The following is a 72,089-nucleotide window of genomic DNA, read 5'->3' as shown; positions in this document are numbered from 1 at the left end:
ACGGCTCTAAGGAATGTCGAGAAGGCCCTTGACGGCATCAAGTTGATAAAAGCCAAGGATGACGTGGAGCTGAAATCTTTACGCGAGAAGGTTGGCACCGTAAACAGTCTCGAAGAAGAGATAAAGAACCTTAAATCTCAGCTTGCCGAGAAGAGTGCCGCCGCCAACCAGCTCCCTGCCGTGCAAAATGATCTTTCTAATGTCAGGGCAATCAATAGCGACTTGGAAGCTAAGATTCAGAAGATGAAAGCTGATAAGTCTGGGGTACGTCAGAGAGCCGTAGGCCGTTATGTGACGTCGACGGAATTCTGCACCAGGCTCCAAGATCGTTTCGATGGTGGGTGGACCGGTGCTCAGAGATGTGCTGCACAGGCTATCGGCCTGAAGAAGGATGACTAGGCCAAGATTGAGAAGGCATTTGAGAACGATGCTCATAAAATACCTTCTGGTTTTGAACAGCAAAAGTTCTCTGATGAGGACATCCTTAATCTCGTTCCATCTGCTGATGTCGGCCTTTCTAACCCTAGCATCTTGGACTCTCCTGAGCCTGATAACAAGCAGGCCTGAAGGGGTGGGCAGTCATCACCGATGTCATCTTGCGGCTCTTGCGCAATAGGGCCTTATCAGCTTTAATCTGTATTTTATAACTCGTGCTTTTGACAATGCTGTATATACCCTTTCGTGGTGGTGCCTGTCGATTGTCACTTTCTTCTCTTTTTTTTTTAAACTTTACTAAAATACTTTTTATCTTTCCTGCAACATGTAATGTTTATATAATTTCAGTAAACTTATGCTACATTCGTGCAATTTTAATAGATGTTATGATTGCACAAGTCTGTATATGCGCTTACTTCATGCCAATCATGCTAGCGATTTAGTAATGACTTTCATTTTAGCTGCTTACAAACTCAAGTTTTGCTAGACAACAAATCATAATTTTGCTTGTGGATAATAGGTTGCAACTCTTAAGTTACAACCCCTTCTTTGCCCCTAGCAGTACAAGCATCTGAACTGATAGATGCATGTACTTGAGGCTTATTCTAAGCTTTTAGTTGCTGTTTCAACGTAATTTGTTGGTCACTTGCTGAGCTATTTTGATATCTAGACAAGTACCCTTATCAGTGATCACTGTCGTTAACTTCACGGAAGCGGTTTTTAGCTGTCCGTCCCACTTAACGGTGGTCTGTTAAGTGGAGGATGCCTTATATTTGTACACGTACTATAATCTGCCAAGCAGTGTATTTGCTTTTATTTACAACCGATATTACATACGAGTCTTCTCATTAATACATGTTTTTATGAGATGACATTTTATTATTTTAAACAAAATACTTTTTCAGAACCGCTGCATTCCAGACATTTTTTTAGTTGCTTTCATTCTGGTGTTTCTAGATAATACGACCCTTGCACTATCATATCCCTGCTTCGGTATGGCCCTTCCCAATTGGCCGTTAACTTTCCGTCTTCATTTCCCCTCCCTATTGTTGCTGTTCTTCGCAACACCAAATATCCGACAGCTAAAGGCCGATGATTGACTCTTTTATTGTAGGCTCTTGATATTCTGTCCTTGTAGGCAGCCGATTTTACTGCTGCCTTTTCTCTCAATTCTGGTAAGAAATCTAACTGTTGTCTTAACAACAAATCATTTTGTTCTTTGCAGTAATGCTGCACTCTGAATGTCGGCAAACCAACTTCTACCAGAACTACTGCCTCTATCCCAAACACCAGGTTAAAAGGGGATTCTCCTGTTGCTTCTCTACTTGTTCTTCAGTTGGCCCATAAAATTTCTGGGATTAAATCTGCCCACAATCCCTTTGCATCTTCGATTTTCTTTTTAACAGCCGTTATGATCTGCTTATTTGCGGCCTCAGCTTGTCCATTTGATTAGGGATGACATACCACTGCGTACGCAAACTTTACTTTGTACATTGCCAATAGATCCTTTACCAGCTTACAGTTAAATTGTGATCCGTGATCAAAAACCATTGCCATTGGAAGGCCAAACCTAGTAAAAATATTCTTCCAGATAAATTTTTTCACCTCTGCAGCCGATATTTTTGCTACCGGCTCCGCCTCAATCCATTTGGTGAAATAATTAATGCCGACTAGTAGGAATTTCCTCCCCCCCCCCCCCCGTTGCCGACGGGAAAGGACCAATTATGTCCATTCCCCATTGCGCGAACGGAACTGGATTGAGTATCGGCATCAAGTCAAGTCATTCGGCGGTTGGTTTAATACGGGCGCAAACCTTTGACATTTCTCACACTTTTTTACATACCAAGAAGCATCTTCATTCATTGTCGGCCAGTAATACCCTTTTCTCATGGCTTCCCTTGAAAGAGCTCGTGCACCCAAATGATTTCCACAAGCTCCCTCATGTATTTCTTCGATAAGTTTTGCAGATTCGTTGGCAGTTATGCATCTCTGAAGTGGTAATGAGAATCCTCTTTTATACAATTGGCCCTAGTACATAATGAACCAAACGCTATCCTTCTTTAACTTCCGGGATTCCCCTTTGTCCACCGGTAACGCTCTTGTCAGAAGATATGCTAGGATTTTGTCATACCACTGGTTGCCTGTTTCAACACAGAGAACCTGTTCTGTCGTTTCCTCTACTCATGTGCTTCAAAACTTCCACCATGATGGACTGACGGTTCTCTCCAGGTCGTTAAAGCCAGAGCTGGCTAACCTAGCCAAAGCATCGGCCTGTGAATTTTCTGCTCTTGGCACTAATTGAACTTCAAAATGCCGCAACTGGGCCGTTAATTCATTTATTTTTTCCAGATATTATATCATCGTTGATTCCCGTGCTTCATACTTCCCACTGAACTGACTAGATACCAGCTGCGAGTCAGTTTTAAGGATTAATCGCTTAGCGTTTGCCGCTATTGATAGCTGGATACCTGCTATCGCCGCTTCATATTTGGCCTCGTTATTAGTTGCTTTGAACTTGTACTTCAGAGCATATTCAAAATTTCATCCATCTGGAGCTGTTATCACAATTCATGCTCCAGACCCGGTCGAAGTTGCTCTCCCATCCACAGATACCTGCCATGTCCCCAGCTCTTCTTCCTCATCATTATCAGAAGTTCCACAATGAAATCTGACAAGGCATGTGCCTTAATTGATACCCTAAGTTTGTAATGCAGCTCATATTCCGACAACTCCACAACCCATTTCAGTAGTCTACCCGACGTTTTCATCTTTTGCAATGATTTTTCAAGGGGATGATTCGTTAGAATCTCTATCGGGTGAGCGTCAAAATAGGGTCGCAGCTTTCTGGCGGCAATGACCACAGCAAGTTCCATTTTTTCTATCACGGGGTATCGTCGTTCAGCAGCGTTCAACACATGACTGAAAAAGTATATCGGCATTTGTTGCTTTACCCTTTCAACTAGCAGAACTACCGCGACAGTCTTTGGAGATGCCGATATATATAGTTGCAGCTGCTCCCCTTGTTCTGGCCTAGCCACCGTCGGGAAAGACCTTAAATGATTCCTTACAACTTCCAATGCATCAGCTTGATCTTTTCCCCACTCAAACGTTTTATTCTGCCGTAAAACCACAAAAAACGGGAGCGCTTTATCCGCAGATTTGCTAATAAAGCGTGTTAACCCTGCCATTCTTCCTGTCAGCCTCTGTATATCTCGGATAATTTTTGGCTGCTTCATCTCTAGGATGGAGTTTACCTTATCTGGATTCGCATCAATGCCCCGTTCACTCACCATAAATCCCAAGAATTTTCCAGACCGAACCCCAAATACACATTTTTTCGGATTGAGTTTCATTTGATACTGCCGCAAAGTAGCAAAGGTTTCCCTTAAATCAGCTATATGATCCTTTTTCACCTTACTCTTCACTATTGTATCATCTACATATACCTCCACATTACGCCCCTTCTACCTTTCGAAGATCTTATCAACTAATTTTTGATATGTTGCTCCAGCATTCTTTAACCCAAACGGCATTGCCTTGTAGAAAAATACCCCTGCGTCCGTTATAAATGCCGTCTTGGGCCTGTCTGACTCATGAAGGCTGACTTGATGATATCCCGAGAACGCATCCAGAAAACTTAGCATCTCATGTCCAGAGGTAGAATCCACAATCTGTCTATCCGAGGTAACGGATAACAATCTTTCGGGCAAGCTTTATTTAAATCCGTAAAATCCACACACATCTGCCACTTTCCAGTCGGCTTTCTCACCATCACCACGTTTGCCAACCACTCAGGGTAAGTGCACGGTTCTATGCATCCTGCCGTTAATAGCTTATTAACTTTTGCTTGTATTGCCTCAATTTTCTCTGTCGAGAAGTTACGCTTATTTTGCCTTATCAGCCTAAACTTCTGATCCATATTCAGCTTGTGCTCTATTACCTCAAGGTGTATCCCAAGCATCTCATTTGCCGAAAATGCAAACACATCCGCATTTTCTCGCAGCAGGCTGATTAGATGACATCTCATGTCGACATCCATGTCGGCCCCAACCTTCACTGTCCGACTTGGATTACCCGGTTGGAGTTGAACCTGCACTGTCTCTACTCCCGGTGACGGCCTCGGCGCGGTTTTCGGCCTTGCATCAAAATTCCCATAGACAAGTCCCGCACCGTTGGTTCTCGTTCCCTCTTTGGATTATTCGGTGTCGGCCCCTTTTGCACTGGATTTTTTAAAGTCATGACATAGCATGATTTCGCCATCACTTGCCCGCCGTGCACCTTTTCCACCTTTCCCAAGTTTGACACATAGGCAATGGTTAGGTGGTAAGTTGATACCATTGCCTATATGTCATGAATTATTGGTCTTCCAATAATACCATAGTACGCCGATGGCACATCCACTACCAAAAATTCAGCCATTGCATCCCTTGCAGCTACTCCATCTCCGAACCTAACTGGGAGAACTATACTACCTTCTGGTCTCACTGTCGAACCGTTAAACCCAATTACAGGATAAGATACCGGAGTTAGGTATTGTCTTCCTATCATCAGTTCATTAAACGCTGCATAAATAAGACATTAGCTGAGCTTCCCCCATCCACCAAGACTCTTTTTACATCAGCCTCATTGATTGTTGCTATCAGCACCAGGGGGTCGTCATGCGGGAAAACTATTCCCCTTGCGTCTTCCCTTGTAAACAGTACATCCGGTATCTCAAACGGCCGTGGGCGGTCATTAACATATAGGGCGTTAATGATGTGTCGATGTTCTGATAGGTGTTTCCTTGCGCCACTTATCGTACCTCCGTGAACTGGCCCACCAGTTATCACATCGACTCTTCTTCCAACAGACAGGGGTGGCTGCCTACCATCCCCTTGCCGATTTTCTTGCCCTTGCCTCTCTAGCCTACCTTCTATTTGCTGGCCCTTAGGCTGCCGATACGGCGGTGGCTGATTTCCCCCTGCATGCAGCCGATACTGAGCCAAATGACCCTTTCTTATCAATTCTTCAATGTTATCCTTTAACTGTGTGCAGTCTTCAGTATAGTGCCCCACATCTCGATGAAACATACAATATTTCTTTGGATCCCTTCCTTTTGCCTTCATCGGTGTGGGCCTCACCCATCCTTCTCGATTCTGGTTTACAAAATATATTGCGGCCCTTGGCAAATTCAGCGGTGTGTACGAACTGTACTGATGTGTGTCATAAATGGCACACATTTGATGAGCATTTAGGTCCTTTTTGTCCTCTTTTCATTGCTTTCTTGCTCAATAAATGCTCGGTTTTATGCTTTCTCTCTCTATTCTACCTTTGTTCTCTTATTTTACGGCTTTTCTACCTTTCTATGGTTTTCTAGTATTTTCTCCTTTATTTCTTTTATTTTCGTTATTTTAGTTGTTTTCTCTTTACTTTAAGATTTTATAGATTTAGTTTTATTTTATTTTAGTTTATTTGATTTTATTTTTATTTCATTTTCTTTTCTATATTTTATTTTCATTTTATTATTTTTCTTTCTTTTATTATTTTCATTTTTATTTTATTTCTTTTACTTTTATTTGTCGGTTTTAGTTTTATTTCACTTTATTTTATTTCTCGGTTTTTTTGTGTGTTTTGTAGGTATTTGTTCCAAGTGTGTTTTGGTGTTGGAAACTGCTTAGTTTGGTCTTCATCACCATCATGGTGATGATGGTGATGGTGTTGGCAACAACCAGAAACTCTACAGCAATTTCTCCTTCTCTTCCCCTGTTCCACACATAGCTTCCCCTGTTCCACACGGCTTCCCCTGCTGCCCAGCCACGTACCTCCAGCCCAACACCACCAACCTCCCCTGCCCTTCACGCACACCACAACAGCACCAGCCCACGCAACTCCCTGCTCACGCAAACCACCAGCCACCAACCTCCCCTGCTCCTCTGATTCACCCACAACACCAACAACAATAGCAGCAAATCGACACCACCCAACACCTCCAATCACCGCCACTGAACCACCACCAGACAACCACCGCAACCGCCGCACAAAGCAGCCCCTGCTGCCGCAATTTCCACCAGCAGCATCTCCACTTTCAATCGCGCTTCTCCGCCACAAGTTACACCATCAATTGGGCCACGGACCTCCTCAATTAACCTCAGAAGCATCTCCAATCGAACCTCCAGCTGAGCAGCCTCGAACCTCAGCAGGTGCGGGCGCACATTCAACGAGTGCGGCCGCACCCAGCTGGGTTCTACTTGAGCCGTTGATTGATGTTGATGAGTGGGTGTGATGGTGTGTGATTTGATGATGATGTGCGGCTTGATAGGTGCGTGCTGATGATGATGAGAAGCGTGAGAATCATGGGATTAATTCCCATTTGATGAAGCAGCGAAATTGCTGTTTAGTTTTGGATTTCTTTTATTTTATTTTCTTTTTGTTTTTAGTTTTCTTTTATTTTTTTTCCTTTTCTTTCTTTTGTTTTATTTTTCTTTTCTTTTCTTTTCTTTTCCTTTTCCTTTTATTTTCTTTTCCATTTTATTTTCTTTTCTATTTTTTATTTTCTTTTACTCTTGTATTCTATAAATACCCATTTTTGGGTAGAGAGAAAAACAATGAGAATGAGAATTAGAATTAGAAATTAGATCATTTTCCTAGCTTAGTTGAGAGCTTCTCTCTCTAGTTTAGGGTTAATTTTAGGAGTAGATTTTAGAGAGAGAAAGTGAGGAATTTCAATGGTGATTGAGAGATTGAAGATTCAAATGTGACAATTGTATTGGAGATCTACTCTATTATCAATGAGCATTTCTAAACTCTATCTCATTTATTGCTTTGTTTAATATTCATTGTTTTGATTGATTGATTTGATTGGAATTTTATGATTTGATGATTGATTTTGGATATTCATGTTTGTATTGGTAGAATTGATGATAATGTTTGAGTAGTTGTTTGGTTAGGGATTTGGTGAAGCTTATGATGTAATGAATTGATGTAAATTGGGGATAATTGATGGAGTTGATGATGTGATTAAACTTGCTTGATTGATCATGTGCATGTGTGTGATTAATTAGAGAGTAGCTAACTTTGATTATTGCACTAGATTGCATTGTAAGTTCACATTGATACGGACCATTGATTTGTGGCTTGCATTTACACGATTGAGGTGTCTTGTGATGTTTCCTAGCTAGAGTTTATCGTAGTTGACGCTAGTTAGACCTCTAGGAGAATAGCTTGACATGCTCTTTTGGTTGCATGATTGATTTTCCCTCTCATTGTTTGACTTAGTCGACTTTCCATTCCAATTTGCATCGTTCATTGCCATTATTTGCGGATCCTAATCCCTAGCTCTTATATTTGTTTGGTTTCCTCGTTTTAGTAGTTGTTAGAGTCACCTTTTATCTCTTGTCTTCGACCTAGCTTAGGCATATAATTGGAAGCATTTAGGCATTACCGTTCCTTTGGGTTCGACCCTTGACTTACCTCTATACTTGTATTTAGGTTTGTTGAGTGTTTATAAATTTTGTTTGGCTTAGGGAGAATTAGCCCAACGACCTAGTTTTCCCCACGTCATGTACCGCATCGGTGCCTTGGTGCTTCTGACCTCTTGTCGACTTCCTGTCCTTACTGGGGCCGGATTCCTCAGTCTTCCTCCTCCTGAAGATCCTCCCTCCGATATTGGATGAATTCTATCGGCTGAACCAACTCGGCTACTTGTTCTCATCAGTTCTTCATTCTTTATGTAATCATGAGCCTTGTTAATAGCCGCTGCCAGTGTCGGCAGATTCTTCCTAGTCAAGTACCTCTTAAATTCTGAGTCGTGAAGGCCATTCATCAATGTCATAACCGCTATCTCTTGCTGTAACTTCGGGATTGTATTAGCCTCGTTATTAAACCTTCGAATGTAGTCCCTTAGAGACTCATCTGCTTTCTACTCAATCGCCATCAACTCCCCCGAAGTTCTCTACCGCACACTATTACTAATATACTGCCCTACAAACATCTCTGTCAACTTCTGAAAGCTGTCAATTTTTCCATTCCCGAGATTGTTGAACCAATCCGCTGCAGCCCCGGTCAAAGTGGTCGGAAATACTTTACACCACACAACATCTGAGTTGGTGTACAGGATCATATGCCCCTCGTATGAAGTTATGTACCTAGTCGGATCTCCCCTTCCATCGTATCGACACGTCGGCATTTTGATTTTCTCCATGGGCTGATCCAGGATGCTCTGTGCAAACGGCGATGCCCTCAACTGGACTACTGTTCGCACCACACCCTGTTGATGAGTTCTCGTACTTACGGCATGTCCTAAGGATTGAACCTCAGACTCCCACCGAGTCGCTTGCGATCTTACCAGCGATCCTTCATGCCAGTGCCTCTGTGAACTTCCGGCTTGATTAAACTGATTGCCAAGATTCGCAATTGGCACCTCACCTCCATCTTAGGTTGCCCCTACTTCCCTCCTTTTCTTACTCATCGCACTCATTACCCTTGATGCCATTTCCAGATCTTCTGGTGTAAATTCAGCCATGGCGTCTGGGTCCATCCCAGCCTGCCTTTCCGGGGTTATCGGCATGTGAAAATGATTACCTTCTAAAGTATGGGTTTCATCCTCAATCACAATTTCTAGGTCTGGCACCCCAGTCCCCACTGTTATCCTCTGGTAAACAACCTTACGGGCTATCGGTGTAGTCTGATTTTTAGCCATTTGTTTTTAAGAAAGTGAGGTTCTTAGGCGATGGAAGCAATTACTTAGCTTCCCCTCCTTCTAGCGCCAATTGTTCTTGCTAGGATCCGACAACCCGATTCCAAGATCCGAAGCCCGAGTGTGCAGAGCGTTATGCTCCTATCGGCCAGATGAGAACCTATACAAAGAACAGAGATTAGCTAACCCTGGGGTGGATCTGGGGATAACCACTCCGATGACAAAGTCAGAAGGTGTTTAAAGAAAATAAGAAGAGAGAGAGAGAGAACAGAGAGAGAAAGAGATAGATTAAAACCTGATTATTTATAGCTCGATCAACTGACAGGTGGCTGCATGGCATGCAAACTATCTTGCGCCAAGTGTCAAGTTGCTGATGACACGTGCTGATTGCTGACAAGCCGATATATCTGCCTTTTGTATAAATGCCGGTATGTCTGAGAGTTGCTGAGAAACTGAACCCGCTTAAGATACCGGCCTCTCACACATTATCGGCCTATTTTCAATACCTCCCCATACAGAAAGCAACGAGACAAAGAGAAAAACTTTTGTGGTTGATTGTCGGGAAGACATATTGTGGTGGTTGTGCCTGTGATGGATTTTGTGTGGTGCCTGTAATCGATTTCGGGTGGTGGTAGTTTTTGTGAACTTGTGATGGTGATGCTATGAGTAGATCTGAAATTCGGAATATAATTTTTTTTCGAATTTTTGGATAATTACCACCAATAATTGTTGCTGTTTTAGCAATTACCACCTACATTTTTTTTTTTACCACCAACTATTTTTTAAAACATCAAAACTTCCCAGCTAGTTGACTCTAAACTGAAATGTGATTTCATGTGGGGCCCACGAACTACCTTCTCACCTTATTTCCCTCCTTTTCTTTCTTTCTCTCTCGATTTCTCATTCCCCTATATCGTACTCCTCTCAAAATCAAGGAAAAAATTCAAATTAAACTAACATATTCATGCTAATTATATCATGAATTGAAGTTTTTCCCCAATTTTGAAAGGAGTAAAATGCATGGGAATGAGAAATTGAGTGAGAAAGAAAAAAAAAAGAGAGAAAAGGTAATTAGTGAGCCCCACATGATGTCACATTTGAGTTGAGAGTCAAGTAGGTGAGAAGTTTTAATTTTTTAAAAAGTAGTTGGTGGTAAAATTCAAAAAAAAAAAAAAAAAAAAAAAAAAAAAAAACTGTAGGCGGTAATTGCTAAAACACCAACAATTGTAGGTGGTAATTGTCAAATTTTTATTTTTTTGTTTATTTATTTTTGACAAAGTTGCATAAAATTACCAAAATTGCCACCTGATATACATGTCTTGTATATCAAGCTGATTAATGGGGGTGGCCTGGTTAGAATAAAAAGTTAAAAAGTGATTCTAAAATTGAGTATCCCATCCTAGAAGCTACAAATGTTGACACTACTATACATACATAATTAATCAGTAATGGAATTGTGTTTGTTATGGAAGAATCTGAGTAGTTAATTACCTTAAAATACTCCATTAGATTTCAGTCGTCGTTAATTGCAGCGTTTAGCCCATATAAAAAGGCCGTGTCTGCTACTTTATTTTCTTGTTTATAGATAATATGATTTGTTTTTACCAGTACTATTATTAAGGTTAATTACACTTTATTAAAGCTAAAGTATATATTATACACTGTAAAGTTTATACTGTACTATATCATTTAATTTTTTTTTGACGAAAGTGTACTATATTATTAGTGTAACAAGAATATTATACCTGTTTTTTTTAGTATTATATAAGTTACTAACATAAACTGCTTTTTCCATCAATCTCATTTCAACTACAACATTTAGCAACAACAAAGAAGATAAACATATTGTATCATTCCTAGCTCGTAAATTAAACACACAAGCTAAATTTAGCAACACCAATTAATTTTGATAAAATTTTCAAGCTAACATCCTCCCACAATGAAGAAGATCTTGTAACCTGCCGATGTTTGTGGGTTAACTGGCCGGTAATTGTTGGAGCCGGGCCATCAGGTTTAGCCATAGGGACGTGTCTAAGAGAGCAAGGGGTGCCCTTTGTAGTCCTACATAGAGCTGATTGCATTGCTTCTCTTTGCCCAAAATATAGATATATTTTGCCTGGCTTATACTTTATAACGTGGAGAAGTATGGGCTCAAAAGGCCATATCATAGTTTCTACACAAGCATCGCGAGCTTGTTGATGGTGTGACATTGGAGGTTAATTCAGTCATTCTATCTTTAGGGTATCATAGCAATGTTCCTATGATATCATGTAGCTAGAATGACTGAATCAACCTTCCCGGTTATAGGCCTTTTAAGCCCGTATTTCTCCATGTTACCAAGTATAAGCCAGGTGAAAAATATCAATATTTTGTCTACCAACCATGGAGGAATCCATCTCATTAGTAACATTGCTAGCTCGAACGTCGATTTTCTTAAAATTCTATTATATTCATTCTTAAAATGAATACCATTATATTAGTTCTTTTATTGGCTGATTTTTATTTATTTTTAATGTGAAAATTAATTATAAATGTATTTTTTTTCTTATTTTTAAATTTATTTTTAATTTATTTTTAGTATTTTCATAATTTAGAACTGAATTTTATAAGTTAATTAGGAAAATTATAAAAAAAATATCAAAGATTATTTTAAAATTAATTAAAGAATTTTAAAAATGAGAAAGATTATATAACTTTCTTTTTTTTTTTCTTTTTGGCAACAAAATATTTAACCAAAAATTGATGCATCATTATGTTTTTTTGTTTAAATAAATTAATGTTATGCTAGTCATCCTTAAAAGGACTACCATAGTTCAAAAAATTAATAATAAATAAGAAAACAAATTGACTGCCACTATACTTTTTTTTTCATCAGCTGATTTTTTAATTATTTTTTTATGGTTAAACGTATAAAATTAATTTTTTCTTATATAAAAAATTCTTTTTACAAAGAAATTAGTTATGAAAAAAAGAAAAATTTGTAAAATACCATTTACTATTGTACCCATTTTTTACAATACCACAACAATTTTTTTTATTTTATTTTACCACCATCTTTTTTTCAAATCCTTAAAAATTACCACCATGACGTCACTATAGGTCCATATAACTACCTTCTTCTTATTTTCCCTCCTTCTGCCTCTCTAATTTCACGATTCTCTCCCATGTTCTCTCCATTACTCCCCTCTCGCCTAGTTTCTTTTTCTTTTGCAAATTTCATAGGCAATAATTAGGTTTTAATTATGTAATTTGTTTTTCAAGGCAATCGAAAATGCAAAACTGAGTGTGTAATCATGTTATCAAGAAGGTATGTTCAATTAGGGTTATCAAGAAGGTATATTCAATAAGAATAAGGTAGTTGGTGGGGACCACAATGACGTCATAAGGTAGTTATAACGGTTTTCAAAAATAGTTGGTGGTAATTTTTAAGGATTTGAAAAAAAGATGGTGGTAAAATAAAATAAAAAAAAAATTGTTGGTGGTATTGTAAAAATGGATACAATAGTAGGTGGTATTTTACAAATTTTTCTGAAAAAAATTCAAAAATCCAAAAATTAATTTTTAAAAAAATGATTTTGTTTTTTTTTAAAAAAAAACATTTTTAAAACGTTTGACCCAAATAAAAAAAAAGTAAATAAATAAATTGACCAATGAAAACTTGGTACTACCTCCGTTCCTGAAAATTCGACTCACTTACTATTTATGTGGTAAAAAATAATATAACTTTGACTATATTTTATAATTTATACCATATAATCAAAAGAAATTAACAAGTTTTTTATTTTATTTTATTTTATTTTTTTGAGGGAAAGAAATTGACAAGTTTGATCTTATTAGATTTTCCTTATGATAAAATTTTCAAATATCAACTTTTTTAAAATTTTACTTATATATAGTCAAAGTTATTAATGGTCAAAGATATTTATTGAAAACCGTGCAAATACTAAGTGAGTCAAACTTTCAGAAACGGAGGGAGTATATATAGTGGTAGCCATTTTAAAAAGGATTACTTTTGAATTTTCATTTTTGAATTTCAAAAAAAATTAAAAATTCTCACATTTTTAATCAAAAAGGTATTGAAATTTTTTGGTAATGGAGGAAGTGTTCTAATTTCTATAGAGTTCTTTTTTGGAATTTTAAAAATTCATTTTTGAGCCGGTACTTCTCCACGTTATCAAGTACAAGCTAGGCGAAATATATCAATATTATTTTGTCCAAAGAGAAGCAATGCAATTAGCTCTATCTAGGACTACAAAGGGCACCCCTTGCTCTCTTAGACACGCCCCTATGGCTAAACCCGATGGTCTGGCCCCAACAATTACCGTCCCATTTACCTAATCGCATTGGCGGGCTACGAGATCTTCTCCATTATGGGAGGATGTTACCCAACATTTTATCAAAATTGGTGTTGCTAAACTTAGCTTGTGTGTTTAATTTACTAGCTAGGAATGATACAATGTTTTGAGTATTTTTCTTTGTTGTTGCTAAATGTTGTTGCACGTGTCATTTCGGGGTCGGGTTACTTTGGATCACGGGTCAAGACATAAATAACCCTAATCCAAGGCTTTGAGTTCGAGTCAACCCAACAGGTTAGAAATAAAAAAAAAATTTAAAAAATGTTATATATTTCTGGGTAATAATTAATTTTAGGAGATTGAATTTTACTACAAAAATGAACAAATCATGAAATCGTTATTTACCACCAAAAAATTCGTAAAGTTTTATTTTGCCACCAAAAAAATTCTAAAAATTATTTTTGACCACATGCCGTCTAATGGTTTATTAAATTTTTTCGATATTCATTCTAGAAACTTGTTCTCTAGAGGTTTTAGGAGTCATTTTATTTGGTACTTTGGAAGCAATTTGAAGTCAAAATTGACAAAAAATGTATCGTAAATGCCGATGAAAAAAAACCTCAATTTGATTGAACTCGGGGTTTTGCCTATTAAAATAAAACCTCGATCAATTTGCGTGAAATACGCAAAACTAGACATTTACGATAATTTTTTTGTCATTGCTGACCTCAAATTAGATCTATAGGACCAAAATAAACCCCAAAACCTCTAGAGAACATGGTTTTGGCACAGAAAATTGAAGATTTTTTTTAACCGTTAGATTTAACGGTTTGCTTGACGGCAGGTGGTGATAATTGGCTGCAACAACATAAAGGTGCGTGTAGCAGCACAACCTTTTAAGGGTGCGGTCTACAGCACAAACTATGTAATTGGGTGCACGTATTAGCATAAATGACACTAATGAACTAAGGTTCCATGGAAAAAAGTGGAATCTTTATTATTTTATATAATTGTTTAAACATTATTTAAACTTATATGATTTTCCATCATGCGTGACTAAATTAGTCTTACCTTCTTTTTTTTTTTCATTTAAGCATTTCTTAACCTCCACCATATATTAAGCAGATTCCTTCAAAAAAAAAAAAAATTGTGCTATTATTTTCCTTTGTTCGCTTCTCCAATTACTTTTTCTAATATCGATCTCATGTGATTGACTTAGTTTCCTTACCCTTTCCACTTAGTTAAATACTAAATTGATAAATAAAAAAAATTTAAAAAAAATCATTTGAATACCTTTATTCTACAAGATTTCAAGATACATAGGTAACTTTCTAATGCCAAACCCCACAAAATGATTTTAATCAAAAAAATAATTTAGAATTGGATTTTAGGAAATGTCAAATTGATTTTCTTGTTTTTGATGTACAACACTTAAATTGTGGAGGTTAAGAGAGAATAATTTAAAGGGAAAAGTTTAATTATAATGGAAGAGGAAACTAAGTTAATCATCACATGAGATGTAAAAAAAAGTAATTGAAGAAACAAACGATAGAAAATAATGGCGAATTTTTTTTTGAAATAATTCAATTTAATGGTTACGTAATTACATGAGATGGAAAATGGAAAATTAAGTAGAATGGAATTAATCAAAAATATTTTTAAACAAAAAAGCATTAAAAATATTTAAGATTTCTTTTTCAGAAGAAAGCTAAATTTTGCCGATGTCATTTATGTTGTTATGTGCACCAAGTGCATAGTTTATGATGTCGAGTGCACTCTCAAAAGTTGTGCTGCTACACATTCCTTTGTCATAGTTGGTGTTGTTGCGGTCAATTTTTCCTTCTTTTTTTATGTAAAATAAAACTTTTTGAAGTTTTGGTGGTAAAAAAACACTTTCTTGATTTTTGTTTGTAATAAAAATAAAATAATCCTAATTTTTATAAATATCTTATTTTAAAGATTTCTTTGTAATTAATTTTTATATTTTTTAATCGAATGAACTCATTAAAATTATTTGAAAAATTTGCCAGGAACTACCCTAAAGTTAGAAAGTCTTGTGAACAAATACTCGTTTTGTTTTTTTTTTTAATATTTGTAAATAACTTTCTATGCCTAAGATGACAAAAGTTTGTCTAACACTACCGTTTATGGATTCCGTGTAATTGAACCGTTTATGAGGCGCACTTCTCAATTATTTAGAGTCTTACATTTGTTCTCTCTCTCTCTCTTCCCCCCGTCCCCCCCCCCCCCCCCAAAAAAAAAAAAAAAAAAAAAAAAAAAAACTCATCTAAAATTCAAGCAGCAAAATATTCAAGCAATTGAACACAATTTTCTCACCAAATCATCATGTAATGTTTTAAGCTATTGTTTTAATTCGTTACATATTAATTAATTGGTTTAGGGATTTTAATTACTTCAATTAAGATGAACAGGGATCACTTTGTGGATTTTAATTTCTAGAGTTTTGGGTTCAAGTTGAATTAGGGATTTTTCTTTTTTAGGGTATAGGGTCTGAATTTAATTTTGATTTCTTTTTAAACACTAGTTTATTTTTAGATATATTTTTAGGATGCCTAATTCTTCCTACTACTCTACTTTGTTATATCCAAGCAAATGCAACTGTGGCATTCCACAAAAAAATGGAGACATCATGGGCTACAACAAACTCTGGAAAAAAGTTCTTGGCTTATGAGAAGGATAGAGAGAGACGGCTATGAGAAGAAAGAAAAGGGTTTTAAATCTTGTCAATTTTTTGAAAAGGGCGGGGATGAATTTGGAGCACAAAGATTCGCTTAGGTTGAATTATGATTATAAAGGTGGAAGGTTAAAGAAGGAGAAGTAAAAATGGAGGGAAAATAAATGAAGGAGAACAAAGGTAGTTGGGAAGAGGGTTAATTGAGTGGAAATACGTAGGTGTGGGCCCCCACAAGCAGCTCAATTAGATGAAATCAGTAGTGGGTAGTGCTAGCCAAACTTTAAGCATATAAGATTCTTAGAGTATGGTAGTTTCTTACGAATAAAAATAAAAAGGGTAATAGTTAACAAATCTGTTCATGTTTGGGATAGTTTTTAACAAAATTTCCATATTATTTTTAGCCATTAGATATCTACTTATAGATACCTAAAAATGTCTCCCCGATCAAAGCCCAATGACGAAACAACCTTCATTGCCTAACTTGGTCCAGCTAGCATAATGGATTTAAAAATTACTTGAGTTCTCCTTTTGTTTAAGCCCAATAACATTTCCTAAGACATTTTAGACCTTTCAGTATCCCAAATACTTTTCTTAACCCAAAATCTATAAGCCTTAGCATAATTTTCCTCTTTCCGTAACTGCAGCCCAAAACCGAGCAAAAATGATTTTAATGTCTCATAATTTTTATCCAAATACTAAATGGATGGATAGATCTTGAAATAAGCTTTCTAATGACATATCATAAGCCTAATTCTGATAAGAAACGAAAAAGAGATTATTAAAATACCAATCTCTATTCTAAACTGACACCGGTCCACTATTTCAATCATATCTCAAATTCTACAAATGATTTTAATCTAATTTTAATTGTGTTGAAAAATAGACTTTCAAAGATATATTATTTATCTTATTCCAAGTTCTAGATAAAAGTTATGAAAAAAACAAAAACCGCAAAACTACTGACCCGCACAACGCGTGCTAAATTCTATCTTCACTCGATTTAAATCCAATAAATACCACCCTATTTTCTTATTTCGAGGAGACAAATTCGACATCCCTACAACTAATTTCAATCCCATATTCCCCAAAAGGCTTGGACGTAAAATTTCAACGTACAATTCTTAGCTTTATTTCTAATCTTATTTAAGTAATTCAAAGTCCAAAACAAAATCTGAAGGTTCCACCTTTTTTTACTAAAGTGTGAAGGTATAAACCCAAGGGTGATATCAATTTTTCAAACTCTTTGATATAATTCTTTTGAATTATTATTTTTATTCAATTTATTAATAATTTATTCATGATGTAGTATTCAATGTTGTATATTCCGAGTAAGTATTTAATTCTCTTTATTTTTATTTACTCTAATTATTTATGTTACTTTGATTGCTAGCATCATGTTTAGGAATTGATATTTTTAATTATTAGTATCATGTGTTTTGGGAAGGGTTTAGAAATTCTATAATCTATCAATCTATCTATATGACCTGACCATTACTAATATATGGGAACTTCTACTGCTGCTTAACAACAGTGATTTCCCACCATGCCCCTCAACATGGAATTACAGTTAATTCATTCCTTTAATTATCAAGTTGCTTCCAATATTTTATGCAAAGTTAGAATTATCAAGTTAATTCATTTCTTTTAATTCTATTTGTTTTGATCACCAACATTGCATGTTTAATTGGGAATATGTAGTTGAAAATCATGCTTAATAAGATAATTTTGACAATAATTAGATTTGTGTGTATTAAATATTCAACGGACTTAGATTAATTAGTTGGAGTAAATTGAATTTTGTTTATATGTCTTTTGAGTTGCAATTAATACATATCGTTATAAAAATCGAGTACAGGCCTGAATATCCACTTATGGTTCAGGATCACTATAGAGTTAGTTTTCTCATGGACTATGAATGGGGTGTGTTAGTTGAGATGATCACTACAAGAGGGGAGGTGAATTGTAGGTGAGTTCCTATTGGCTACTTTTGCAGAATATAAAACAGAATATAAAAGGAACTTGCACAACACACAATATTTTACGAGGAAACCTTCCAGGGCCCAACTGGAAGTAAAACCTCGACCCTCTAAGGGATTTTAAACACCAAACCACTTCACTATAATAGGGCAAACCCACAAGTTACAACTTATTATAATCAAACCTAAACTCACAAGTTCCAGACTGAAATTGCTACACAATAAAACCCTATTCTACCCAATCTAAGTTCCTAACTTAGATTCACTTCGTACTCCATGATATTCAAACTCTTAGTCTTACAATCGAAGCTTATAACACTTTATGCAAATGTAATTCACTCACCCAAACCAACCAATACAAACACTTGACTTCTAGTATATGAAAGGAAAGCTACACATGGAATCCGAAACTAATATCACAAAGTAAAGACTCGGCAAACTTACACAATTTAAGAACACTTCAGATTCTTCACGCATAAACTCACAAGTTATGTGAAATGTGAATTCTACCTTTTATACAAGATTAACTCGTATAAATAGTAGGGTTTTCAAAAGATAGAATTAGTTAAATTGCCGAATTCACAAAACACGTTTTTAAGTAAAATCTTATTTGTAAAGGAAATCTTTTTAGAAAAACTTATCAAAGATAAATTTAAGAAAAGAATAATATTTTTTAAGAAAACCGGATTTTATTAAAAAATTTCATAAATTAAAACTTATCTTTTTAAACTTTCCTATTTTAAGCTTGTCAAGCTTGTCATGTTTCTAATAAATTCATTGCATAAACTAACCTAACATATTTACAACAATCTTAAAGAATAAAAACTTAACTTATCATAGATTGCTTTGACATACTTGGGCTTCACGCAGTCCAGGACTAAGTTCCTACTGTCTTCACTTCTCCAGTACTTCTACTGGAACCTCGTAGACCAAGTTAGTCTTCTTAACTTGCTGTCTTCATGTTCCTGTTAGGGAACTCAACAAGTTCTAGAGTGGAACTCTTCTTCTACTATCTTTAACTTTTCTCTTGACTTTCCTTGTGTCATTAAACAAGTTTCTCTTTCACTTCCAAAGTCTATAAACCTGCTCTAATTCCAACACTTAGAAAATACTTATTAGATGAAGTTTGCTATTTTGTGTTCATCATCATCAAAACCTTTAAGGTTCAACAGGGTGTAACCTTCATATATCAAATAATCGTCGTTGCTTTTGATTTATCCCTTTTCATGATTGTCTTTAATGATCTATGAACGGTTTACAAGTTCTTTTAACGGTCCATAATATGTAAAGTGCGTTATAGTTTTGATAGATAAGTCGTAATGTATAGGTCCAACCATAATACCAACATTTTATTAATTATATTATTAAACATTAAAAATATTAATTATCAAATTTGTGCATTGACACACGCATGTATCATTCGATTTGATACAGTTATTCAAATATAAAGAAAGTATAATGAAAAGCTCACAACAACTTTATGATCGTTACCGACCAATCTTTGTGGTGTTTAGCGGCGTGGATAGAGCCCTGGCAATTCCATGTGACACCCTAATATCAATAATGATTCTCTCATCATTAAAAATTAGTGATTGATCAGATTTGTAATTAAAATTTTATGAATCTTGCTTTTGCAACAGGAATATATATTTTGCTTATAGTTATATATTTTATTAGACAAGCTTTTAAATAAATATATCCGTTATAAAGTTACCTTAAAATGAGTAAGAGTTACCCCTGAAATGAATAAAAGTTACTCCAATAAGGAAAAAAGTAACCCAATACAAATAAAAATTATCTACACTTTATTAGTAAAGAACCACATTTTAAATGACTAAAAATCAATTATTAGTGATTGAATGTAATTATTTACCTTTATCAAACTTTTCTTGTTGTCTATTTATATAAAAATTGTATTATGTTTAAAGTTATCTAAAAAGGGGCAAAAAGTTACCTTAAAATTAGCTAAAAATTACCCTAATACTGCTTGATTTACACTAATATTAGTATAAACCGGGTGTATACAAAAGTTTTTTATTTTATTAACATAAAGCTCTATTTTTCTTTTCATTTAATTTATTTGAATTTTATCATAGCAATAAATCACAAAAACGAAAATTGAGATTTACTTGCTATTACGTCATAAAATTCTTGAATTTGCTTATATACATATTTATATTTATCATATCGTCACATATTTATTGAATTGCCAAAATATATATCATCATATATGGTATTGCCACCGATGAATTATACAATGCAGTATGTGTAGCACTAGCCAGGTATAAGGTGCATGAATCTATCACAAATAAGATTAAAATTTTCTGATTATACTCCCTCTTTATTTTATTTTATTTTTTTTTTTTTTTATGTATTAGTTTGACCGGCACATTTATCAAGACGCTACTTTGATCATTATTATTTTTAATTATGTATCAGTAAAAATTGTAACAAAATTATATTATGAAACTAGACATTATGACAAATCTAATGATATATTATATAATAACATTTATTTATTTTTTAGAGGTGAAAAAAAGTCAACCATGGTATGTAAATAGTGCAATTGTCAAAGTGATGCATTTAAAAAAAAAAACGGAAGGAGTACTTTGTAGTATGTATAACCAGTTATATGATGCATATGGTGTATGAATCATAAGTTAACACATATGAAGGGCCCGTTCATATTTACTAAATTGAGCTAAACTGAACAGATTGGACCTGAACTGAACTGATTGGAGCTGAACTGGAAAATTAGGAGCTGAATTGAATTGAACTGATTGGAGCTGAATTGAATTGAACCGATTGGAGCTGAATTGAACTGAAATTAAGTAAATGTGAACAGGCCCGAAGTATCCTACCTTATTAAATGTTGGAGAAAACACTTTTGAATAGTGTTTAGACAATTATATCCTTTAAATTGTTTATTTACTTATTTGTCCTTATTAATGTTAAATGTCTAGCTAATTTTTTTAGGAAAATCCTATACATAACCCTTAGCGCTACATACAAGCATTAAATACACACTAAAAAAATCGTGCAAAGTTAGGAAACCATAAAATTATAAACACTAATTACACTAATTTACACGTGTTTTTGTCATAAATTTCTAATTTTATACAATTTTCAGGAATGTATTATGTTTATATATAGCCCTTAGGGCTACATATAACATTACTCTCATTAACGATAGTTGTTTTTTTTACTCCCTTCATCCCTAAATTACATTTCTACTTTTAGCATTTATTCCTCACATAATAGAGAGAAGTAGGAATGTAATTTAAGGATGGAGGGAGTAACATTTATACCTCTAAATTATTTATTTAACTAGTAACCATCATTCATGATAATCGTTTTTTTTCTTCTTTTTTTCCTTTTTTTTTTTAAAGAATTGTATGTGAACATTTATTTATGCTACAAATAGCTAAAGCTATGGTACAAGACAAAACTGAAAAAGCTCCATAAACATAGCTAGTTATAGCACGCACATCGCATACAATAGCCACTCTAGTATTCCGAAATTGCATAAAATTACCAAAATTGCCACTTGATATACATGTCTTGTATATCAAGCTGGTTAATGGGGGTGGCCTCGTTAAAATAAAAGGTGAAAAAGTAATTCTAAAGTTGAGTATCCCATCCTAGAAGCTACGAATGTTGACACTACTATACATACATAATTAATCAGTAATGGAATTGTGTTTGTTATGGAAGAATCTGAGTAAAAAATTATCTTAAAATACTCCATTAGATTTCAGTCGTCGTTAATTGCAGCGTTTAGCCCATATAAAAGGCCGTGGTTGCTACTTTATTTTCATGTTTATAGATAATATGATCTGTTGTCCTGTTGACTTGTTTTTGACTAATATTATTAAGGTTAATTACACTTTATTAAAGCTAAAGCATTCATATTATTATACACCGTAAAGTTTATACTGTACTATATTATTAGTGTAACAAGAATAATACCTTTTTTTAGTACTATATATGTTATAAACATAAACTGCTTTCCCCATCCATCTCATTACAACTACAACAACATTTAGCAACAACAAAGAAAATACTCCAAACATTGTATCATTCCTAGTAAATTTAAACACACAAGCTAAGTTTAGCAACACAATTAAATTTTGATAAAATGTTCAAGCTTACATCCTCCCACAATGGAGAAGATCTCATAGCCCACCGATGCGAGTGGGTGAACGGGCCGGTAATTGTTGGGGCCGGGCCATCGGGTTTAGCCGTAGGGGCGTGCCTAAAAGAGCAAGGGGTGCCCTTTGTAGTCCTAGATAGAGCTAATTGCATTGCTTCTCTTTGGCAAAAACGTACATATGATAGGGTTAAACTACACCTTCCTAAGAATTTTTGTCAATTGCCTAAAATGCCCTTTCCTGAGTCTTACCCAGAGTACCCTATCAAGAGCCAGTTTATCACCTACCTTGAGTCCTACGCAAAGCACTTCGGAATCGAGCCCGAATTCAACACGAGCGTTCAGTCTGCTAGGTATGACAGCACATTCGGGCTTTGGCGGGTCAAGACTACGGGCCATGCTGAGGGCCCAGATGGGCCCGAGGTTGAGTACTTGTGCCGGTGGCTCGTGGTGGCCACCGGAGAAAATGCTGAGTGTGTGGTCCCCGACATTGACGGGCTGGCCCACTTTGGCGGGAAGGTGATCCACTCGAGCGAGTATAAGACAGGCGAATCATTCAGTGGCCAAAAGGTACTAGTAGTCGGGTGCGGAAACTCGGGCATGGAGGTCTCCCTAGACCTCTCGAACCATAATGCAAAACCTTCTATGGTCTGCCGTAACTCGGTATGTAAAAGCCAACTTTTCGACCACCATGCATGTTCCATATTACTAATAGCATAAACATTTCGGTGTAAAAGCTAACTTTTTCACTACAAAAGTACCATGATAATAAAAGTAACTAAAGATGCATATATTCCTCCACCAAATAATTGTAACACTTTTTTTTATTAAAAATGTGAGAATTTTTTAGATAAGTATTGCAATTTTTTTGAAATTCAGAAGCATATAATATATATATATATATATATATATATATATATATATATATATATATATATATATAAAAGTGATACTTCAATTTTTAGTAAAATATTTCGCCGCCTAACTTTAAACTCCTTATTTTATTAATTTTTCTAATAAATTGTACACATTTTATCGTATCAGGTTCATATCCTTCCTAGAGAAATTATGAGAAAATCAACATTCGAGGTCGCAATGTTTCTAATGAGATGGATTCCTCTTTGGTTGGTAGACAAAATATTGATATTTTTCGCCTGGCTTATACTTGGTAACGTGGAGAAGTACGGGCTCAAAAGGCCTAAAACTGGACCACTTGAGCTAAAGAACGAGCATGGAAAGAGCCCTGTGTTAGACATAGGTGCCTTGGCTAAAATTCGATCCGGGGGTATCAAAGTTGTGCCTGGAATCAAGAGTTTCTACGCAAACAGCGTCGAGCTCGTTAATGGTGTGGCAATGGAGGTTGATTCTGTCATTCTTGCTACAGGGTATCATAGCAATGTTCCTTCTTGGCTTCAGGTTAGTTAGAAGTTATACTTTATACGTTCCATTTTTCTTTCATTTGGCCTATACTCGATTTATCATGAATTGTAATTTATACATTAGGAAAAATAGATGCATGTAAGATCTGTAATGTGCCTGTATTATTCCTAAATGATATGCTTGATCTTATAAATAGTATCACATAATTTTATCATAGGCTCATAGCCCCTAGTTTTATTTTTATATTTGTCACATAAAATTCTGTTACACATCCATAAATTTCTTTCCTGTTAAATGCTTTTTAACATTTCAGTTCCCTTGTACGTAGTAAAATACACATATATATTATCTAAAATGCCATTACTTACTTTTTATCTTTTTCATGTAATAATATTCCCCTACTTTGAAGAATGTTATGTACTCCCTCCATACTCCTTAATTATCGTAAAATATGAGAAACTGGCACATCATTTAAGAAAGAAGTAGGAAAGAAGGGAGTATCAGTTACTCCATACTTTTTTAATATTTTTTTCTTATTTGAGTTGTGAAGAGATAAGTTGATTAATTTACTAACCAAAGTTACTAATAATTTGGATAACAGGATGGTGAATTCTTTAATAAGAATGGAATGCCAAAATCTCCATTTCCAAATGCATGGAAAGGAAAAAGTGGACTTTATGCAGTTGGATTTACAAGGAGAGGGCTTGCTGGTGCTTCTTTGGATGCCGTAAAAATTGCAGAAGATATATGCAGAGTTTGGAAAAAAGAAACTAAGCAAAAGAAACTAAATGCACCTCGCTTTAGGAGGTGTTTCACTACATGATTTCAATGTATAATGATGAGTATGTAATTACTGTACATGCATTTTTAATTTATTTATTATTTTTTTTTATAAAAGGTTTAACAAAATAACATATTAATAGAAAAGAATTGTAATTGTTGATCCGCTTCTGCCGAAATTTGGTGAGCTCCCAGTTATTTATATGCCTTATGAATACAACAGTGTTGAAGGGATGCCTCGCTCTAATAGCTTATTTAATGAGCCAAAAGTAATTGATGTCACCTTGACCATCAACCCTAAGAAGACTAATTAATTTAAATAACTTATAAAAATGAGTAAAATATGTTGTCCATTGAAAATCTGGATCCAAAGCCGAATGTAATGCGTACAGACAAGCTTAGGTATAAGGCTTTAGAATGTAAAGCCAACGTGCATAATCCATTATTTTTTTTTATTGCTCGTTACTATATAATGTCATTAGTTATGCAACATTTCTACATCATCCTCTCATAATTTCATTACGCTCATTCTTTTCTTATATTATTACACAAACTTGCTGTAAAAATGCCTTTACTACAAGCGTTTTCTAGCTTCACAATCACACCTACGCCTGCGATGTCACCAAAGCCTGGTTCCATCAATTTTGGTTGTCGCAAACCAATTTTTTCTAATATTTACCCTCTCTCAATATCCCAATCGTCCGATTTCAGCGTACATTGTTACTCACCACATCGTTCCTCACTCCATCAACAACATTTTCCAAATAAGTATGTAATTCTTATTCGTTTGATTAACTTTTTACCTATCACTGCTTAATTATTTTTATTCTTAACAATCTTAACATACAAATACAGTATATTTTGTTCTCCGTAATATTTATTCTTATTGCCAGAAAGAGTGGGCTTCTAGAGATTGAACTCAAAGTAAGTGATTACGAATTGGATCAATACGGTGTTGTTAACAATGCGGTCTATTCAAGTTATTGTCAACTTGGTAAGTACTTCCATCATTCTTTATTTTTTATATCTTACAGTTTGATGCTTATGGTATGCAAAATGCAATGCATATCTTTAAGCATAATTATCTTCGATTAGATATAAATAAAAATATTAAAATACCCCCTTTGTGTTTTAATAAGTTCTACTCGTACTCATTTTTCATTTTTATCCGGTTTTCTAAAAAGTTAATTTACTCATTTTTACTTTACATCTTTTATAACAACCTTTTATTTTATTTAAAAACTAAAAAATAACCACGGTTTGTGAGCACCATAGAAACGAAGCGTACTTCCCCGAGGATTTCTGTAACTATATAATTTCTACTGTGTATAACTTAGGAAAATAGATTGAGTGTATATATATATATATATATATATATATATATATATATATATATATATATATATATATATATATATATATATATATCCTTAACCTATAAAAGCACCAAGACACTTAAAAAATGGAACTCCTTATGAACAATGTTCTACCTATATTACCCCTGTATTTGTTCTTGGATTTCCTTATCTACAGTGGTCTTCCTGATTTACCCTCAAAAAAATTCATGTGCATCATTGGTATATCACTGACCATGTGTATCACAGAGCCATTCGCTGACCACGTGTATGAATATGACAATGTGGGAAATTAAATCACTGATTTTTGCTACACTTATTATTAATGCTGGACAATTAAGACGCTGAGCTCGCTGATTTTATGCAAAACTTATTAATGCGTCACAATTAAGAAGCCGAACATGTAGCAATTTGTAGGAATTTAAGGCTAATTTCCCACTGTTTCTGATTGCAGATGCATTAATTCGATGCTCATGGTGCACTTGTTGGTCCTCGCTTCTGAGGTATTCTTGAGTTCGGCCTTAGAAATTAGTACTTCAATTTTTAGCTGATTTTGTTCAATGCCAGTTATTAGTGAATTAAAAGGCAATTAATTTCAGTTATTTGCTTGTTCAGCTAATTACTTTATATACCTTTGTGGGTTTTGCAGCAGCTCAGTCATTGGATGAATGGATTTGGGAGGATTAAATTGTTTGTTTCTTTTTATGATGAATCGCCTAATTACCCGTTGGTCTATTGTTGCGCATGATGTGTAAGAGTGTTTCTCTTCTTATAACTTCTGCTCAGGTTTTGGGAAGTGGGCTTAGGGTGCTAGAATTTGTGATTGGATGGATTATACGTGTTCTTTGTCAAGAACATAATCCAAGGGGATTAAGTTATTTTTAGAGATTAAGCTATTTTTGGGTTTTAATTGATTGGTTGTTATTCTGAATTAAGTATGAGTCTAATTCTAGAATTTGGTGCTTTATATGCTTATAATTTGTTACATTTTTCTATTTGTGAGTTAAATTAGACTGTATAGAGTTGCTAAGTGATAATTTATTGTATCTTGGGTGTCATTAATTACTACTTTTCATTTTTGGTTTTAGTCATTGACATACCTTTTTGTTTTACAGTTGCTTACTTTATACAGCCCGTAGCTCAGTCCTTGGCCCAGTGGATTTTGGATGAAGGACCTAATTACCTATCGGTCTATCATTGTTCATAATAATGGGTAAACGCCTTCCTCTTCTATACCATGTGTTTACTGACAGCTTTACTAATAAGAATAGAATCTTTAGGTTTGTAATTAGATGGATTTTTATTGAAGAATGTACAAGGTCCATTGAATTACTTGCTGTGTTTTAGCTTCGTTTGTTTTCACTTGCTTTGTCTTCTGCTGTTTTGTGTTTGCATAAATACAAGACAGTTCATCTGGTTTTCCTCATTACAAAAAAAAAACACATCACAGTCCCATGGAAGTTACATTAGAGGTAATGTGAATTTGGATATAGGTCTTTGTGCTATAGTAACAACAACACACCTCTGGATAACTATACTTTCATATTACTAACCATGAACACAAAACATATATGAACTTGCTTCAAGGATCTCTTCAGAATCATGACATTCTTTAACTTTGCTTGGCATGGTTAGATTGCTTCTTGTTTTCATGGCTTATGTACAGACATTATGTCACTGGACTTAAATTTGCTAAATCACTGATATGTTCTTTGATTATGACTTATAACTAAACAGTACTTTAACATCTTGGTAGCCTAACAAACCTGGTGTGATTTACTCAACAACATTTAGTTTTTGGTGTAGTCTATACCAATTGTGAAGTAAAGATTTAGTTACATTTGTGTTGCTAAATTGATAAGCTAATTAACCTGGTTGTTTTTGGTTTATATTGTGTTTTTGATCTGATTTAGTTTAGAGTGAGGTGAAATCTGGAATTGGTTACATGGGCTTGCTTAAACTCTGGTTTTGATCTTTTGGCTACGAATAATAAATCATAAAATTGTGATTGTAATAAAGGGATCAGTTTTGGGTGAAGGTATTGAATATTTCTTTTTGTTTTTGTCATTACTTTGTATGATTTGCTTGGTAGACCTTTTCTCAGGAGCAGCTATGTTGATTTGCTGTTTTGTATATTATGTGTTGCATGCCTTAATAAGCTACTTACATTTGTTAATATAAGGTAGCTACTTTGCTATTTTAAATGAGGTGTGTTCTGTTTAGATGCCTACTTACATTTGTATATTATGTGTTGCATGCCTTAATAACCAGCGCTGTTATTCATCTGTGATGTAATTGCATGTGTTATGTAGATGGCTTTGTCATGTGACATAGATGAAGACTAGCATCTATCTGTGTCATCCCACAACATATGTTTCGCTTCCTCACACCCGTAGCTCAAGCGACTAGATGCCCTTAAACCAGTGTTAACTACATAAGCAACTTTCTTATGTTATGGGTATGCACACAGGTGGCTGGGCCTGAAACTCGGAAAGTCTCTATTTCTTTTTCCTGGCTTCTTCAGCAAGTTGTTGAATATCTGAAAATTCCTTAACCGGCTTATTATTTGGTTGACGTGAGAAAGAACGCTGTGAAACTTGTCCTGGAGACTAACCCAGGTTTTGGGCTCTATGTGTATGAAGGTGGTCTAGCAAAGACAGTTGGGGAATCGCGTGAGAGAGCTGCTGAAAATGTTGTTCGTTCCCTTCGGATGGAATACAACATTCAGGTTGAGGACTTGACTTCTAAGAAAATTAACAAGCTCCAGCGCTGTAAATTTCTGTATCAGATGAAATGCATTGAGCTTGAATCAATGGAAAGGGAGGCAGGGGAGGTGCCATTCAAGTGGCCAGATGTGCCAAACCAAAAGCGCTGCAAGAAATATGTGTGCATTGATTACAGGGATGTTCTGCACACTCTAACTGTAGAGACTAAAGCACGTTTTTCAGCAGTTGACATTTTCAAGCTCGGGCCAGCTAAATTTATTTCCTGGCTTACAGTTTACGCTCCTTCAATTGCTACTGGAATGGAGTGCATCTTCAATACTGTTCGTGCTGACTCCAAGGCTACCAAACAAGATGCTGCTAGGAGGGCTGTAGATTTTCTGCGCAGTGCATATAATCTTGACATAGTGGATTTGAACTATGGCAATGGGGTTTATGTTGGCATTAAGTGTTCCTTAGCTAGGGAAAGCTACTTAGAAGCTGTAGACACCAAATTGTGTCTCCCCAAAACCAAACCTAGTGATGAATGCCTTTCACGTCGAACCATTATCGAATGAGGTGAAAGTGGTTAAAAGTCAAGTGTTGCGGTTTAGTTTTAATTAAAATTCTCTTCTCTCTATTTTTGAAAATGACTTTATTTATTTGAAAATAGCCAAACCAGTTTAGTTTGGTCCATAATTAAGGTCCAATAATAGTGTAGTTGGATGGGGCTTTAAAAGACCTTTCCAACGACATGTTATAAGCCCAATTCCGATGAATATTGAGGAAGTTATGGCCAATATACTAAATTGGGCCTGGTTAATTATTTAAATACGGCCCAATGATCTAGAGGAGGGCCCAATGTTAATTATTATTCCTAAAATTATTAGGATTAATTATAGTTTTCTAGAAGTTTCTAGAAAGTTCTTTTTAATTCTAATATTATAATTAATCATTCTAAAATAGACTTTTATTTGGAGTAAAATATCGTTTTATTATCTTAAAAATACATATTTTATCTTCTGTACGGATTCCGTAGATCAAGTTGATTAAAGATCGGATTCCGCGTGAAGAAAACGCGCTAATACAGGTTGTCGCCAAACGACAAGTCTGTCGCCGTGCGACAGACCCTGTCGCCTCGCGACAGAGTCGATTCCTGGCGACAGCGTGTAGTTTTATTCCTTATCAAATTCTAGGATTTTCCGGACTATTTTCTTATAAATAGGGTCTCAAACCTCTGTTTTTATTCATGATTTCTCATCAACAATCAATTCTCTCTATCAGATCAACTCTCATCATCAATTCTCTCTATTCTCTCATCAAGAATTACTTAATTCTTTTCTTTCTCCCTCTCTTTCTAAACCAACCTTTTTACATACAATATTCCGCATTCACAAGACTTAGAGTCTCTTAGCCAAGTTCGAAGTTGCCTTCGCCCTAGACGTGCAAGGTTGATAATTTCTGAGGGTTTGGTCCAAAACTAGTCAAAACTTTATTTAATTTGATTTCAATTTAATTCTTTAATTCTTTAATTATTGTTTATTATTTTCATTGAAGTTTACTAACTTGTGTATTTTGTTATTAGAAAGAGGTACGAGGCTTCAAAGTATGTAATCTTATTACTCTCTTTCAATGTAGAAAGCATGTTTAGATTTGTTTATTATTGTCTTATAATTCCTAGTATCATGTTAGGATGTTTAATATTCCTAGTATCATGTTAGGATGTTATTATTGCTTTCTAGTATCATGTTTAGGGTGCCTTTATTATATCATGTTATCATGTTAGTGCCATGTTAGGTTTGAAGCTTTTCCCAATGCCACCGAAAAATCAGCCCCTCTGGACACCGGAACCACTGCATCAGCCACCAATTGAAGGGCAATGAAGTTGTGTGTGGCCTCTGGATCAATCATCACCACCACACTTTCCCCCGCAACTTCCCTTTTCAATTTTATCGTCTTCGGATTCGATATTTCGATTACCGAGCAAAGAGATACCCCAACTTCCGCTTCCTCTTCCGAGTCTTCCTCCAATTCCACCGCTTCTTCTTCGTCACCCACCACGAGAACACTCATCTCTTTCCTTCTACAACGATGGCCGATGCTCCATTTCTCATCACAACAAAAACAAAGGTTTTTCGCCCAGCGCTCTTGTAATTCGGAGTCCATCAGTCGACGAGTGTAGGAGGAATTTCAATTTTGGGAACCACCAGGGGTGTTCGCCATGTTCACCGAAGCCTGAGAAGCAGAAGATTGGGATTCGTTGGGTTTGAATCCTGATTTCAGTGGAATAGATGTGTGGTGGGGCACTCTGTATGTCTGGATTAACCTAGATCCACCAAATTTGCTAGTTGGTTGAGGGCTGCTATTAAAGTGTTGGACCGGCCCAACCTTTATCCCACCTGATTGAAATTTCTTAGTTTGGGCGACCGGGTTCTTTTCTTCAATCTGACCCGCCAACTCCATAGCACCTTCCAAATGGAATGGATTCAACATCCGGAGCTCCGTTTTAATATCCCCTTTAAGCCCATTTATAAATTGAGCCAACATAATATTTTCAGGGATCCCTTCTAATGGCGCTGCTAGCTCAATATACCTCCTCCGATATTCTTCCACCGTTCCCACCTGTTTCACATCTAACCATTGCTCGTATAACGACCCCAAATGCGAAGGTCGGAATTCACAACAGCCTTTGTCTTAGGTCCAACCACCCTACAATCAACCGCCTCTTTTTCTCCCATTGCAACCACTTGAGAGCTGCACCATCCATGGCTACCATCGCGGCTTCAAGCTTCTCCCTTTCTTGCAATTGGTAGAAAAAACATTTTGGCTCTTAGTATCCAATTGTCGAAGTCGGTGCCCTCGAAAACAGACATTTCCAGTTTTCGATGCTTCGAGTGGCCGCCGTCGCCGCCACCACCAGGCCAAGATCTGAACTCATTCTGCTCCTCCTCTCCATGACCATCACCTCTTCCCCCTCTTCTCAGTGGAACGCGCACTTCATTTTCGCCCTGGCCTTGGGCTTGACTGGCTTCGGCCTCAAGGTCGAGCACTGGCTGAAAGATGGGTGCCGGTCGGTTTCCCTGACCACCACCAGCTGTGATTTTTTTTAGTTCCTCCCTGAATTTCTGGTTGTTCTCCTTCTCAACCGCTACTAGTCTCTCGTGATCAGACTGAAATCGATCGATTCTCCCTTCTAATCGAACCCTATCCTCCTCTTGTTTCTTCATTTTCGCTTCAAATAGCACTGAGAAATGTTCGGTGATAGCCTTCTAGGTCTCAGCCATCGCCCGACTCACTGCCTCCGTTACTGTTAGACTAAGGGTTGACTGTCTGTGAGTTTCCCTTCAATGGCCTGCAACCTGGAGTCCACCTCCTCGAGTTTTCCATCCACCGCGTCGGCACGTTGAGACAGCGTTGGGGTCACCATGATCGACCGCTCTGATACCAATTGCTATGAACTGGGTATTGAACAGACAGGAGAATAATAAAGCAGAGAGAATAATGATAAAGCTTGGATCTTGATTGGTATTCAACTGATGGCTACAATGGAGAAAGATTCTACCTTGGAGGCTACTCTACTATTCTACGGCTACTTAATATTACTTCACTCAACATGAGAAACACTGTTACATTGCTCTTCCTATTTATACCAAGCTCTACCCTGATCCCAATACCCTAATCATTCTCACTTTTTGTCCTGTTCTGTGAACGAATGACAGCAAATCATATTTGTTTGTCTTTTGGCTGCATTGGCTGTTGTATTGGCTGCGTTGGCTGCTGGCCTTGATTTTTGTTTTGTTGCTTGTGCCTCCACTCATATACTCGAACAACAGCTAGCTGAGTTGGTTTAACCGGATTCACATCACTTATGACATCCAAAACCTCAAGATTAGGACAAACAGCAACTAGGCTTCCAATAACTCCATCATCCATATAAACATATTCAAGGTCTATCTCTCGTAAGGAAGGTAATTGAGAATCCACAAAACAAGATGAATTCAACTCACATTTTTGCAAGTGCAATTTTGTGAGTGAATTAGCACCTAATACAATCTTAGGCATACAATATTTGGGTTTTTTCTGTGAACTAAAGTGCAATTTCAATACTTTAATACGACGCCTAACAACACATTCTAGCCAGTGGTCCAAGCGAGACTCCAACTCTAACCCGTAATCAAAAACATAAAGATCAAGCTTCTTGAAATCCGAACTCGACTCAAGAACTCGATCAAGAAACCTATAAAACGCCTCCCTCTCCCTAAGAATTGCCTCTCTCTTCACTCTAGCACCATCATTCATACCTTTAGGCAATTTTTTAACCATAAGTGACCTACGAAATTGAAATTTAAGTTGATATTCACTCAATTTCAATTTTGGAAGTTCAGTCCACAACCCTTCCAACTGCTCGACAAAATGCTAGATCTAACAGCATCATTGTAGACACCCATTTGTGTCTCCCCAAAACCAAACCCAGTGATGAATACCTTTCACGTCGAACATAATCGAATGAGGTAAAAGTGGTTGAAAGTCAAGTGTTGCGGTTAGTTTTTATTAAAATCCTTCTTTCTGTTTTCGAAAACCCACTCTATTTTATGAAAACGTCCATTTCTGTTTATTTTGGTCCATGATAAGGGTCCAATAATGGTGTATTTGGATGGGGCTTTAAAAGATCTTTCCAACGATATATTATAAGCCCTATTCCGATGAATAATGAGGAAGTTATGGCCAAAATACTAAACTGGGCCCAAACCGGATTTTACCTACGACCCAATGATCATGAGGAGGGTCCAAAGGTTTAATCCTATTCCTAAACTAATTAGGATTGATTAGAATCTTCTATAAGTTTCTAAAATATCTTAATTATCCTTTTTTGAAAAGATAAGATCATAGAATTTGATTTAAATATAAACTTTCCTTTTTTAAAACTTTCCTAATTCTATTCGGATTTAAACATGTTCAAAGATAGTCAGATATTATTTTCGTGCCCCATATTTTTTATCCAAATTTTATATGGTTGGATAAATCTTGAAATTATCTTTCCAATGATATATTATAATGATAAATCCAATCTATAACGAAAAAGATATTAAAGATATACGAAACTCTATCCAAAACTGACACCGTCCCACTATTTCGTCCATATCTTTTTATCTACAAAATATTTTAATCTGATTCTAATTGCATTAGAAAGTAGACTTCAAGAGCTTTCCAACGACATATTATATGACTTATTTGGACTTCTAGATCAAAAGATATGATAAAAACAATATTCGCAAAAACTGCTGTCTACGAGTTTTATTTCGATTTGAATTCGGATTTCTTTTCTTATTCTTCGACCTTCTCTTTTTTCTTATAAATAGAGGTCTTATCTCCCCTTTATCAATCATCAACTTTCATCATCAACTTTCATCAACTCTCATCAAGAATTACTTAATTCTTAATTCTTAATTCTTTCTCCCTCTCTTTCTAAACTAGCTTTTCAAATACAATATTCCGCATTCACAAGACTTAGAGTCTCTTAGCCAAGTTCGAAGTTGCCTTCGCCCTAGACGTGCAAGTTTGATAATTTCTGAGGGTTTGGTCCAAAACTAGTCTAAACTTTGTTTAATTTGATTTTAATTTTATTCTTTAATTGTTCTTTATTATTTTCATTGAAGTTTACTAACTTGTGTATTTTGTTATTAGAAAGAGGTACGAGGCTTCAAAGTATGTAATCTTATTACTCTCTTTCAATGTAGAAAGCATGATTATTGTTTAATTCCTAGTATCATGTTAGGATGTTTTTAATGCTTTCTAGAATCATGTTTAGGGTGCCTCTTATCTTTCTAATATCATGTTAGTACCATGTTAGGTTTAAAGCTTTGATCTTTATTGTTTAGTGACATGCTAGGATTTGTTATTAATCTTGTTAGTATCATGCCTAGGATCTTGCTATTATTGTTAAGCTTTATTATGCCTTATCATGCTATTATTATCATTATTATTATTATGTTGCTTGATATATTTTATTGTATTGCTTGATCACGCCTTTTATGCAGGTTAAAGGGAATTTGTACTTGAAACGCTTAATAAGATAATTAATAATTTTGTTTAGGCTAATGTGATTTTAACTCAAGTGATCGCCAATAATAGTCTTGTTTGTGCATTAATATTCAACCAACATAGATAAACAGGGTTAGGATTAACATAATGTTTGTATGTTATTCGGAAAGCGCGCATGAATACGAGCAGAACAAAGTAGAGGCCTATTTTATAGGGCGGGTCCTTTCTTTTGTAGATTGGATTCGTACCCTCATCCCCGGACCCTATTTGGTTCAAGACCTTATGGAGTAATTGATGGTCCTTTTGGATTGTCTTTTGGGTACAAGTTCCTTAAAACTTGTTGGCGACTCTTTTTGCTCTTTGTCTTTCCCTTTGGAACGCCACCGTACTTTAGTGTATGATCACAGTGGGGTTCAAGTTTGGGGTTATCATAATGCTTGAAATATTCCCTACAATCATAAAAATGAAAGTATATGCCTTCTAATTGGTTCTGGCAAATCAGAAATTCTATCTAAATTCTTTCCAAATTAACCTTCTTCTCCATGTTAATGTTCACCTAATGCAGAAATTAATACAAAAACATCAATGAAATTGCAAAATTGAAATTTTTTTGGATTCTCTTGTCAAAAGTTACTTAATAAAATTCAGATTTTGTGAGAAAGTACCCAATAAAAAATTTTAAATAAAAAATGGTAAGAAATTACCGGATATAAAATATTGTAAAATACTACATATGGCCGGATTTTCACCATTGAACAAATTTTCATGCATTAACCCACCTCAAAATATCTCCTAAAACCACCGCTTTCATCCCCATAACTAAGACACAACTCACTTGAAATTGCCTCCATCACGCCGAAACCGCCCTCAAACATCAAAACCACCCTCCAACATCAAAACCAACCATCATCTCGAATCCCGATACTAACTAACTCGAATTACCCCCCAACAATCCCAAAAAAAGCCTTACCACCTTGAAAACCAACCCTCACAGTGGCTTCAGGGTGTTTGAGGTGGGTTAATATAAGAAAATTAGGTCAATGGTGGAAATCAAACCAGAGTTATTCCGTCTTTCACTACCTTCTATTACATAAATTCTCAAAAAATCTAGATTTTATTAGGTAGTTTTTGACAAAAAAAAATCCAATTTTTTAATTAAATTATATAGCGAAATCAAAATCTTAATTCACTGATTGTATAGACAATTTTAACTGAGAAATGAAGAAATTAGGATTTTTATTACCTGAAAAATGAAAATTTGGGGAAGATGGATGCAGAAGCCAAACCCTAAGCAAATAGTATTACTAGATGTGTCTTTAAAAATTGTAAATAAAACTGCTAATTGTATTTATAGTGATTTTATCAAGCTCATTTTATAAAAGATTTATTAAACATCAACTTAGCCAAAAAGATTCAAATTAGGGCCTGTTGTGATTTATTGAGCTGAGCTGAGTTGAGTTGAAATAAACTGGACTATTAGAGCTAAACTGAACTGAACTTATTAGTGCTGAGCTGAATTGAACTATTTGACTATTGATTAGTGATTTTTAACTACGAATTAATGATCTCTAATTGTTTATTATTATATATATAAGTTTATTGACAAATATACATATTAAAATATTTATGAATAATAATAATAATAATAATAAGAATAAGAATAAGAAGAAGAATAATAATAAGAAGAAGAAGAATAACAACAACAACAACAACAACAACAAATTTGGCTTTAATTATCATTAGCAATATCATTAGACATAAAGATAAACTGAACTAAACTTATTAGAGCTGAGCTGAACTTATTGGAGCTGAGCTGAACTGAACTTAAGCCGAAGAGAACATGCCCTTAGTAGTTGTATTTCTTAGCTAACCGATAATTGAGGGCTTGTTTGGCATTTCTGTAGATTTTTGTTTTTTGGTTTTTGGTTTTTGGTTTTTTGTTTTTTGTTTTTTAAAGTTGTATGGTATATGTCATGTAATGAATCAAAAATTAGTCAAACTTATTAAAAATCATGATAATTTTGAAAACTGACAATAGAAAAGAAGAAACATCTTTTTCTTTTTTTTGAGGGAAAAGAAACACATTTCTCTTGTTTACTGTTTTTGGTTTTTTGTTTTAAAAAAAAACAATAAACTAAAAACGATATCAAACAAGCCCTTAATTAATACAATGAATAGTTTTACAAAACCACTAATTTGAATCTTCTTGGCTAAGTTGGTGTTTAATAAATATTCTATAAAATGAGTATGATAAAATCACTACTAATACAATTAGCAATTTTATTTACGACTTTAAAAGACGCATCTAGCAAGATCCATTAAATAAGATACAAGTATAATTGAGAAATTTAATACTTTCTTAGTATTTTTCTAACAACTTTCATGAAAATTGTTTGTTACTTACACGGACACATAACATAACTTTAGGTTGCTTACTCCCTTTATGATTTTTTACAATAAATCTTGTATTAGCCGAACTTACGTTAATTTTATTGAAGCACGGTTAATTTAAGTTGTATATATCATCGGTATATTCCATTGATATGTGCAAATGATGTACTAAATTACAAGATCTATTCAACGATTGTAAGTTTGATGCAAAGAACCTTTTTTTGATTTTATTTTAGGAAAATTTACAAAAACCCATTTATTGAAATTACCTCCCTAAGAAAAATTCTTTTATAATACCAACAAAAAACACACACAAAAAAAAAAAAAAAAAAAAAAAAAAAAAAAAAGAGAGAGAGAGAGAGGGGAAAGATTTCAATACCATTTGACAAGAAACCGTTAAACCTAAAGTTTAAAAAAATTTCTTCGAGTTTCGTGCAAAAAAACATACTCTTAAGAGGTTTGTGGGTCATTTTTGTCAAAAGGAACCAATTTAATGTCAAATTTACGAGAAATAATTGAAATTGCCTCATTTTGCGTACCGAAAAATAACTTAGTTTGCGTGACATATACAATATGAAGCATTCTCAATAATTTTAGCATGTTTTTGGCATAAAAGTCAAAGAAGTTTATTTAAAACGTTATATATAACGGTCTTCTTAACAGAAAATGTCAAATGGTGAAGAAATCTATTTTTTTTAATATTATATCTTTCTCATCTCGTGATCCTCACACACCCAAACCCACTACTACTTTTTTATTATTATTTTTTTCCTCTCACAATCATTATTTTTAAAAGAGTGAAGGATAACTCAGGTAGTCAGAGCTTCCCTCTCGGTTTCAGGTAATTTTGGAATCGATTCTCATCACTCCCCCTTGTGGCTTTCTAAACACCAAAAGAAAAAAAAAAAAAAAAAAAAAAAAAAAAATCAATAAATTATTAAACTATATTTCTTTACAATTTTTTAATACTCCCACTACCCTGTATAGCACTTATTAAAATACGAAAATGGTATCAATTTATACTTTCATAATACTTCGTATTAGATTTTTCAAACATTTACTAATTAATAATTAAATAAATTAGTATTTTAACTAATGTATTATTAAACTTAAATTTATTTTAATGAATAAAAATTATTTTTCCTGAACTTAACGTATTTGCTGATTAAAACTTATTTTTACTAATTTAGTGTTAAATTTGTTCTTTAAAACTAGCATAGTGCCCGTGCGATGCACGATTTATAAATCAAATTATTAGTTGTGTAAGAAACAAACAAAGATAATTCAATTAGTAATAAAGGAAAAATTTACTAATGGTCGATATAAAAGTAATGGATTGTAATTTAAATAGTATTTTATGTTATTTGCATTTCTTTTAACTTTTATAATGTTATTTTACTAATTGAAAAATAAATGAATAATGCAAATATTAGTAACCTAACGGAGTTAGAAAATAAATTAGTCTACTATTTTTCAAAATATTAATTTATTTTCTAACTCCGTAAGGAAAAAATTAATACTTTCTTGTCATATTCACCAAATTGACCAAATTAGTTTTATCCGTCGCATTCACCAAATCTATAGACACGATACTAATCATATATATGACCCACCAGTGTTGTATATGATATATGGAGTATTATTTAATAGTTAGGAACTAATAGATGTGGAGAATATTTTAATTTAGATTTTGGGAAATATGTGAATAAAAATATCATAAGTATATGATTTGGTGAATATTGTATATAATTTATAATAGGTAGTTGATGGCATTGATAAAAATTAAAAAAAAATTATTAAAAAAAGAGAGAGGGGTTTTAGAGGGAAAATATAGCACCAAAAAATGACATGTGTCATTGCTGGTGTCTGTTTTAGTATTATGTTATTAATTACAAATTTTTACTGATCAAAACTTATTTTTGCATTACTTTTTTTTTTTTGAACGGTATTTTTGCATAACTTAACTTATTATAATTAAATTAAAACTATTTTTACTGAATATTATTGTTTTAAGGTGAATATTACTGAATTAAAACTAAGTTATTTTTTGAACTTTTTAATCATTTATAGGCTAGAACATTTTACCTTAAAACATTTACTATGTGTAGGAAAAATGGAAAAGAATATATCTTAGTATCTTACCAATCTTTAGCCTTTCGAAAACAATTCCACCTTAAATTTATTCCAAAACAATCTCACCTTTAATATCATTTTCTTTTAACGACCCTTGAACATTTGGTGACTTGGTGTTGCTTGCCCATGTCCAACACCCAACTCCTTCCCCCTCCCCCTCCCCAAATTGCTTCCCGTGAGCCCTACCCCACCAACACCATGTCTTCCGCTTCCTGGTAGCCACACCACCGTCTTCCACTTCCACGGCAGCCCCACCAAAACACCTATCACTGAGGACCCACCATACATATCCACCGTCGCACCATTACAACCACCATAATCACCACTAATAACAATCACTAACTCGCCATAACCACTACCCCACGGCCCCACCATAACGCACCACCCCTCTTTCTCTATACTTTTTTTTTCTGCCTTGAATATTTAATTTGATCTATGGCTTTGTTCACCATTCACCATATTCAACCCCAAAAAAATTGTTGCTGCTTTGAATCTCTGATATTTGGGCTCTTTTCCTTTCTTTTTCTTTTCAATTGAGATTTGTGGGATATTGTTGCCGTTGTTGGGGTGTAAGATGATGGAGATGGGATGGCGGCGGAGGGTGATGGTGTTGTTGGCGGCAATTTCAGGGTGGTGGTTATGGTGTTGGCCATGGAAGTGAGTGGGGAGGTGGAAGGATGGGACTTGAGAATAAAGAAAGAAAATATGAAGTATTTTACCTATTTAACAGGTTCTAAGTTATATTGCTAAACTTAAAAGAAGATGGGGTCAAAGGTTAAATTGTTTTATAGTAGAATAAACTAGCTTTTGGGCTAATTCTAAGCACAGATTGTGCATAAGTTGTTACTCTATATTTATTTATTGATTGGAAAAATTAAAAATAATAATCCCAACTTTCATCAATTTTGGTAAAATAATTCTAATTTTAGATTATACAAGAATAATCCAAACTTTAAAAGGTCTTCTTTTTCTTTAATCCCAAATACCAGTTACCGATTAAATGAGTTAATTTTATTTATTTTTTGTTAAAGTAACACATGTCACAAATTAGTTGGTTAAAAAAATATAAAAAGAAAAACCACCCAAAAAAAAAAAAATCACCCAACCCACCCCTGCTCACCGGAACCTCCAACCAGCCAAACCCTTGACACCAGCCACGGTCACTGATCACCAATCACCAATCACCAATCACCAAATTCGGCCAGCCACGAAACCTCCTTTACCGCCAGCGACCCCAGCCGTTACCATGCTCCAGCCATAACCACCACTCGAAACTCCCATTAAAATTTAAAACCACATCCCCAACTCTAGAAAACACTTTAACCACTCGAAAACCTTTAAAACCACCTCCCTCACACTCGAAAACCCCCAAAAATTCCTCCCCCACCATCAAAAACCCTAGCCGCTAGGGTTTCGTGGTGGGGGAGGAGTGTTTGGGGTTTCGGGGATGCGATTTTGGGATTACGGTGGTTGGTAATTTCGGTGGTTGCGTGGGGTTTCGAGGAGAGGGGAAAATGGAGACTCAAGGGATGGGGGAGACTCGGCGGTTTGGGCTGTGGTGGTGGTGGAGGTTAGGGCGGATCAGTGGGGTGGCGGGCAAGGTTGTGGTGCTGGAGTTAGGGTGGATCGGTGGGGAAAGGGGAAGCTGGGTGGTTTTCTATTTTTTTTTTTTTGTTTTTTTTTTTTTTAATTTTTGGACCAATCAAAACTTGACACGTGTCAAGTAACCTGATATAATTAGGACTTTTGTTGACTGGTTAGGGATTGAAGAAAAAGAGGAACCCCCAAAATTCGGAATAATCCAAAGTTGGGATTATTGTAGCAAAATTCATCAAAGTTTGGATTATTATTTCTAATTTTTCCTTATTCATAAAAATTTACAAATTACTTGAATAACTTAATTTCATTGACTTTTCACATTTTATAACATTTTACAAATTGTTTAGGTTTTAATCTTATATTATTGTAATTAAGTTTTTTTGTTTTTAAGAAATTTTTTATTTAACCTAACTTTTTTGTATTTTTTGTATTTTTTTTTTTTTTGGGTTTTGATAAACAAAAAAAAAAAGTACCAATGGATTAATTTGGGCGAATCTCATGAAATCGAGAAGAGAGCTCTAATCACTTGAGCTATCCCTCACTCCCATTGGTTTATATTTTTAAATACTAATAAAGTATAAATTAAAGGTAAAATTGCTTTTGGAAGATCGAGCAAAGGTGGAATGATTTATTTTCATTCCCTCAAAAGTGTATTAAATTACAAGTAAAACAATTTCCATTAAACAAAAATAATTTAAGGTCATTAAATATAAGGTAAGAGAGTATAGGACCTTAATCAATACTCCCTTCATCCTGTATACAGTAGTTTTCTATATGTTACTTTAATGTTTTAAGTTTTAATTGATTCGAATAGAAGAGAAAAGAAACAGTGATGGAATCTAAATTAATGTTGTGAGAGTAAAGTTGTAACCCTATAGACAATTTAAATTAATGTTGTGCGAGTAAAGTTGTAATCCTATAGACAATTTACTGTATGTTGAATTTTTGTAACATGCATCATAATTCAGGATTTGAAGTTATTTTCAATGTGATTTTACATGAAAATTGCTCTAAAAAACAGGTCTTATCTTGAATGATTGATATACATATTCTACTAGTATATGCAGCAGATTACTCTTGCCTGCTGAAATTGTCAAAAAAAAAAAAAAAAAAAAAAAATTGTAAGTCCGGCTGCATCAAGGTATAAGCATGAAGCAAGATAATTATTTCAGGAGAGCAAGAAGCAAAGAATAGTTTTTATCCAGATCATCAATATACATGAAGTGGTTAGATTTTCAGTGCTGGAGCCGCTGGAGCACCATATATTGGCTGTAAAGTTTGCAGCAAAAAAAATTAATCGACTGCTGCATCAGTGGGAACATCAGCAATTGACTCCTCTGTGGCTCAGAGTGAAATAATTTCTGCTGCGTGAGGGCAATTGTTTGCCAGTAGTTGCACACACAGGACCTCCAGAGTGTTGCCGAGTTCTTAAAAATTGCAACAGATGAATTGCAAAACGAGCCTACAAAAAAAAGTATTTTACTAAATTACGAATACTGTATAAAAGAACAAAGGTCTCAAAAGAAAATTGAAATAAAAAAATATATCTGAAGAAAGTTTTGGGATCTTAAAGATAGTTACTGATTTAGAACCTTCTTCTGATTGATGCAAATAGTATCAACAATTATTCATTGAGATCCAGCAAGCAAACACACTCGATATGTGGGGTGTGAGGGAACATGTCTACAGGTTGGATGCTACTTAATTTGTAGCATCCTTTTATTTTCTGCTCCACCTGCAAAGACACCAAATATGTGAATCAGAATGCAGGAAATCAACCCCAGAAAACAGATTCCAATGATAGAAGATTAATCAAATACCGAGCCATGACACAGGTAATCAAGGTCGCGAGCGCATGTGGCAGGATTGCAGGAAACATAGACTATTCGAGGGGCTTTCAACTTTAACAGAAACTTGATCAGCTTCATGTGCATTCCAGGACGGTTTGGATCTGGAACATTGAAATATCGTTTTAAAAATTAGAAACTAGCTACCTCATACAAAGATTACCTCCAACTGTTTACTTATAAATGTGAAACAAATGGCCAGCAATTGACATCAGGCAAAGACGATATATGCATATATATATATCCCAAATCCCAATAGTAGCTTCCTCCATTCCAGTTTATTGTCAAAGTTGACAAAGCACGTACACTGAGGTAATAGAACCAATAATTTTCATTTTAATGGAAGAGTGCTATAAATGCACAGGGTGACGGTAAATATCTTAGAAACATCCTAAAACTGGAATAGTGCCATAAATACACAGGGTGATGATGAAGAACTGGGACAGTCTACTGAAACATCCTAAAACCAGAAGCATCATAATCAACTTGAACAAGTTGAAATGGTTGAAATACATTTTCCCAGCCTCATAAATTAAGGGAAAAGATTATAATCAAGATACAAAAACATGGAATAATTAATAAAGAAATGCAAAAGCATAATTAGGAGAAACAGCGCACTGGTGGGAGCAAACTATGACATTGGATACTTTACCTGATATCACTACATCAGGTCTAGGAAAATTCTTTCCAAAGTTTTCATCAATTTTATTAAGGTCTCCTTGGACAAATGTAGCATTGCAGATTCCATTCAGGTCAGCATTTCGGCAAGCATCTGCGATGGCTTGAGGAACTACTTCATAACCATATACATGTTTGGCCCTGAAATTATAAGACAAATAATGAGTATGGCCGCATAGTGCATAGTGCATAGTACCGACGTACCGTGTACAATAAAGTCAATGCTATGATGCCAAGATTACAAACCTTCTGGCAAGTGTGAGACCAATGGTGCCTGTTCCGCAAAACAGATCCAGCACAATTTCAGAGCCATCACCTCTGAGACCAGCAACATCCTCAATCAGTCCATAAAGAACCTCTGCCTGAAAAAGTACGAAAAATTGGCATTTAGACCAGGAAATAATTAATAATATAACCAGCAAGGTCAGAACTCAGAGGGACTCTACTTGTTAAAATCCAGTGATACAGAAACTACTAATATCATTGCATAAAAAACTAAAGAAAGACTGTTAAGATGAACACATACCTGCTGTGTATTTGTCTGGAAGAATGAGTTGGCAGAAATCTGAAACGTCAGCCCTCTCAAAACTTCAGCAATAGTAGCTTTCCCATACAATACATGCTCCTTCTCCCCAACTGAAGTGCTCCCCACAGAGGTATTTATGTTGTTCACAATGCTGGCCTATTGATCATGAAAAGGGAACTTAATTATCACTATAAAAACAAGCAAGTAAAACAGTGTGAAAGAATAGAAAGCTAGGACTTTCTCCTTCAAAGACAAATGTGAACCTCAAATTATCACAAATATTCAATATAAGAAGCGTAAAAAGGGAATGCAAGAAATAAGAAGAGGAAATTTAATACCACACAAAAGAAAGAAGAATAATCAACTTTCAGAAATGAAGCCCTTAGCAATTGAAATTGCCATTCTTTGTCAAGAAACAACCTGCCCCAAAAGCAATCCTAATTTTATTAGCTAACTTCTGCCTTCCCCAAAATTAGAAGCCATGCTTACCACTCGTTCATCTCTCAACCAAAAGGTTCATCTTTCACCAACAAAAGTTCTCTAAGTCTCATCAAATGATTGCACAACAAACTACCATTAAAAAAATTAATACATGTGCAGAGAACAGCATATCAACATTACTATTGTTAGGATAAATATTTGTGTATTTGACTTCCTTGAATAGGAACTAAGGCCATAGTGCTGCACAAATCCCCTCTAGGAAGTGCAGCATAGCTTGATCAACCTTAAAACTGTCAATACCACACAGACACAAATAAAATTTGTATTCCAGCATTTATATCTCTATTACTTCCTTCTGCAAAATGCCTTCACAGATACCACAACTCGACCTACAAGTAACTCAGTTTATGCAATTTTACCAAATCAAGAGTCACAAAAAAAATTTATTCCAGCATTTATATCTCCATTACTTCCTTTTGCAGAATGCCTTTACAGATACCACAACTCGATCTACAAGTAACTCAGTTTATGCAAATCTACCATATCAAGAGTCAAAAAGCCTCTCCCTCCCTCCCCCCCCCCCCCCCCCCCTCTCCTCTCTCTCTCCCATACATATATCACACAACTATGTTTTTTGTACATACAAATGAGAATTTTAAGTCAAAGTGTTATGAGTTTGACAATAAAAATGAAAATGGGCACTAGTTTATGGGTCAGGGAGTATTAAACACAGATATGAACATTCATTCTACTTCCTAGCAGAATCTTGGAAGGATAGAAAGGAAAAAACAAATGATATCTTTCATCATCAACAGCACAATAAACATGAGACTATGAGAGGTTTTATAGTCCCACATCTTCCTACAAGCATATACAATTTTTTTCAGGAGACATAAATGTTTTTACGAAGTGAGACCTAAAAAATGGCTCACCACTCACCTTACAAGAAAAGAGTAATGATTAAATTTCATAACATAATAATAATGTTTTGAACAATAACTATTACGGAGTAATATATAAATGTGACTAACCACTTCACTGATGGCCGAAACTTTCTCAACTAGAGGCTCTAATAGCTCTGGCTTGTACGCAGAAGTCACAAAATTGACCATAATTTCAGGCTTACCACTTTGGACATCCCTGCAAAATGAATGACAATCCATAGTAAGATTTAAATATCAATTATCTAACGAACTCCAGCAAATTTGAGTCCTAGCAGAAGGATAACATTGATCGATTTTAAATTGAAAGGCGCATGTTAGAATGTCACTGACCTCCTAACGCCTATCTATAAAAGCAGCAATTACACAACTGAAAACATACATTTGACACTGCACCCATAAGCCTAGACCCAATTTTCTCACATAGTAGGCTAACTTTACAATCAACAATATTAACAGCAACTTTCCAGATTTTTTTTGACAATAACTTTCCAGATTAAATTTTATCCAATACCTGCAAAAATCAGGACAGCCTTTGTCATCTCTGATATCCAGGTTTGTTTAAGTTCCAGAAAAGGTCAATACTCTCGTAAGAATGACTTGTCTAAGAAATAGCAATTAAATTTTTGAGACTTGATAAGTGCAATTACATATGTATACTTATCATTTGGAAGCAAGAGAAATTGACTAAGTTGAAAGTATTCAAGGTCATTCGGATTTCAGGTTCCAGAAATGGATGGAAATAGAAAGAAAATAAGATACCAAAAGTCATGGATCACCAGAGATCCCTTTATCCTCTTAAATTGACATGTCTCCATGGAAAAGGTTTAGGTAAGGATCACAGCCTAAGAAAATCAAGCTTCAATACCACTTTAAGCAATCACAGGCCAGAATTCATATTAGAAATAAGAAAATCCAGTTACCTGCCAGTTCTTATCACTAGATGCTTGAGAAACCCAGCATGGGTATGAACATTATAAGGAGAGAGGCCTAAGCTCTGATCTCTCCAGCAATCTTGGACTGCCAAGAGAACCTATTATCAGAAATTCAAATTAACTCTGAAATAGATCATGAACCAAACAACTCAATATCTAACATGATCATGGCATGAAAAGATGACATACAACCCTCAGCATATTAAACATGAAAAGGATGTAAGAAGAATTGATCTTTGCATTAAGGGACTCCAGAAAGTAATGCTTGACATAGGTAGTAGTAGCAGATGTAAACATATAATTCTAATCCAGAAACAAAACTGCATGAAGAAAAGAGCCAAGTGTTCATTATCTAGAGACCAAAGTAGAATTTAACTTACTGCATCGGCAGGCTCGCTTTGTAACAGGCACTTGTTGATATTGAGTATCTTGTCAAAAAAGCCGGGGGCATGGAGTCCAAGAGCATAATCGTTCCCACTACCTTGTTCTTCTTCCCAAAGTCCTTGAGGTATCCATCTTTGATTGCTAAATGAGAACTCCATCTGTCAAAGAGTAACAATATGCCAATATCCCATTAAGTTTGATATTAAGTACTGTAGACATTAAGTTTCAGCATAATTAGATTACTAGAAACAGTATAGAAGTGTTAAAGGAACAACTTGACAAAAAAAAAATTTAAGCAGGATTATAACTTTAGAATGCTAATGTATTAGAAGATATAAGCATGTAACCAAACATATGATGTACATCAGTACATCTGACATGACCATCTAACAAACTATTATCATCTGACATTGACTTCTCATCATTACCCAGTAAAAGTACTAAAAGTACTATAATTACATCTAAATTTTTATACATAAGTAAATTGCTGGTGATCTCTGACATAGATTCCACACATGCAGAAACAAAGGGACCGGCATTTATTTATTTATTTGTTTAATTAATGTCATACATTCTACTTCCTTCCGTTTTCACCTTGTTTTTTACTTTGGGTGTTGGGTGGGTGGGGTGAGTTGAGCTGCCTCAACATATATCACAGTAAAGAGTTGAGGTTTTCTAACCTTGTTTCTGTAATGAAACTGGTTTGCACAAGGAATAATGGGCTTTGTGATGCTGAGAAAATCAGGTTGTGCATCAGAAAACTTCCCAACATGTAGCATTAATTCCCAAACTTGTTGCTCTTTATATTTTAGTTGGGCTTCATATGACAGACTCTGTGTCTTACAGCCTCCACAATATGAAGCATATTCACAAGGAGCATCCACAGCATCGTGGTGAGGAGATAATGTCTTCACCTTTGCCACCTAGAAACAATTCAAATAAACAAAAGAACTAAAAATAAGTCAATAAATGTCGTCACAAAAGTACGAGGAATTTAATAGACTCAGACAAACTTCTTAAGTTCTCAACAATCAAACAGTACAGCATAGCAGCCCCAAAGCAAGAGGCAGTGGATAGAACCAACTCAATTATCCTTTCCTAGGAAATTGGTAAACTCACACAAAATGTTGGAACTCAGAACAAATGCATACAAATTAAGGGCTGTCAACAGAATCTAAAATAACTAGGATGAAATCGCCTTAAAACTAGGTATTCTTAGCTAGTTCCTCTGATTAGCGAGAGAAAAAATAAAATATAAAAATCCAGAGTAATTTGGGTATTTAGGAACAACATGGTTGCATTAATCTAATATTAATTACCAGCTTTTGAGAGGTTGCTCTCTCTCAAGGAGTGATTACAGATTACTTTTCTCAAAGAGTATTCAATGAGCATCCTCTGCTATGTATTACAGCAGCCTTCCCTACTATTGCTCACCACTTCAACGTCCTAAAGAACTCAATACTCAATACTGATTTCACTTGCCACCTTTAGTACTATTTCAGTAACAAACTGCTAAAATAATGAAACGGAAACACCATTAAGCATTTCTAATCAGATTTCCTTTATGCTAATATTTCTTGTCAAGCAAATGTTGACAGCCCTAAACAGGATTTCAAAGCCAAGCAGACATGTTGACAGTCCAAGAACAAATTTCAGATAAATGGACATAAACGATCTTCAGAACACAGCACAATAGCACATTATTGCATACAGGGTAACACCCCAATGTCCATTATCCAACTCTTGTACACTAAGCTTTGATCACCTTTCTTCATTATTAATGAAAAGAAAGAAAGGCTCCCTCAAAAAAAAATGTAAAGAAAGAAAGGAAAACTGTATCACATGAATAACATCACTCAAACGCCCAACACGAAACTCCCACCTAAGCTACTTCACAATTGCAGGAGACATTTCCTATGATCGCCTTGATTGAAGAGGGGACAGAAACATCCATCTAACCTACTTCAAATTCAAACCTGGCTTAAAGTTCAAAACTCTAAGAATAACTCACCTATTTCACCAAATATATTCCAAATTCATTGCACAAACACAAAGTTGAGGCTGATATAAAATGTAAGAAGACGTACCACCCCAACTTCATAAGAGTTCACACTTATGTTCCTATCATAGTAAGTTGAAACGAACCCATTAGACCGTCTTATACAAGAATTCACCGACAACTCATTTTCAATCCATCACTCCAAATAATTATAACAAGTAAAGCACAAAATTCCATATCAATTCCAATCAAATAAACTAATCGTTCCAACATTATAACATAATCAAATTCCTACCAAAAGTATAAATGAAAAGTAGCATTATAATTCCGTACACCTCAGCATAATTATAACAAGTAAAACACAAAATTCCATATCAATTCCAATCAAATAAACCAATTGTTCCAACATTATAACACAATTTAATTCCAACCAAAAAAATAAAAAAGTAGCATTAGAATTCCATATACCTCAGCATAACTACCCTTTTTACGGGTAACCCGACCCAGAAAGCGTTCACCAGGAAGAGCACGATCACACATAAGAACAAACCCAGTTTCAGGAACTTTACAAACCCCTTTTGCTTTAAACGCCAATGTCTGACAAACTAACTCAAGGGTTTGCCCTCTTTTGGGGTAAAACGATGCGTTTTTGTTGCTGGGTTTTGGAGGGGAGTTTGATGGGGTTGAAGGGTGTTGCTCGGAGTTTTCTTCTTCTTCGGCAGTAGAGAGTGAAGCGGCGGAAATGGAGGAGGAGAGAGAAAATGGAGTTGGGGAGAAATGGCGGAGAGTGAGCAGCCATGGACGTGTTCGTGGGTTTATGGTTCGGAGAGTGTGAGTTGTGGGTATGGTTATGGCTGCCATTGTTGAGCTTGGAAGTTGGAAGTGTGTTGATTCAATTTTGGAACAAGATATACTTTGTACTTTTTTTTTTTAAAGAGAACTAACAAATAAACAATAATAAAATTGTGGTCATTGTATTAGACTAAATCATAGCCGTGTATATTTTTTTGACTAATATGAACCGTTGATAAAGTTAACTTTTAATTTTATTTTTGGAGATCATTAAAAAAAAAAAAAAAAAAAAAGCATTAAAATCCAACCACGTTCTAATCCAGTATCCATCAATTTTCCATATTTCACAAAGTACTTTGTACTTGTATAGTTGTATTTGTTTACTTCCTCTATTGCGTATTAGGTGCAACAAAAAAAAAAAAAAAGTTTTCTTATATAGTAAATTTTTTTGAGTAAATTTACTAAAAAACCCTTAGTTCAATCCAATTAATACATTAACTACATGTTATTAACTTATTAACCTAACTTAATTAATCCTCAATAATAACACTAACACTCAATCTCTCTCCTTCCTCACAACCAGGTCCACCACCCACACCACCATATTTTCTCTCTCCTCTCTCTCAAGCTACTCTCACCTCCACTCTCTTTTCTCTAACAATCACCACTCCACCACCACCCTATTTTCTCTCTCCTCTCTTTCAAGCCACCCTCATCACCAATTTTCTCTCTCTTCTTTCACAACCACCACACTACCACCACTATAAGATTGGGTCGCCACCACTTCCTCCTCCATTAAAGTCGTCGCCGCCACTTCCTCCTCCATTAAAGCTTAAAGTTGAGGTTTTTATGGTCAAATATAACCATGAAAACTCTAGATCTAGAGTTTTCATGATCAAATTTGACCAAATAAACCCCAAATTAGCGATGAGAAAGTAACACTTTCCAAATTAAGCTTTTTTTCTTCATATTTTAGGGTGGTTGGTGGTGATTTCGAGGAGAGGGGAGGGATGTGGGTGGTTGTGGACTTCGAGCAGAGGGGAAGGTGAGTGGGTGGTTGTGGGTTTTGGTGATTGGGGAGACGGTGGGTGGTTGACTGGGTGGGAGAGGGGAGGGCTGAGGTTACGAGGTTGCGGGTTTTGGGTTTGGTGGTTGCGCTGCTCGATTCTAGGTGGTTGTAGGTCTAATCGGTTTTAGGTGGTTATGGGTCTGGGCGGTTACAGGTCTGGGTGGTTTTAGGTCTGTGGGTGGTTGTGGGTCTGGTCGGTTTTGGTGGTTGTGGGTCTAGGTGGTTTTGGGGGGGTTGTGGGTTTGGGTGGTTTTGGGTGGTTGCAAGTCTGGTGGTTTCTGGTGGTGGTGTACTGGTGTTGGTGTTCTTTTATGATCTTACTTATTTGATCTTTCCTTAATTAATCTCCCTTAAAAGTTTCTTCTTGGGAAATGTGTAACTCATTTTGTTGCAGATAATACGTAATGGAGGAAGTATTTGGATTTGTAATTTGTGACAAGGTTGTACTACGTCGTTTTAAGGGTAAAATTCATCGTCTTTGAGTCTTTTACTACTCTCGATTTTAAAATAGGATGATTAATTTGTAATTACTACCTAGGGTAATAGGGGTTTTGACCGCCTAAGGACCTTGGTTATCGGTGGTTTTGACTGCCTGGTGGTGCAGTGGTTGTGGTTCTTCAACAATTCTTCAGAAATTTGGCAACCTACCTTGTTGAATACCACGCTGGGTGTAGATTTATCTTTGTCTATCATTTGGTAACTTTGATGGTGGTTGCCGTTGTTGGTGGTGGGGGTGGAAGTGGTCGTGGTGGTATGTGGAGTGGAGGGGTGGGATGAAGTGGGAATGAAAAATTGAGTAAGGGTAAAGGGACCTATTCACACCTAAATACGGACATTTTTTTTTTAAAGAAATACAGGCAATTTGATAAATAGTACTCCTATATTTTACTACGCATTACCGTACTTGCTTCACTTTTCTTTTGCAACCTTTTTTAATTACTTACGGAGTACTTCATTTCCTTTTTTGAAAATTTTTAACAATTTTTTTACTTTTTTCTACTAGTATCCCATTAGTGGTCCCCCCCCCCCCCCCCCCCCCACACACACACACACACATTTATACTCATTATTTAGATTTTTAAAAAAATTTCAACCAACCTCATTCCAATTATATTTTACTATTTTTCCTAAATTTCTACGTATGAAAAAATAAGACAAGTAATAAAATACGAAGGGAGCACAACTATTTTTCCAATTATATTTTACCATTTTTACCATTTTAACAATACTTGTCGCCCAACTCTTTAAATTCAAATTTAACAAAAAGTAACCAAACAAAAAGTACTGTAATTTGTTTTTTTATATTTAAATTCAAAAATGTACTTACAAATGTAAAGATAACACTTGGCAAAGTATAATTCTACCAAAGTGCCATACACATGCTGTCAAGTGTCAACATTGTCCTATTTCTTCCCAATCTTCCGGACAATTCTCTTCTCTTCACTATTCTCAAACCCCTTTTGTCTTCAATTCAATAATTTTTTCAGTTTCAAATAAACGTACAATTTACTTTCAAAACTGATGTAATTTGTGTGATTTATAACAATAATAATCACATTTACTTACCAAAGCTGTTTTTTAAACGTTTTGTTAATCTCTTTGTTGTTTTCCTGTCATACTATACCTCTCTTATTACCTTACCAACTTATAATCACACATGGTATGATCACAACAATATCCTTCTTTTTCTCATCTTGTTCACTTCTTGTTATACATTCAATTTTGTCGATTTCGAACTCGTAATTTGATTTGATTTGATTGGATTATATTATTAGAAAGATTGTTCCTTTTGGTGGTGGGTTTGTTATGTTAGTGTCATTCATATTATTGTACAATTACAGTTGAGGATCACCCATTTTTAGGTGATCTTATTTCGTGTCGTGTTCGTGTTTTGTTGAGGCTCTTATGGATCAAAGGACGGTTTTGATCAATCTGATTGCACCAACTAGTCTATATTCATAAACCCGGATGCCAAAATCCCAAATTTTTTCCCATTTGTTTTGAGGTGAAGATCCAATTATAGGAAAGAGCTTGTTCTGATTAAAATGCAGCTAAGGATAATGAACGGCGATAATGGGAAAGACGCCGTAAGCTGTGCTAGGACAGTCCCAAACAAATCTTGGTCATTCAAGATCTTGTATTTTATCTTGATATTCTTTGTTCTTGGTCTTGGAGTTTGCATATTGAGTATGAATATGATCAGGTATCTTGGGTTGCGAAACATGGTGTTGAGTGAATCGTCGAGGTTAGAACCTTGTGACGATGCTACAAATACTCTAGAATGCTGGACTAAACCGCCTTCTAATCTTATGCATAACATGAATGATACTGAGTTATTTTGGAGAGCTACATTTGCTCCTCGAATTCAAGAGTATCCTTACAAGAGGGTTCCGAAGGTAGCATTCATGTTTCTGACAAGGGGACCTTTGCCGCTTTCACCTCTTTGGGAGAGGTTTTTTAGAGGCAATGAAGGACTTTATTCCATCTTTATTCATTCACTGCCTGGCTATAGAGCAAATTACTCCCGTTCTTCGGTTTTTTATGGCAGGCAGATTCCTAGCCAGGTATGAATTCCTGCCTACAATACTTTCTCTGAGTTTGTTAGTCCTGTTTATTAATGTGGCATCAATGTTGATTGTTTTAGATGCTTTTGATATCGTGTTATAATATCGTTGTTCTGATTATCTGAAGGCAACAGCATAGTATGTTCTGTTTATCTGAAGGCATTAATTTACTTGATTTAGCTCACAGGCTCAGACTAATGTTAGTTGATTGTCTGTCATACTGATAAAGCTTACTTGTAATTTACATTTTGATTACATTAGACAAGGACTTTTAAAGAGGGGACAAAAACAGCTTAAATAACTTTTTGAACCAAAGATGCTTGTAATGTTCAGGATAATTTATTTCTATACTAGGCTACTTTCATTGAAGGGTCTTGTGTTTCGTTATACCATGATTCTGCCTGTACCTGAGGACCTCTCAAAAAGTCGAAAGCAGAAATTCTGCAGTCAATAAAGCTAATGTGAAAGATTGTTCCTAGACAAGAAGAATGATTTGTCTTAACAGAAACTTTAGTATTAAGTTGGAATGTGATAGTTTCCAGCTTTGGCACTTCAGATTTGGGAACGGCTTAAGAATCTATAGGACAGTCAGTTTCAATGGAGGTTAAGTTCAGTACTTTTTAGGATCTACCGAACTAGTCCTCTGTCCAAATTGATGTACAACCTTATATACGATGTCTGGAAAAAAGCTGTCATTTTTACTAGAATAGCAAAAGGTTTATGATTGAATATCCTAATGTCTCTACTTCAACTTGAAGCATAGAAATAACACTTCATGAGACATCCTTAGTTATCAGAGGTTGAGATAATGCGACAACTATTTCATACAAAGAGAGTATACTGTTAAAAATGCTCTGACACTGAGCAATATCTACCAGCACCAGGCAAACTTGATTGGAGTGAACAAATATAAGGGATGTTTTAGGCAAGGATTAGTATGTTCACTTTGTTGTAGCTTACATTTACCCCGGACTAATCACTGTCATCAACTCGTCAACCAAATTTTATGGCACTGAACTCATCAAGATCAATTCGACACTTAGTAATGCAGAATTCGTACAGGGAAAAAAAATTAGAGCTGCATCTTTGAAATAATAGAAATCAAACCCCTGTTCTGCTATTACTATCAGTTCATTTAGGACTGTTTTTAGTGTGCTAGTGAGTGTCACATTTTAAGTATAAGTGATACAGATTGACGGATGTTACTAGAAGTGCATGCTGTGAAAAGAATTTCATGAACATGTTTTTCAAGCATTTTTCTCATAGGAGTGTTCTGATTATTGTTTCTTCAGGTAACAGAATGGGGGAGGATGAGCATGTGTGATGCTGAGAGGAGACTTTTGGCAAATGCGTTGCTTGATCTGTCCAATGAATACTTTGTTCTGCTTTCAGAGGCGTGCATTGCTACCCGTAACTTCACCATTGTGCATCGTTACATTTCAAAATCTCGTTACAGCTTTATAGGCTCCTATGATGAACATGGACCCTATGGAAGGGGGCGATATGACAAGCGCATGGAACCTGAGGTCACCCTCGAGCAATGGAGAAAAGGTTCCCAATGGTTTGAGGTTAACCGTGAACTTGCTCTCCGGATTGTAGAGGATAAAGTTTACTATCCAAAGTTCAAGGAATTCTGCAAGCCGGCTTGTTATGTGGATGAGCACTACTTCCCCACCATGCTAACAATCCTAGTTCCTCATTTGCTAGCAAACCGAAGCCTTACATACACAGATTGGTCGAGGGGCGGGCCCCACCCAGCTACATACGGCAAGAAGGATGTTTCAAAGGAGTTCTTTGACAAGATATTAGGAAGGCGAATGTGCTTCTACAACCATCGCCTGGTCTTTCTATGCCAGCTTTTTGCACGAAAGTTTGCACCCAGTGCTTTAGAACCCCTCTTGAGTTTGTCATCTGAAGTTTTTGGATACTGAATTAGGGAATAGACCGCTGGTACCTAGATAATGTTACAGTAACATGCTTCTGGACCAACTGTGTTTTGTTACTCCTGTGGATACAAGCTTACCCTTTTTCGGGGAAAAGTGAATATGTAGCAAAACTCTAGATTACACGCTTCAACAGGATGGTTACATACTTACATGTAAGTTTAAACATTTGATGCCTATATATAGAAAAGCCTACATACACTACATCATGAAGGTTTTATTTGTTCTAAAGCTTAATGTGACTGTTAGGGTACAAGTCATAACTTGCCAATCATTCTTTTCCTGAACTGGATATATAACAATTAGATAAATGCTGAGCTAAATTTTATTTAAAAGCTGAATTTACTGCAGAATAAGCACCCGCATTGGACCACATTTCATGTGCGTCTCAAAATGGATTACAATTCATCATGACGAGTTCTATCATGTTCGAGGTTTTTTGTCCCCTTTTCGAGAAGGTATCTCACAGCCAGTGAGGCGTGAAGAGATGCACCATAAGGAAGCACATTTTCGTTAAGAACAAACAATGGGTTATGCTCTGAGCCTGTTCTGCCTAGCGTCTCATTTTGCAGACCAACAAAGAACAAAAGTCCTGGGATTACTTCTTGATAATGTGCAAAATCCTCAGATCCAGTTAGGGGCTTGGCTTCTTTCACATTATTTGAGCCAATCATATCTGTTGCAACGCTACTGAAGAGCTTATGCAGGTTTTCATCATTAATGGTCGGTGGGTATGTGACTCCAGCATCAAAGAAATCAATAGTTGCAGTGCACCTTTGTACAGCAGCTTGGCTTGTTATAACCTGTAATGTAATGCAAATATTAAATGGGGATGATAGCTTGGATATTAATTACCATTCATCGGACAATCAGAAAAGCACCGTGCTTAAATAGTGCAATCTACAAATAGATCTTCAATCCTTTCGTGGACTTAAAGAAATACCTGGAATGGTGCCCAACAGCTGATGGCATTAACACAAAAGTCCCAAAATAAAAAACAAAACAAAACAAAACACAGCCAGACACAGACACAGACACGCACACTGGATTTAAAGACCGTTTGTATAGTCAACACTAGAAAAGTTTCCGGAGATGACAAAAAGTATTTTTATTATCTACGCAGAAATCAGCATTCACTAACTAAAATTGTATTTCATGAAAGCAAGAATATCAGAATCTGGATACAGTATGTATTAATGTAATAGAATATCATCTAGAGAAGTTCAAGAATCAGGACAGTGTCATGTTATGTTTATAATATTAACTATGAAGTATTAATTACTCTTACCCTCAAGGTCTGTCTTAGCCATATGAGCACACAAAAACAATATTAAAATAAATAAATAAAAAACTTGTAACGTTATTGGTTAGTTCACTATTATCTTCTGAACACCTTATATGAACATAAAGGATTAAAGGTGCTCGTTCTCAATGATGAAAATGTAGGTCAAAACAGAAAGACGATCCCAAAGAAGTTATTATTATCACCATTCACCACAGAAAGGCCAATAGAGAATTATACCTCTCCAATTCTTTGTTTAAGACGTGTAAGGCTTTCCCTTAACAAGGCTCTGAATGTACCACCAATAGTGACAGAATCCGGTATTACATTGAATGCAGCGCCTCCTTGGAACTTCCCTACTGTAACAACCTGCACAAGAAAACCTAATCTTCAAAAATATATGGGAAGAATATTACAGTAGAAGATGATATGCCTCCACAGTGAGTATGAGAGCAGAAGAAACAGACAGAATAACTTTCAGTTAGAATATCAAAGGAAGACCTCATTTCAATAGCTGATTAACTTTAGACACTAAAATAATCCTATAATATATTTATAATAAAATAGAAAAAGGAAGAATAATTGATATTCTGGTGCTCCTAGTTGAGGGCTAGAGGACTGTAAATTATTATTGTCTGAACCACTATCAATATATGCTAACTAATTATGCCTTCTAATCTCAATTATTCCCACACAAGTTGGTTAGACTGAAAAAGATACAAAAATTTGGCAAATGAGTATATTCTCAAATACTATCTGAAATTCATAGATCACTATCTTAATGGGAAAAGTTATAATTTAAGAAGCAAATACAGGCGGTTACCCTGACAACAAAGCCCAATCAAACAATCAAAACTAAGCGGTAGTTAAGAAAACAGATTAAATCAAGGGGATCAGTTTCACGAGAAACATCATTTACGAAGCAAATACAGGCGGCTACCCTGATAACAAAGCCTAATTTAACAATTGAAACTAAGTGCTAGTTAAGAAAACAAATTACTTGAGAATCGAGGGGATCAGCTTCACGAGAGACAATATGTTGTAAGCTGACAATCACATTCGAAGCTGCCAATATGGGGTCTACTGTGTGATGAGGAATAGCAGCATGACCACCTTTTCCAGTAATTACAGCTTGAAAGAATCCACTTCCGGCCAAGAGTGGACCAGGCCTGGAGGAAACTTGACCAACAGGTAAGCCAGAATTAACATGCAAAGCAAATATGGCTTCAACATTCTCCACTGCTCCAGCCTCGATCATTCTCTGGGCGCCGCCATATCCTTCCTCTCCTGGTTGGAAAACCAAAACAACTGTTCCCTACAGTTTTATGAAAGGGAGCAAAAGGCATAAGACTTCAGGGAACTAATAAGTATTAAGATTTAAGAAGACTGCTCTTATTCTTATATTGAAAATGTCATCTTGAAAACATGTAATTGCACACCAATAATAAAATATCATTTAATTACAGTGCTATGTCATTTGATTGCACTGGTCAAAGTAGGTTTGCCAATTTTCTGCCCCAACTTTATACAGCATACTCAAGAAAGCCTACAAGCAGTACATTCAACGTTTTTACAGTCAATTTCGAACAGATGATAGCGAAAGCACCTTTTCACAAGAAGATTCTCAAATGTTGTCTGTCCAAACAACCGAAAATGATACCAAACTATAGTCAAGTAAAGTCCACTCCTCAAGCCTATCTAACTGCTTATAGTCAACTCAACAATATGATAGTTTGGTCAACTTGGATTTTATAATGGGTTAATATGTCATCCATTCCTAACAATGAATTAACTAAAGGACAGAATAGCTATATATTCACAAATGTAACATGCTGTTTTCTGTGGAAGTGCTTTTAGAGCTTAGAAGAAATCCTTCACTGCACAGAAAAAAGAAAGATTCTACTATAAATGCTTCAGTTTACTTTGGGAGCTCTGCATTGCACATTTGCACAAGAGCCATTGAAATGCTTCAACTTGGCCACACAATTAGGCCACATAATGGAGAAAAATATATCTCAGATTGAGCATCAACACATTTATAGCTACATAATTCCACTATTCACAGCATCCAGTCGATAAATCCGCATAAAATGAAGCTACTCAACGAGGACGGATGAAACCTCGAGTCACGAAAGCAAATTCAGCAGAAGCAAACCTGTAACTTGTGTCGATTCTCTTGGAGGATCCTTGCAGCACCAAGCAACATGGCAACATGTGCATCATGCCCACATGCATGCATTTTTCCAGGAACTTGACTCTTGTGTTCCCATTCCACCATTTCCTGCAATAAGCATGAGCATAGTAAGATTCAACAATTGATGACTACTTTCAATCTCCTCTCCCCAAAAATCATCAAACCACATACAAGTATATTTCATAAACTAAAATGCAAATCACATTTTATCATTCAACAATTAAAAACACAACTCCAAAAACACCACTTTCATTGTTTCAAGAGCCACAAGAGCAATGACGTGGACGGGATTAGATCTTGGGTAGAGGTCACCCACTCACGACTTTACCAACTAAGCTAGCCGACATTCATCCATAAAACATTATAAATAAAATACATTAATAATTTATTATTCAACACCCATTTCCTATAACCATTACTAATAAACAATGAGCATTATAAAAGAAAAATAAATAAAATATGAATAAATTTCAATCAAAAATAAACAATCAAACAGTACCTCAATAGGAAGAGCATCCATATCAGCCCTCAAAGCCACAAATGGAGGTTCCCCAGTTCCAATAAACCCAAGAACACCAGTAACAGCAACTGGGTACTTGTAATTTATCCCCAATTTATCCAATTCCTCTCTAATAACCCTACTAGTCTCAAATTCCTCAAACCCCAATTCAGGATTTTCATGCAATTTCCTCCTAATACCCACCATCCAATCAAAAACCTCAGATTTCTGGGTTTGATTAAGGAAAAATTTTGGGATCTCTTCAAGCTCATTTGAGGATAAAATTGACTCAGATAGTATGAAATTTACAAGAAAATAGTGAAGAATGAAGACTCCAAAAACCCATTTGGAAAAACCCATGATTTTGGTTTGGGTTTTTTTTTTAACAAAATGTTTAATGTTTGATCAAATAAATTTATGTACTGTATATAACAAAAGAAAGATTAAATTTTGTTTCTTAAGGTGGAATAGGGGACCAGATTCTATGGAGTTGGCGCACTTTAAACAGTAATAAGAGAAGAATTATAGGCTGAAAGCCTGAAATTAATAATGGTAGAAAAGTTGATGAGGGATGTTTGCTGGAGTTGATTAAATTATGTAGAAGTGGGTCACAGGAGTGGTTTTTTTTGTGAGTTGTGACTCAAATTTCTGATAGAATCTTCACTATAATTTGAGTTGAATTGTGGCATTATTATCATGTGCTTGAATTATTTAATGTAAGTTGTTGAGATATTTTATTATCTATACTTCTATATTATACGAATATTAGTACATTAAAAGTGTTATGAAAATATTAAAATATGGATGAATATTATCCCATGTACCATCTAGAATACTCTAGAGTTGGGTAATTGATCTTATCCGTTGATGAAACTCTAGATATTATTCATGTATATATATCCCGTACAGTATGGAAGAATAAACACAACGTAAAAATATATTTCTCTATCTCTCTATATTTCTCTATAATTCTCTTCTATATTTAACACGTTATCAGCACCACTCTAGCCTATTGAGCATACAATACGAATACACGCATTTGATTATAGTCATATATCAAGGATAAACAAAGGTACGCATATACTCCAAATTATGCATAATTATTAATTGATTTCCCCAGATCGGTGTAGATATATAAATATGTATGCAAGTTGGATTGAATAAGTTATACTTCATAACAACCGATAATTTGTTTGGTAAATTTTGATGCACAAGGATTCAACGTGCCTAACTTATATTGATTTTTTAGTGCTATAGTTTGCATTAATAGAGTCACTATTCTTTACAAGTTCTTTGCATAATACTATTATTTATTTGGGTAATTGAACTCATTAAATCAATAGTTTTGGATAATGTCGCTTACTTTTGTGATTGATCAAATTAATGACATAATTATTGGCCTTATATTTTGCTGTCATAGGATTATTTGTTTTGATCATTCTTGACTATCATAGTATATACTTTTACAATTCTATAAATTTGATTATATATTGGTGATCATATACCCCGTGTCATATGTTTTCATATATCAATATTTGTATTTGCAATTCTCTGTTTGTTTATTTGATCACATACCTTTTATCGATCACCTCTTAATTATCTTTTGTGATTTAATTTTATTTAATCAATATCAATTATATTTTTGCGCCACCAATTATTTACACCGATGGCTCGATAATATTACTAATTAAATCTTTTAATTTACATATAATTTATTTCCTTAATAATGTTTGATCAATGTTTTGTATGATATTAATTACCCATTAGTTATGGATTTGGTGTTTTAATGAATTAACAAATTAGTCAGACCCTTCTTGAATTGAACTCTTTCTCAGGCTATAAGTTTATAATCCATAATTCTATTATTAAAGAGTATGCATTTTCTCCATATTGTTTAATACAGAGTAAATTATTATACCTTGAATGACCATCACACGTCAATTCTTTTTAAGCCAAAAACTTTAATGAGCTAACATTATTGAATAAATACCCATGGAATTTCCGTTTCGTATTGAAGTTTGACGATGAAATATAGGTCCTGCAATATTACTGTATTGAGTTTTAGAGTCGAATGTTTACGATGCTATGTTCTATTATGATAAGTTAGGCAACTAGAATGATAAGTTAGGTAACCATCAGAAAGATAATGCTTCGTATATTATATTAGTTGAGATTTCATGTTTGTTATGATAACTAACTTAAATTAGTTGTGGTTTCATGAACATTAATTCCCTCTAGATAGAATATATAGTATAATTATCTTCTTGGTAAAGTTTTTATATACATAGCTATATAACTGTCAAATATTAACTTGCAAAATTTGAGATCTTTTACGCCAATACTTAGCTAGAACTTTGTTTTGATCAAAACTTGAATTGGCATATGCGAAGTACATATTTATTATAATATCATAGTTCCTAATTTATAATATTGTTTAATATATCAGTGAATCATGTCAAACCTTGCAAAACTCGAATTTGTTGCCCTTGATATTACTGGAAACAACTATCTGTCTTGGGTGTTAGATGCTGAAATACATTTAAATGCAAAGGGACTTGGTGACACTATAAAAGAAAACAACACTGCAACTAGCCAAGATAAGGCTAAAGCTATGATATTCCTTCGCCATCACCTTCATGAAGGCCTAAAGACTGAGTACTTGACTATTAAAGACCCACAAGTCCTTTGGAGTAATCTAAAGGAAAGGTATGACCACCAGAAAACTGTGATATTACCAAAAGCTCGTTATGATTGGTTACATTTAAGATTACAAGACTTTAAGTCTGTGAGTGAATACAACTCAGCCATGTTTAGAATTACATCACAATTGAAATTATGTGGAGAGAAAATTACGGATGCAGAAATGTTAGAAAAAACATACTCTACTTTTCATGCAAACAATGTTGTCCTGCAGACACAATATCGTGAAAAGGGCTTTAAAAAATATTCTGAATTGATATCTTGTCTCTTTGTGGCTGAGCAAAATAATGAACTATTAATGAAAAATCATGAATCACGGCCAACTGGCTCTACTCCATTCCCTGAAGCGAATGCGACATCCCATAGTGGGAAAGAGCAAAAGGCTAGAGATCACGCCAGCAGTCGTGGTCGAGGCCGTGGTCAAGGTCGTGGTCGCGGCCGCGGACGTGGATATGGTCGTGGTCGAGGTGGTCGTTTTAGGAACTCATACTCCCACCAGAAGTGGGACAACAAAGATGGAAATAAGAATGAGAAGGATAAAAATGAAAATATATGCTATCGTTGTGGAGGAAAAGGCCATTGGTCTCGTGTGTGTCGTACACCAAAACATCTAGTAGACCTTTATCAACAATCAATCAAACAGAAAGGAAAGAAAGTGGAAACAAATTTGGTGTATGAAGATGGCGAAGGTGATTTTGATTGCGGTGATACAACTCACCTAGAAGCGGCTGATTTCTTACCTAATCTTGAAGAAAACAATTGAATAAATTATGATCCACTGACGAATAAACTCTGTTAATTAGCTTGCATTTATTTTATAATTTTATCATAGTACTATGACTTTATGCTTTATGGGATATTTGTTTTGGACAATTTTATGTTTTTGGACATTTTTATGTTTTCGGATATTTCATTATTATCATTTATTAATTTAAGTTATTTAATATTGTGAATCTTATTTTAGTTCCTTTAATTCTATTAGAATATGAATTCTTTTGGAGCTCAATCATCAACCAGTGGTGAAGATTTATGTCTAGTTGATAGTGCTACCACTCACACCATACTTAAGAATAAGAAATATTTTTCGCAATTGATGATGAAAGAAATTAATGTGAGTACTATATCAGGTAGTACAAAAATTATAGAAGGCTCCGGAAGAGCAACTGTTTTATTGCCAAGGGGAACAAAATTGGAAATTATTGATGCATTATACTCCCCTAAGTCTCAAAGAAATTTACTAAGTTTTAAAGATATTCGAAAAAATGGATACCATATTGAGACAATTAGTGAAGGAAATGATGAATTCCTTCAAATCACGAGTATAGCTCAAGGCAATAAACTTATTATGGAGAAATTACCTACATTCTCCACTGGTTTGTACTATACAAAAATCAATACAATTGAATCATATGCTATAGTAAACCAGAAGTTTACTGATGACTTTAAGGTTTGGCATGACCGGTTAGGCCATCCCGGTTCAATAATGATGCGAAAAATACTTGAAAATTCATGTGGACACTCATTGAAGAGCCAGCAGATTCTTCATAATAGTTTTTCATGTGCTGCTTGCTCAATAGGCAAGTTAATACTTCGACCATCACCAGCTAAAATAAATTTCGAATCAATTACTTTTCTAGAACGTATACAAGGGGATATATGTGGACCAATTCATCCCCCGTGTGGGCCATTTAGATATTTCATGGTTTTAATAGATGCATCAACCAGATGGTCACACGTATCATTATTATCAACTCGCAACCTGGCGTTTGCGAGACTACTTGCTCAGTTGATCAGATTACGAGCACATTTTCCAGATTTTCCTATTAAGGCTATTCGTCTTGATAACGCTGGTGAATTCACATCCCAGGCCTTTGATGAATATTGCATGTCAATTGGGATCAGTGTTGAACATCCTGTAGCACATGTTCACACACAAAATGGTCTTGTGGAATCATTAATTAAACGTTTGCAGTTAATAGCTAGACCATTACTTATGAAATCTAAGCTCCCAATTTCTGCTTGGGGGCATGCTATATTATATGCAGCAGCACTAATTCGCATCAGGCCGACAAGTCATCATAAGTTCTCCCCATCACAATTGGTTTTTGGTCAGGAACCAAATGTATCCCATTTGAGAATATTTGGATGTGCAGTATATGTTCCAATTGCTCCACCACAACGCACTAAAATGGGCCCTCAAAGAAGACTAGGGATATATGTTGGATTTGAATCTCCATCGATAATTAAGTACTTAGAGCCAACTACAAGAGATTTATTTACGGCTCGCTATGCAGATTGCCATTTTGATGAATCAATTTTTCCAACATTAGGGGGAGAAAACAAACAGCTGGAAAAGGAAATTAGTTGGAATGAATTATCATTATCTCATTTAGATCCTCGTACTAAACAATGTGAGTTGGAAGTCCAAAAGATAATTCATTTACAGAACTTAGCAAATAAATTGCCAGACTCATTTACTGACCCAAAGAAAGTGACAAAGTCACATATACCAGCTGAAAATGCTCCTATTAAAATTGATGTCCTAGAAGGACAAGCCCAAGTTGCAAATGATTCTAAAGCACGCCTGAAGCGTGGTAGACCCATCGGTTCCAAAGATAAAAAATCCTCGGAAAAGAAAAGGAGCAACAATTGACAATGGCCATACCGAGGAAGCTATTAATTTTGAAGGATCTCCAGAAGAGACCTTAGACATGATGGAAAACGATATTCAGGTACCTGACAATGAAGAAATTTCAACAAATTTTATCATGTCTGGAATTACATGGAACCGAAACCAAATCGACGTCGATGATGTATTTGCATGCAATGTAGCATTAGATGTCATGAATGATGATGAGGATCATGAGCCAAAATCCATTGATGAATGTAGACACAGAAGCGATTGGCCAAAATGGAAAGAAGCAATTGAAACTGAATTGAAATCTCTCGAAAAAAGAGGAGTATTCGGACCTGTAGTCCGTACACCTGAAGGTGTAATACCAGTGGGATATAAATGGGTCTTTGTACGAAAAAGAAATGAAAATGGTGATATTGGAAGATATAAGGCCCGATTAGTTGCACAAGGATTCTCACAAAGACCCGGTATTGATTATGAGGAGACATACTCTCCTGTGGTGGATGCAACTACTTTTAGATTTCTAATCAGTCTGGCAATAAGAGAAGGACTTGATTTACGCTTGATGGATGTAGTCACAACTTATTTATATGGCCCACTGGATAATGACATTTACATGAAACTCCCAGAAGGATTTAAATTGCCAAAAGCAGCAAATTCAGGTTCTCGAGAACAATACTCAATAAAATTGAATAGATCTCTATATGGATTGAAACAATCAGGGCGTATGTGGTATAATCGACTAAGTGAGTACTTGTTGAAAGAAGGGTATAAGAATGACCCTATATGCCCATGTATTTTTATAAAGAGATTTGTATCAGGATATGTCATAATTGCAGTATATGTTGATGATTTGAATATCATTGGAACCCCTGAAGAGATTTCAATAACAGTAGAGTGCTTAAAGAAAGAATTTGAAATGAAAGATCTTGGAAAAACTAAGTTTTGCCTAGGGTTACAAATTGAACACCTTAAGAATGGAATCCTTGTGCATCAGTCAACATATATAGAAAAGATTCTTAAAAGATTTTCTATGGATACATCATATCCATTGAGTAGCCCTATGGTTGTTAGAACACTTGATGTAGAAAAAGATCCCTTCCGACCTCGGGAGAATGACGAAAAAATTCTTGGTCCTGAAGTACCATATTTAAGTGCAATAGGGGCATTAATGTATCTTGCTAGTCATACACGACCTGACATATCATTTTCAGTAAATTTGTTAGCAAGATTTAGTTCATGCCCCACCCGAAGGCATTGGAATGGGGTTAAGCATGTATTTCGTTACCTTCAAGGTACGAAAGATATGGGTTTGTTTTTCTCTAATCTATCCAAAGAAAGTTTGATTGGTTTTGCAGATGCAGGGTACATGTCTGATCCTCATAATGCTAGATCACAAACTGGATATGTGTTTATGTGTGGAGGTACTTCTATTTCTTGGCGTTCTATGAAACAAACAATTGCAGCTACTTCTTCTAACCATGCAGAAATTTTGGCAATCCATGAGGCTAGTCGTGAATGTGTATGGTTAAGGTCTGTAATTCAACACATTCAGACAGATTGTGGCATAAACTCCGAGAAAGAAGTTCCAACAATTTTATATGAGGATAATGCAGCATGCATCGCGCAGCTTAAGGAAGGGTATATCAAAGGTGATAAAACGAAGCACATTTTACCAAAATTCTTCTACACCCATGATCTCCAGAAAAATGGCGATATAAAAGTCCTTAAGATCCGCTCGAGTGAAAACTTGGCAGATTTGTTTACTAAGGCGCTCCCAACAGCCACATTCAAAAGGTTAGCTTACGGCATTGGATTGCGTCGTCTTAGAGATCTCAAGTGATGTAGTCATGAGGGGGAGTTAATGCGCGCTGCACTCTTTTTTCCTTAACCATGGTTTTTCCCACTGGGTTTTCCTGGTAAGGTTTTTAACGAGGCAGCATCTTATGCGCATTATAGTGGTATTATTTTGTATGTGCTATGTTAGTTATTGTTTTATGTAATATATAGTCATCCAAGGGGGAGTGTTATGAAAATATTAAAATATGGATGACTATTATCCCATGTACCATCTAGAATACTCTAGAGTTGGGCATTTGATCTTATCCGTTGATGAAACTCTAGATATTATTCATGTATATATATCCCGTACAGTATGGAAGAATAAACACAACGTAAAAATATATTTCTCTATCTCTCTATATTTCTCTATAATTCTCTTCTATATTTAACAAAAAGGGATTTTAAATAAGTATATATGTTACATGGTACTTTCTTTGCTTTTTTTTTATTAGCTATTAGGCCTTGTTTAGTTCACCTCTATTTTACTTATTTCAAAAAAAATAAGTTCAGATCAGATCACAAAAAATAAGTTGAGATCAGATTATCGTTTTATGTGCAGTTTTTTATCGCTAAATATCTTTAATTTCGTAATGAAAAAAAATTATGAAAATCACATATTAATAAAATACACATTATTACGAATCTAACATGAGCCCACTTGATATATTTTTTCCGTATACATTATCGTATATTTAATGTCAAAGTTTGGTTAAATTTGACATTCAGATCAGACCAAATAAGCAAAATTAAGGCGAACCAAACAAGGCCTTATTCTATATCATTACACATTAAAAAAAAAAAAAAAAAAAATTAGAAACATGATTTGTACAAGATTCAAACTCAACTATTAAACTACTTCTAAAAAAAAAAAAAAAAAAAAAAAAAAAAAAAAAAAAAAAAAAAAAACTATTTCTTAATAGGTGTCTATAATAGCAAAACAAATTAATACTCGTATATGACAATATAGTATACAAAAATCAATAAAAAAAATGATTGAATCATGAATGCCATGTACTATTATTATGGAAAAACTTTTATATACACCCGAATATTAGTGTACATCGAGCAGTATAATTGTATAAGGGTAACTTTTAGCTAATTTTAGGGTAATTTTTTGTCTTTTTTTGAGTAACTTTAAACATAATACAATTTTTTATATAAATAGACAGCAAGAAAAGTTTTATAAAAGTAATTTAATTGCATTCAATCACTAATAATTGATTTTCAATCATTTAAAAGGTGATTCTTTACTAATAAAACGTAGATAATTTTTATTTGTATTGAGTTACTTTTATGCATATTTGGGTAACTATTATTCATTTCATAGGTAAGTTTTGATCACTTTATGCTATCTTTATAATGGATGTACAATAATTATTGTACACCCAATTTTTTTTAAAAGTTTGTGATTATTATGAAACGAGAATTAAATCATGAATACTATTCACAATTATTATATTATATGTAATAACCTGGGGCATCGTCTGAATCCAAAAACTAGCTTTTATTAGGGGTGATAGTTCGATTTGCAGTTTGAATTTTACACCAAACCGAATCCATAACCGAATACAACCCGAATTAATTCGGTTTAGGATTTTTGAAACCGAATCCAAACCGAGTTTGGATTCATTCCAATTGATGAGTCTATTATATATATATTTTTATTCCCCGTCCCACGGTCATATTTATGCTTATTTAAGCTATATGGAGCTATTTTTATTACTAATATACATATTCTAGTGTTTTTGTAAAGTTGGTATTATTTTGTAGGAATTTGCAGATTTATAATAATTCCCGAACTTATTGAGCCACTACAAAATATTAGAGTCAGAATGTATTTTATGATCGTATATTTAAAGCCCAATACCGAGTTAAAGAAATTTAACTTAGTGAATAAGGGCTCGATTAGAGAAGATAAAGGTCCACATTATTGTTATGGATCAATGGACCAAGCACGATGAAGGAGTTGGACTCAAGTCAAGAAAGTCAATGTAACAAACCCAAGGTGCAAAGAAGCTCAATCCCAAGTGTTGGGCGTGTAATAGCGGGCCTGATCGGGCGGCCCAATGCCCGATCGGATGAGTATGCTGCAAGGTGCATTAAGCCGGTTTTGGCGCAAATTTTTACCTGGACCCGCGCCCAGCTATTATTGTATGGTCCCGCGTCAAAACGACGTCGTTTTGATGTGGAGAGTCCAGCTGTATTTTGCTTCTTCCTATAAACGAGTAAAACGACGTTGTTCTTCCTAGCTCATAAATTCAATTTGTTTTGCAATTTTTGTTCCCATAATTGAGTATACAAATCATTTAATTTCTTTCCACTTAATTCAGAATTTCTTTCTCTTCTTGATCTTACCATATTTTTTTTTACTTGTTCAAATTCAGTTTTTGATTCTTTTAAATAAATCAAGATTTTCGATTCTTTTGGTTATGAATAACAATGGAGTTTGCTGCTGCTTTTCATCTAAATTCTTTCTTCCTTAATGGATGAATGTAAGTTTATTTTAGTGCTTTTGTTTGAGTTTTGATTGAATAATTTGGTGCTTTTTTGATTGAATGATTTTTTTGCTTTTTGATTCAATGAAGTTTATAATGTTTTTAATGGATGATCATGAGTACCTTAATTGATGCATGATTATGATGGTTAATTTTGTTAATTGATTATTTCGTAGATTGAGTAATTTCTTATTGTTTCATTTTTATTTATTGTATAATTTAAACTTTGATTATTTTATTTTATTTTACATGCTATAGGTTTTTGGCTTTATAATAATATTATAATATTCTTAATTGAACTTCATATTTTGATTATGCACAATATTTTAATAATGAATCGCTTTTTTTTTTGTCAATTTCATATTTTTCTAATATAAATGAACATTTATGTTTTTGATATGATGAATATTTTTAATCAGACACATTATAAGTTGATTATAATTGAACATTATGTGACTATATTATGTACATTTTCTATTTTCAGTGAGTAAAGATCCAATAATAGTTCATGAGTCAGACAATTATGAATTAATGCTAAAGACTATTAAGGGTAATGTAGAGGCTTACGATTTATACAATGAGTATCCGTCCAAGGTTTCAAATTAACATGGCCTTTGATTTGCTTAAAGAAACAATTGAGTACATGATAGGAGATATTAATTTTACCAACCTTGATGATGATATTTCAAGTGAAAATGATTCCAACATAAAAAATAAAAAAATAAAAAAAAAAGTCCAAGATCGAAAAGAAAAAAGGGATGTAGAAATAAGAGGCCAAAGAGTACTGTGGAGAAAGAGTGTAATAAAGCTAAGGGTTGGAAGAAGATAATAGAGCAATATACTGATCTGAAATGGTTAGGTTTAATGTTCAGACATATGCTCAGAAATTATTGAACATATATGGTTTTACATATGAACAATTTTTTTGGATTTTACAAGACTTTGATAATAATTGTGCTCCTTTGATTTATTCAAATTCCAGCATTGAAGGATCGGGATTGGTTGTTTTAAACAAGGCTATTACTCAATCAAGTGAAAGAAACAAATTTCAGAAGGATAAGGTAAGTATATGAACATTTCAAATTTCTGTTATGAACATTTCATTTTACTGTTATGAACATTTCATATTTTTTATATAAAGGTTGGTGATGGAATTGCTACTCAATCAAAAGATGCAACTCATGATAAGAATAGTTAGATAAATGTAATTAAACATTATAAATTTATTAACGTACATATAAAGTATATATCTTGACATTTTTTTTTTAATTCTTAAAGCATTTTAAGGCTGGAGGTGGTAAAGACACATATTTTAATGAAATTCAATCAAAGTTTGATAACTGAATAATACTTTATTTAGTAAGTTTATAGTAATTTTGCTATGTGTTATGATCTTATTCCTATTATTTCTTATTGAACATATTATGATCTTTACTTGATTTTTTTTGAAGGAATTTCTGCCAATTATTGAAGCATGGTATACTTGGTTTGAAGCATACTATACTTGGTTTGAAGCATTACATTATCCTTCAAGATATTGGAATTTATTTTGAGCATACAAAAAATTTTTACTTGTAAAGAAAATATTTGACTGAAGTATACTTGATATTCATATTGATGTTAAGAACAAAGTTATATATATTTAGTATTATTGCTTTTTTGGTATCATTTTATTAACAGTTTGATTTATTAGTTCTATAACCTACATAGGCTACATTGAAACTAGAAATTTATATCATAAAATACAAATGAACATATTGTGAAAAAAAAGTGAACAACTAATCAAATATAAATGAACATATGTGTTATTAGAATAGGTGATTTTAAAATTAAATATTTAACAATAATAAAATGAACTTTTCCATATACAATGAATATATTCAATAGAAATTGTATTATCAAATTTATCTAACATCACAAAGAGAATATTAAAATCCTTACATACTTTGACATGAATCTGATACACTTTTTGAAAAGAAAAAAAAAACATTGGAGATTATGAATAACAAATATTGTTTTGCAAATCAACAATTAATCACTTTCTCTTTGTCTTCTTTTTGCCGCCAACTTGATCATTTGTTGGTACATGTGTCCCTCAAAAAAGCATAAGTTGTGCATAATATGTTACCCGTATTTAATAAAATACGAATAAAGAACCAAAACTTGCAATAAGATAATTAAACATAAGTATCAAAATTATTAAATGAACATTTGGGTAAAGAAAAATGAACATAAACAACACTTTCATCATTTACTTTTAAGTCACAAATCCAATTCTCCTTAGGGTCAGCTATATATGTTTCCATGTGCTTCATTAGATACACACTACAATTTGTGTGATCAATATTGCTCCTCTAGCTTATCTTCACCAAATTTTCTTTGTAATTTCCCCACCACTTTCATATCGAAATGATGCATATGTTTTTACCTGTAATTTCAAATAATGTGTATTTGATTAGTAAATGTAATAATAGATACAAAAATTTTCAATTAATGTCACTTACTATAAGTTGTGAAAGTCTTTGTATTTCTCTTTCTTGCTTACATTTTGTACTAGCTTTCAATTGTCTATTATATCAATTGTTCCATTGAAATGATTGATGCACAGAATATAACAATGTTTGAAGGCTGAAGTAGGGAAGAATATCTGGTTCAAATATGATCATTAGGTGATATAAAACTGAACATTTTAACTAAAAGAAAAACAATCACATTATAATTTACATTTACCTGTTAAAATTGATCAATTTTCTTCACTTTGTTGTCCTTCATTTCACTGTTCATTTGGTTATGAAAGATTTAATTCTTTTTTCCATACCTACTGTGAGACTGAACATTAATCATTTTGTAATTGAACATTGTTCGTTATCATTTTGATCACTTGACATATATATTTAAAACATTAAAGAAGTGAACATTAAAAGAATGACATATATATTTTTGAAGTCCCCTCACTCTTTAGAAATGAACTTCTAATTATTTATTAATGAACATAGTTCAAATAAAGAATGAACAAAATGTATTTCGATCATCTCATTATAAGAAAATGAACATTAACTATTTATATTTTGATCATTTCACTTTTCTTGTCTATTAAAATGAATATTAAGTAGTATGGTGAGTTTACTCTTAATGATCATAATACTGGCAATTGTGGCTTTCACCACCAAATCCCAACCTCAAATATTTAGTTTGACGTTGTTTTTTTCTTAATATTTTCCAACCAGATTTGCCATGACCTATTTACGCATGGTGCCCCTCCACCAACTCCAAGGACAAATACCTCCTACTACATTTCCAAAACGGTGCCATTCAACACCAAACAAGGTACTATAAGTAATTGAACATCATATCAAGTATTTTTATTTTGAACATCATATCAACAAGGTATCAAAAGTAATTGAGCACATCATTCAACACTAAACAAGGTACCATAAGAAAATGAACATTAACTATTTTTATTTTGAACATCATATCAACAAGGTACTAAAAGTAATTGAGCATCATTCAACACCAAATAACGTACTATAAGAAAATGAACATTTTATTTTGAACATCGTATCAACAAGCTGTACTAATTAAAAGTAATTGAGCATGCTTTTATTTCAAACCAAAATGAACATCATCAACTGTGAGAATGAACATCAAAACAAAAAGAACATCATCAACTATGAGAACGAACATCTCAAACCAAAAATAACATCATCAACTATGAG

The 72,089-nt window shown here is 34.6% G+C and overlaps 4 protein-coding genes and 1 long non-coding RNA gene across 5 annotated transcripts; 3 read left to right on the top strand and 2 right to left on the bottom strand.

The window, feature by feature from the left end:
* Positions 1-22,121: 22,121 nt before the first annotated feature.
* LOC145587898 (putative indole-3-pyruvate monooxygenase YUCCA5) lies at positions 22,122-24,542 on the top strand. Its single transcript, XM_081644556.1, has 3 exons — positions 22,122-22,888; positions 23,270-23,641; positions 24,207-24,542. Exons 1-3 carry the CDS (start codon positions 22,214-22,216, stop codon positions 24,426-24,428), a joined length of 1,269 nt encoding a protein of 422 aa, XP_081500682.1. The 5' UTR covers positions 22,122-22,213; the 3' UTR covers positions 24,429-24,542.
* Positions 24,543-41,501: 16,959 nt separating this feature from the next.
* Positions 41,502-49,260, bottom strand: LOC145589631 (uncharacterized). Its single transcript, XM_081646293.1, has 11 exons — positions 48,827-49,260; positions 47,040-47,282; positions 46,356-46,517; positions 45,964-46,073; positions 45,131-45,239; positions 43,659-43,814; positions 43,379-43,494; positions 43,107-43,273; positions 42,428-42,558; positions 42,200-42,342; positions 41,502-42,069 (listed from the first exon to the last, which is right to left on the bottom strand). The coding sequence occupies exons 1-10, from the start codon at positions 49,217-49,219 to the stop codon at positions 42,232-42,234; spliced, it is 1,698 nt and encodes a 565-aa protein (XP_081502419.1). The 5' UTR covers positions 49,220-49,260; the 3' UTR covers positions 41,502-42,069; positions 42,200-42,231.
* Positions 49,261-50,372: 1,112 nt separating this feature from the next.
* Positions 50,373-54,939, top strand: LOC145589633 (glycosyltransferase BC10-like). Its single transcript, XM_081646295.1, has 2 exons — positions 50,373-52,783; positions 54,076-54,939. The coding sequence occupies exons 1-2, from the start codon at positions 52,265-52,267 to the stop codon at positions 54,712-54,714; spliced, it is 1,158 nt and encodes a 385-aa protein (XP_081502421.1). The 5' UTR covers positions 50,373-52,264; the 3' UTR covers positions 54,715-54,939.
* Positions 54,883-59,243, bottom strand: LOC145589632 (IAA-amino acid hydrolase ILR1-like 4). The gene is made up of 5 exons (XM_081646294.1): positions 58,702-59,243; positions 58,164-58,289; positions 57,009-57,323; positions 56,249-56,377; positions 54,883-55,529 (listed from the first exon to the last, which is right to left on the bottom strand). Exons 1-5 carry the CDS (start codon positions 59,059-59,061, stop codon positions 55,125-55,127), a joined length of 1,335 nt encoding a protein of 444 aa, XP_081502420.1. The 5' UTR covers positions 59,062-59,243; the 3' UTR covers positions 54,883-55,124.
* Positions 59,244-68,154: 8,911 nt separating this feature from the next.
* Positions 68,155-70,029, top strand: LOC145587896 (uncharacterized). Its single transcript, XR_014101478.1, has 3 exons — positions 68,155-68,370; positions 69,356-69,434; positions 69,825-70,029. It is a non-coding gene; the product is annotated as an uncharacterized LOC145587896 (long non-coding RNA).
* Positions 70,030-72,089: the final 2,060 nt, after the last annotated feature.

The sequence above is a fragment of the Chenopodium album genome, chromosome 17 (genome assembly GCF_948465745.1).
Source record: "Chenopodium album chromosome 17, dcCheAlbu1.1, whole genome shotgun sequence".
NCBI lineage: Eukaryota > Viridiplantae > Streptophyta > Magnoliopsida > Caryophyllales > Amaranthaceae > Chenopodium > Chenopodium album.
The sequence above is the reverse complement of the archived record's forward strand: the minus strand, read 5'-3'. Positions and strand labels throughout refer to the sequence as shown.

What these genes read in the sequence shown, in the direction of transcription:
- LOC145587898 (XM_081644556.1), top strand. Translation starts at nt 22,214, where the DNA reads ATGTTCAAGCTTACATCCTCCCACAATGGAGAAGATCTCATAGCCCAC. An exon ending in CTATGGTCTGCCGTAACTCG is followed by an intron (nt 22,889 to 23,269) that starts GTATGTAAAAGC and finishes TTATCGTATCAG; the next exon opens with GTTCATATCCTTCCTAGAGA. An exon ending in ATGTTCCTTCTTGGCTTCAG is followed by an intron (nt 23,642 to 24,206) that starts GTTAGTTAGAAG and finishes TTTGGATAACAG; the next exon opens with GATGGTGAATTCTTTAATAA.
- LOC145589631 (XM_081646293.1), bottom strand. Translation starts at nt 49,219, where the DNA reads ATGGCAGCCATAACCATACCCACAACTCACACTCTCCGAACCATAAAC. An exon ending in GGTCTCACACTTGCCAGAAG is followed by an intron (nt 43,274 to 43,378) that starts GTTTGTAATCTT and finishes TTATAATTTCAG; the next exon opens with GGCCAAACATGTATATGGTT. An exon ending in ACCTGATGTAGTGATATCAG is followed by an intron (nt 42,559 to 43,106) that starts GTAAAGTATCCA and finishes TCAATGTTCCAG; the next exon opens with ATCCAAACCGTCCTGGAATG.
- LOC145589633 (XM_081646295.1), top strand. Translation starts at nt 52,265, where the DNA reads ATGCAGCTAAGGATAATGAACGGCGATAATGGGAAAGACGCCGTAAGC. An exon ending in GCAGGCAGATTCCTAGCCAG is followed by an intron (nt 52,784 to 54,075) that starts GTATGAATTCCT and finishes TTGTTTCTTCAG; the next exon opens with GTAACAGAATGGGGGAGGAT.
- LOC145589632 (XM_081646294.1), bottom strand. Translation starts at nt 59,061, where the DNA reads ATGGGTTTTTCCAAATGGGTTTTTGGAGTCTTCATTCTTCACTATTTT. An exon ending in AGAATCGACACAAGTTACAG is followed by an intron (nt 57,324 to 58,163) that starts GTTTGCTTCTGC and finishes ATAAAACTGTAG; the next exon opens with GGAACAGTTGTTTTGGTTTT. An exon ending in TTAAACAAAGAATTGGAGAG is followed by an intron (nt 55,530 to 56,248) that starts GTATAATTCTCT and finishes ATTACATTACAG; the next exon opens with GTTATAACAAGCCAAGCTGC.